This window comes from Scleropages formosus, chromosome 23 (genome assembly GCF_900964775.1).
Source record: "Scleropages formosus chromosome 23, fSclFor1.1, whole genome shotgun sequence".
In the NCBI taxonomy this organism is placed as follows: domain Eukaryota; kingdom Metazoa; phylum Chordata; class Actinopteri; order Osteoglossiformes; family Osteoglossidae; genus Scleropages; species Scleropages formosus.
The window spans coordinates 4,533,872-4,604,646 of record NC_041828.1 but is presented as its reverse complement, the minus strand read 5'-3'; the positions used below and the strand labels follow the sequence as shown (position 1 = coordinate 4,604,646).

Sequence of the window (70,775 nt, the reverse complement as noted above, 5' to 3'; positions counted from 1 at the left end):
TGAACAGATGATGTGGGTGGAAGGAGCTGTACGTGGTACAGATGTTGAGCAACTCTATGTGTGAGAATAGAGCGTTTTAGGTTGGAACCCCTTGGAGGAGACATCTTCTGTGCGCTTGTCCTTGGGTAAGGTAGTGTGTGTTCAGTTAATTCAAGCTCTTTGAATGGGTGGAGAGGACAGGCACAGATATATCACTGGAACAAGGACATTATGTAAAGGTCAGCTGGAGGAACATGTTCTGGAGTGGGTGTCAGCCTGCTTGATAGAGGCCTTCTGCAGCTGTAGGAAGCCAAGGGACGATAGCTGGCAGGAAGGAAGCCTTGCTCTCCATAATCAGGTACTGATAGGCACGGCAATCTAGAGGGTATGGAAATTCACAAACAGGAGTCATTATTTGGTTGCCACAGATACTGCATTAAGAGGAAGCTGATGGCCAAGAGTGACGTCAAGTGTTGGAGAGTTTACATGGGAAAAATAAATAGAACCCTTCTATGAGAAAAAGAGAAAGCTGCAATTCGCTGGTCTGTATGAGGGGACTCTGGTGGCCTCTGTTGAAACACCCCCTATGACCACATTTTACTGCGTGCAAGTTGGCCCAGCAGCATTTTCCGTGTTTCTTACTTCCATGCAAAACTCATACCCAATAATGAGACTTTTTTTGTGCAGATGAACACAAGTTTGCAGTACATTCTGGCTGAGGCAAAGCTCAAGGCATCAGGTACAGCCTGGTGTGGAAGCGATCTTACATTTGGCATCCCAACATTTCTGGGATAGGACCCCACACAGTGAACCAGAATGAGACTCATGCACATTCAAGAATTACTTTTACTGCTTTCCATACTAACAGGAAATGGTTTGCAATTACTTTCATACCCAGATGGAGGGTTTGAAATATTATCCTCTGAGGGAACAGGGAAATACTCTTCGACACACGTTCAATTTTAAACTCGCTGAACATCTCATTGAGAAGCTGCTCTAGCGAGTGAGGAGATTAGAGGAGGCCAGGGCAGGGAAGGAAACTGGATAGAGTTTATCAGGTGCTGATTCAGAACCCTTCAAGAGATCCACACACAGCTCTTGGTTTGATCAGGCAGGAGAGAATCAGAACCAGCTGGGAGTGAAGCTCCAACCCTGTTTGCTTAGTTCAGTGTTCTAGCGTTCAGGCAAACATGATGCCGCGGTAATGGTGTCACTGGCTACCAGCGGACCAGCTTCAAACATGTAGGTCATCAGTTTAATCTTTCCCAAGAAATTAATCAATCAAGATGTTATATTTTACCAGCAAAAGCAGTGGTTTCAGTAAGGCCAGTAATGAATGATGTACGACGTTAGTTTCAGAGGGAACCTACGTTAAAGTAATGGTTGAGTAGACATGAAAGACAGCTTTTATACTAAATACTTCACTGCGAACGGAATAATTACTGTAACTATTACCATATTCCAACATCTTAAGCTTATATGTAGTTTACTGTTGTCATGGTAATCCCCAGTAAAGAGGGGACTGACCGTCAACCACCTCCATGACCTTCCTCTTGACTCCATTAGCACACCTTATGGTTTGGAAACCTGCCAGCTCTGTGGAGTAATATCCGCTGTTGCTAACATACACACAGACGCGCACACACAAGCTGTTAATAGCAAATACGCATAACTGCAGCCACATCAGCAGGACCTGTGTATGGTTAGCGCTGGAAGCTCGCCCGGATATGGCTATAAAATGAGTAAATATGCTCAAGGTGGAAAAAACATCCTTTGCCACGATCCTGTTTGTGTCGCTCTCGCAGGTGTAGTCGCACGACTGGTACGGAGAGGAGCGCATCAGTGAGGTGGAGGGCTGCAGTCTCAGCCCAGCTCCGGGCATCGTGTCTCCGGTTACCGCTGAAACGCGGAGACCCCGGTGGGAGTGCGCTGTGCCGTCTCCATGGAAACGCCCGAGCTACGACCCACGCAAACACACCCGCTCGCAGGGCTTTCTGTCCCAGCAGCCCCTCTCCAAGGAGCACGCTCATTGCTGCAGGGCCCTGCGTGACTGTTGGAAGAGAATCAGCAGCAACACCATGGAGTAACCGTGGAATAAGCTGGGTTAGCACACAGCGAGAGGGCAGTCATGCCTGTGGCTCACTTTATACAGAATTAAGTAAGACATCCGTGAGGGGGAGGGACCACCTACATTCTTTCTGGCTCAGAAATAGCTTTGTCTTGCAGGAATGGGGAGATTACTCCATTGCGCTAAAGGATCATTAACCGTAAGACAACAAAGGCGACGGGAACATCTTGTTCCTCAGCTTGGCCGTCTCTCCTCAGGGTGAATCCGTGCGCCGACTCATGTGCTGAGCAGCAAGCTGCCATGTGCCCTGCCATGTGTCCTGGGACAGATGGTGTAATGTTTATTCTTACCTTGTGTCACCCTATTGCTCTTCCGACTCTCCTGCCAAGCCATTGCTGTCACTGAATGGCAGCCTGCTATTTATACACCCCCAGATGGCCTAATGCGGTGGGGGGCGGTGGTCATAATTGCTAGTAAAGACAGTAAACATCTTATAATAAAATTAATCTGAGACTGCATCTGGCCGACCTTTTGCCGGACGGCCGGTGCCCCATTAGAGAGCCCGTCCCCTGGGTAATTCAACTCAAAGGCTGATTCGATGCCGTGGATGAGTCAGGGATGACAAATCAGTCCTGAGTACGGTTCAGACGCTCAGCTAATGCAATCATGGAATTATTTCGTTATAATAGCCGTAGGACCTGCAGTGATCTGTTGCACATCTTGGAAGTGGCTTTGGGTGACACAACCTCCGCATGGCTCCTGTCCCAGATCCGCACATGATATGTACATTTCACCTGAAAACACAAAACAACATCTGGTGGTTCTGGGTGCGCAACAGCTGAAGGATTGGCTCTTGCTGCATGCCTTGAATTTGGTTATTGGGATCCCACAGGGTTTTTATGAGCAGCATTCTATATTAACATGTGCCTTTATTCATTTAAGGCTTAAATGCTTAAAAGCAGCTTTTTAACTATATACTTGCCATTTGTTTTATCTCAAGTTCTGCATCTTAGGACTGCAGCGTAATACTCTAATATTATGAATTAGTCTGCTTGCTCTCGCTAATGTATATACAGCACCATCCAAGGGTTCGAAGAGCCAGGTCGGACTGCATCACCTCATGGGCATGGAGCCAGATTCTCAACCTGTCTTATTAATGTCTCACATTCAATTAATTTAATAAAATGTGCATGCAGTTGCTAGTATTTTATACTGATTTCTGGACACCATGCCTTTTGATCAAACAAAAAAAGGGTTTAGGGGTGAGTTTCAAGTATGAATTTCACTTCATGACAGGAGCAAGATACTGAGCATGCTGCAGACATGCTGTTGCAATGGCTTCAGTCTGTTTACTTGTCCTGCTTTCTGAGCGTAGAATTTTTCATTTCGTTTTGGTTCCTCATGCCGATTATTCTTGCAGCAAATCACACCGCCATGTCCAGCAAGTGGACTATTTTGCAGTGGTCAGCGGTTGCATACTTCTTAAGTCATGAATAGCGTGCTCAAGTCCGACTACACTGTTTACCGTTTATTAAGAGTGCAACAGGCAGCAGTGCAAAATGGCAAAATAAAAATATAGACATGCCTCAGGAAGGCTCTATTCATGCAATAACAGGAACTATTAATTGAATAAACAGAAGCGGAGCCCTCTGACGGAAGCAAACGATGAGCATCAACGCAGCAAACGCACGCACCTCGACTGTGCTGTCACATGCAGGGTTTTTATTTAAGCGTGTGTTACGTGCTAGATGACAGCGTTCAGGCCTCAGCCAGTACTTGCTCGGTCATCAATGTGTAAAAACAGCAGGCGGGAGACGAAGCTCGGAGGCCCCGCCGGTCGGCCTGTCGACTGCGCTGACTGCAGCTCTCTCACTCCCTTTCCTGTTTTCTTTTTCTCTGCATCATAATTACATATCACGCTGTCACTGGGGTTTAAAGTCTATACCCATGCGCACAAGATAAAATTGTTGCCAGTATAAATAATGGACACACACTGCTGTCCAAACCCACGTGCCCCCTCCACACATTAACTTTTCATCTTATGCACTATGCTCCAGACTTTCTGCATTTGCATCAGCTTACTCTGCCCGCAAGTACAGGATTACGGTTTTTTTATTTTCCCTTCACCTTTTGTTTAAAAAAAACAGCGTGCTAAACTTTCCTGCGAAACTAAGCTCAGTATAACGCGCTCATCTGCAGAACTATTCACTTCTGGGGAGTTCTAAATATTGCGGAGCGAACCGAATGGTATTAAGGGAGGTCTGCTCTGATTGGCTGAGCTCTTCTGCCTCGCCCTAGCAACAGCCCGCCCCCCGGTGCTTTAAAAAGCAACAAAAACAAAGTTTCCCAGAAGTCAGCTGACCTCAAGTTGTGAAGGAGGGGTTGAATTGTGTATTATGTTCAGTTTGCTCAGTCAATACATGTCACATATACATTCATGTGCTTTAATGTGTGATAAAACTAAATATTGACTTCTTGGCTTTACAAGGGACGGCTGTGCATTTACGGGCTGTCCGATGGTATTTATAAAGTCTCTTTTTCCCTGCGTTTTGAAAGTTTTCCACTTGTTCTACCTTTGCTGGAAAGATGGAAAAAAAAAAAACAAATAATCCGAGTCAACTAAAAGTGATAGTGATGAACATTTTTTTTTTTTTTTGTCTTACTGTAGAATGCAACCCACATCCTTTTCTGAGCTCTGCTGTGTGCAACGCTTTAACTGTTTAAGTGTTTACAGTGCTGCACGCGGTTGGGTTTGCTAAGATGTGCTTGCAATAGCATGTGTCTGTGGTGCTGTTTTCAACGTTGCTCTCGCATTGCTCTCCTTACCCTGGTCTATGTCCCATCCATGAGCCACACATTGTTTTCATTCCCAACTCTTACAGCTCCATACCTCTGTTCATGTGAACCCATTTTCAGCAACCACGCAGACCCCTAGGACCGACGTGGTATGAACGTTCAGCTTTGATTTACCTGATAAGTCTATATTTCAACATGCAGTGTCGTTTAATATTGTTGTGTAAGTGATAATAATGGAATCTTGCAAAACCACGCAGCTCCGAACAACATGCAGTAGAAGAAAGGGTCTTAAAAAAGCCCACCCAACTGTTTCTCTGAGCACGCTGATCCCCGACAATGACCGACAGCATTCTCCACAGTTTTAAGCACGTTAAGATACTGGACAACAACCAGTCCAAGTGTTCGTTGGGGAATTTTGCTCATTACAAAAGTCAACGCAGTGATCCCTTTTCTTGGACAGGCCAACAGTGGATTAAAGGTTTGCTAATCCTGAACATTCCCGTGTTGGATGGGCTTCCTTGTTGATTCGTCTGCCACACTGGGGGCCACCGTGTTGGTCATGGTTCCACTGAGTCTCCAGTGAGACTCCTTTCCCTTTGGTGCACTTGCGATGTCCTTGCACTGGAAGCAATTACCACGTTTAAAAAACATAAACATAATGCTGGTGAAATGTGCTGGAAACACATTGACCGAGAGGGTGAATCAGTGTGTTGAGGGTCATTGACACTTGCAGCAGCCAGACATTGCACTGTCTGAGGGAACCATTGCGTGTTTCCGGCGACTCCAAGTTAGTTCGGTTTACTTTGCTTCTCGCTGACGAGTTTGACCTCCGGTACCCTGCTGTGCCATAGGATCGCTGAATGTCCGTTTCTGGGAAATGCAACGGAAACATTGCGTAGGAAACTAGACACCTGAAGGCCTCGGGAACACTATGAACGGACTCTCTGGCACCTGCGCGACCTTGAAACCCATTCTAGATGTGCCTCGTCCATTATTCATGGCGAGAAAACTGACCTGTTTGAACGATGCGAGCTGGCTCCTCGTGGCTGTCTGAACCACTCGACCATTTAAAAAATTCCGTCAAACTCAGGGAAAGAGGCAGCCCATCATTTCAGTTCATACCCACGAATGCAATTTGCTGCTGTCGGAGCTCTGCCCCTCGTGCAAACACACACAGGTGTGTTGAGTGGCAAAGGAACATGAGCGTACACATGAGTGTAAAAAGGGTGGTCATTAAAGTGAAAACCACAGAAGGGCTGTAGATATTTTAAGTGGACATTGTGTTTCAAACTCACGTGGGATCTCCTCAGTGTCACCGAATCCATTAGCCTCACCGCCCATGGAAATATGTGCTTGTAGCAGGTGTGAGTGTCGGAGCATAAATTATTTAAAATGAGAACACTCCACCGAGTCACGTTGTGTGAAAGAACCTCTGAAACAAACCAGCTGTATAATTTTAGGAGAGACGTACAAAGGAACAGGCCTGCTTAGCACATGGTGTGTGTGGCAAAGGGCCTGACATTTTCAAGGCTGCAGGATTCAGAAGGGATGTTTACAGGAGAATTTGACTCAAAAAACACCTCGTTGGTGCAGCAAATGAGGGATTTTCAGGCCAAGGAATGTTTTGCTGTTTTTGCCAGTTTTAGCTGATTGATTTGCTTAATGAGCCCATCTCAATGGCTGTCCCGTGTCATGATTTCAGGGTTAAGCCAGTCGCAGGGCTATTTTAGTTCACTCGACGGAGCTCAGGAGAGTGCACTATAAGTCAACCGTGGTAAATTCCCCTTATTGCTGTGTCTCCCAGGACTCTCGGAGCAGCGGTTCACTGTGTTCCCAGGATAAACCGCGAGGGACTTGGGCTAAGAATACAGCCCTGGCGATGGCTGCACTCCCCTCAAGGCCTTGTCCTTGGTTTCCTGTTGGCCCACAGCAGGGTACTTGCTGGGAAACGGGAAAAAAAACACAAATTCTCGGAATTCTTCTTACATTAACTTCACATTCAAAGAACAGAGCTGAAATTTTACAAGCGTGCTGGTGTGAGATGCCGAGTGTAGAAAAGTGACCTTTTTTTCAAGTGTTTTGAACAGATAGCAGATAACATTCTTCTAAGGCTAACAACAACATCGAGCAGTATTTGCCTGTCTCACGAGGTTGTTCTCGCCGAGTGTGGTGCCACGTCTTGATTACCATTTGATAGCACTGTTTGCAATTAAAAAGACTGCCCCTTTTCACGGTAAACACAGTAACTCCGGGAGCCAACCTCGACGACTCACATTACAGAAGGCCTATAGGTATCAGTCTACCAAACAGGATCTGGCTATCAGAGAAAAATGTGACACATTTACAATGAAATCCATACCTTTTCCTTGTCTATTTTTGTCTCTCTGTTTTTAATTATTACTTGTTTGCCAGTCATTGAATATCATGCTTTGGAGCCTGTAGAAAGCAGCACATGGGCAGACAACGTGCCCTGCTCACCACAAGGATGTAGGTCCGTGAAGGACCCTGATGTCGCATCCTGCTGTCGTTCTTAGCAAAAATAGCTTTTTTGAAAAATATGTAAGCTATAGATAATTATGCAAAATGTATAAGAAAAGCAGTAAGAGCAGAATGTTGTATTTCCCAGCATGCCCTGATAAAGTCTCTGTTTCCCCACAGAGTTCATTCTCTTCATCGAGTTTGATGGATTTTTCTTCCAGAACAGGACAATGAAGCCAAGATGTCCAGGGGGTCTTACACGCTCCAAGACCCAATGCATGACCACCGTGAACAGCCAGGACAAGCCCAGACTTGCTGGAAGGAGGAATGTTTACCGGAATGTGTTTGTTTGGCCTGTAAAAGCCACTGCTCTGTGAGGTCAGGACCCCCCAGGTTGCCGTCTTCTGGCTGGGTCTGCGACTACAGGGCTGGAAATTCACAGTGAACCAGTTCGGAGATTTAGATGACACACTGCAGAATCAGAGGAATGAAGCCCCCAGCCACGCTAAGGTTGACCCCAAGTGAAGTACAGTGTCAGTGCGAAGCCCCTCCAGTATTTAAATGAAAAGTGAGACGATGTGAATTTCTCACTGAAAATAACCACTTGTCTAACTACAGGGTTGCGATGGCCCGGAGCCTATCCCAGAAGCGAGCGTAGGACAAAATAGAAGTGTAGGGCGTTAGGCTAAGCAGGATACACCCTGAATGGGGTGCCATTCCATTGCAGGGTAGCCCCCCTGACACACACACAAACAGTACAGGCAGTTTAGATTCACTAGTTTACCTCTGTTTAGACTGTGAGAGGAAAGCGGAGGAACCCCAGAGGGAACTTGTAGACTCCACACAGTTGGCACGGGCATGGCACCCATGCGCAGTTGCACGGCCCAGAAGCTCCGAGGCACCAGCGCTACCCACTGCACTGCCGTACTGTCCAGTACAGAGTTAATTTCAAAAAAAAATTCAGCACCACCTGAACTGCTAATTAATTTTATAACATTTGATACTCAGAAACTCAAGTCGTCTTTAGGAAAAGTTCAACAAAACTCTTTCCCCCCGTTTGTTGTCATATGTGATAACTTATTAACTGAACGTGACAGGGCTATGGAATCAGTTTGGAGGTCAACGTCAATCTCTTTATTAAAACAACCTCAGGTTGCAACACGGGGCTGCAGTCAGTCCGATTGCTCAGTGACCACAGCCTGGGACTATAATACCCCCATCACACACGCCCCTGCATGCGCCCCCTCACAGGCCTCTGCTGTCGAATTCAGTGTTAAACTGGGGCTTGTTTGTATTTGTGGGCCAAGGGCAGGTTTTGGCTGACCGCACTTGTTTACAAGGTGTGTGTTGGCGGTTTCTTCAAGGGCTCAGTTTTACCACGCTTTGCTATGCCCGCTCATGGGTCACAAAGCGATAAAGCCATCTCTTCCACCTCCCTTTGTTATGCTTGGTCACAGGTCACAAAGCAACAACACTGTGGGTGTGTTTTTCACATGTCTTCTCATTTATAGGGTGGGTCGCCAACACTAATCAACACATTTTATGACTTTGGTCCAATTTTTTATATGAAGGGATTTGTATGGTAAAAATTCCAGAGCTCATTTTCCAGTTGAAACTACTCAGATATTGAATCTAAAAGGTTTTTCCCGGAGGGGTGCACAAAAAAATTTAAATGCTTTGCATGCCTCTCAAAGTCCTTTAGGCAATGAATGTTGCAAGAAGTACACAGTCATGTTTTACAGAAACATGCATAAATCAGAAATGCAAAACTGTGGTGATATTTATTTTCTCTTTTACATTGATTTTTTTTAAAAAAATGAGTGCATCGATGTAACCGAATCCACTAATATATATTTAATGCATGATTGCACAGTGGTTAGAGCTGCTGCCTTTGGACCCAAAGGTCACAGGTTTGAATCCCACCTCAAGTTTTAATACCCTTGAGCAAAGGACCAACCCTAAATTGCTCCAGTAAAGTTACTGATCCATATAAATGGGTGAACAGAGATTAATGTAATAGCTATTGTTTTTGAGATAGAACTAAAAAGTCGTTGATATTTTATACATGGCGATGTGTCTCTTTCAGCCAGAATTGGCTACAATGAATGAAGACCAATGAAGTAGAACGTCCACTAGTGTTTCCATACGCTAAACCTTTGCTCCGCGGTACCACCGCCAACATCACCACAGGGGCTGTACGAAAAAACAAGGACAGTTGCCGAAATTATGGCTGGTAGTTTCTGAAGGGATCCTTGTTAGGACTGCTCTGCTTGGGGTCCAGACAAAACCCCCCTAGGACAAAACCCAGGGGCATTTTGTCCTAGGGGGGTTTTGTCCTACACTCGCTCTGGTTCGTCCCATGGTGTCTTGGGCCATGCGACATAAATAGAGAGAAAGCGGTATAATGATATAGTAATGCAATATTCCGTATTATATAAAGGAGAAAAAAAAATGTACAGTGAATTTCTATATGCTTTTCACTTCATTTTTACAGAGTCATTAAAAAGGGCAGCATGAGTTAGTATAATTTAAGTCCTGTGAGAAACTTTTCCTGACTTTTTAATTTTAAGTCTTTTTATAACAAAGTATTAAAATTTGAAATTAGAAATACGGCTGAGGGAAGTTCCAAGGGTGAATTGCGATCTCAGAGTCACATTGCTGACAGGGAACCGAAGCGTAACTCTGGGAATTTGCAACTAGGAAGTACCGTGGGAACACATTTTAAATCAAGAAACATCACCAAGTCAAAACAGACCGGCTGAGAGGTTGACTGGGTTTACTGCATATTGCTGAGAAAAAGGGAAAAAAGTGCTTACAGTATGAAATAGAGCAGGTTCTGGATCCAGTTTATCATCAGCTTGGACTTTCTTCTATTATGACGAGCCATAAAAAGCCGCGTGGGAATATTTTTGCCCACCCAAAAAACATCAATAAACCTGAATATGACTTTCTTATCTCTACGTCCATTCATCTACATGGAAAGGCATTTAAGAGTTTAATATTAACCAGACTGGTCCAATAATAAAGGACCGTATACAGTAGAGAACTAGAACCACAGCAGCATGGGAGGGTAAATTTGCCATACAAACATCTGGATTTTTATTGTCCTCTTTTCCAGCAATAATGTTCAAGTGACGGTTCCGAGAGCTTCAGATTTCGTGTTTTTTGTGTTATTTTCCTGGATTTATGAAAACATCAGCTGAGAGCCTGAGGGCAAAAACCATAAAGGCTTAGGGAATGCTCAGAATGACTTCCGGAGGATTCCGGCCTTCATGCGGTGCTTTTCAAGCGGCCTAGCTCTGACAGAGGCTATTTATTACTTCGACCTTGGTAAAGCAACGTGGATAAAGCAGATAACAAAGGCAATAAAGCCGATAAAAGCAACTACATGCGTTTTGTGCCCACATTTGCGCTGCTGGGTGACTGCACTTTAGGGAGTAAGCATACAAATGCTGTAGTTAAACGCGGTGAAAACGCTCTGACGTGATGCAGCCGGTGTCCCAGTGTGAGACAGCTGATGCTTTATTTCTGTGCCTCAATGCACACGAATCAACAATTCAAACATAAAAGCGGACCAGTGAGGAAATCCTAGTGTAAGTCAACAGTGGCTTTGTAGAGCAGTGGCTGCTGAATGGGGCCTCCTGTGTTTGTGATCCTTTTGTATGTTTGGATTTAATGATGTAGTTTCGAGTTCCATGATGGAAAAAAGCCTTTACCAAGACAATTACATTTATGGACTCGCTTTGCCGCGCGTTCAGCTCTGTAATACGGTAAAGGGAGATGTGAACAGCAGGTGGAGGAGTACCGAGAGCTGCTGCTTTTGGACTCAAAGGTTCAAATCCCACCCCTGCTGGGATAACCTTTAGCAAAGTACTTATCCTGAATTGCTCCGGTAAAAATCACCCTGTTCGTCCCCCTTCATTTATCTCCGTTGGTTCCCTGTGGGTTCCTGTGCCAAGTTCACAGCTCTGGTTACAGCCCAAAAGACCATCAATGGATCTGCTCTTAAAATATCTGCAGGACTTGATCCCAACCAGACTGCTAAGCTCCTCTACCTCTGGCCTCTTGTGGTCCAAAATCTGAGTGTCCCTGATTCTGGCTCTAACGTGGTGGAATAGTCTCCCTCTCTCACTCATAACTGCTGAATCCTTCTCAACAGTCAGAATCTCAAAGCACATCTCTTTCAGACTCACTAGCCCCTGATGTTCTAGCTGTTCTGTAAGCCTTTACCACATTATTTGATTAAAATGTTTGTTTTTTCCCTATTTATGCTATATGCAGCTATTTATTTAATGTATGCTGACAGAAACAGTGGTACTGGACTAAGTGACTGCACTTCGAGAGTCTTCTCTACTTCGCTATCTTAGTGCACTTTTGATTGCTCTGAGCTGGACGTCGCTTTGCAGAAAAACATCTGCTAGGTGAGCAGTAAATTTAATAGACTCATCCTTAAATAATATTTCTGTCTGCTGTGTAATAAATTCCCTTCATTGCAGCACAATTGCAACAGGTTTATCCACATTGCTAATTGGTTTTTCGAGCTGAATATGTGAAAGAAAGCAAGGAAGCAGTTTAAAATAAAAACGTGAATAGAGGAAGAACTAAAAAGGAGGAAGAAACGAAACCTGGCTTTGGACAGGTAGGAACAGATATCCTTAACCGAAAAGAATGTCTGAAGTTCCCAGTTGCTCCGCCCTGTCAGATTCTTTCTGTCAGTGCCTTTGTTGAGCAGGTGCAAAGTCATCCCTAATGAAGCAGAAGTGATCCACCCATGTAGGGGATGAGTCTGGATTTGTTCATCAAGTGCCCTGAGGACCAAACGGCCAATGGAAAGGAATGGACCCCGGCAGAGAACGACCAGAAACATTTTGTGCGAAATCCCCAGGACGAACCAGCGCCGGCGGTCCACACCCAGCCGGTGCTAGAAACTGAAAGAAGGCCTCTCTTTATCACTGATCTGGTATCGCTGCCTCACACACTCAGCAGCTATTGACTTCCAGCTGTCAACACAGAGTCACCTTGGTCAGGAGCCTAACATAGAAACATAGAGCGCAAAGCGGAGGATGGGATGCCAGTCCATTATTGTGCAGCAATCACATGCACTCATTCGCTCACTCTCTCTCTTGCCCTCTCACACACACAAAGGGCAACTTAGAGCTGCCAGTTCATCTGAAAGACACGTCTTTGGAAGGTGCGAGGAAACTGGAGCACCCGGAAAAAAAGCCATGCGGACATGGAAATCTCCAAAAGGAAGGAACGTTTTCTATGGCCAACTTAAGGAAACTATCTTAAAAGTTCACCGTTAACATCATTCAGTGAAACACTGAAAGTCCATCATCAACAACCACTTGTCCTGAGTGGGGTTGCGGCGAGCCAGAGCCTGACCTGGAAACACAGGGCACAAGGCTGAAGAAGGAGGGGACACACCCAGGGCAGGATGCCAGTCCACTGCAAGGCACCCCAAGCAGGACTTGAACCCCAGACCTACCAGAGAGCAGGACCCGGTCCTACCCACTGCACCGCTGCACCCCCCTAGTATAATATCGTTGACATTTTTAATATTATGTTGTTATGTTGAATTGGTGAGATGTGTGTGTGTGTGTGTGTGTGTGTGCGTGTGTGTGTGTGTGTGTGTGATGTGCATACAGTATGTTTCATGTGAAAGGAAAAGCATTTCCAGCGAAAGATCTAATCGTCATCATGATGTTTCTTCTAAATGTACCAAATTGAGGGTGACACTGCACTGCCTTTTGAATGACTAGTTGTAAGTCTCCTTGGGAAAAGGACTTCACTAAACACAGAAAGAACTGCAACAGCAGAATTAATAGCGAGACGTCAGTCCTATTGCTTGTTGCGGAAAATCTGAGCCATGATAAATATCAATCAGTGTTTTTACAGTCTCAGGAGTCTTTTTAATTCCATCTCTTCCTTTTGGACTTGGAGATAAGATGAGGCTCAAATGTTTGTTTTACCAGAAAAGCAGATCTACTTTTCTTGGAAATGTTCAAATGGATCTTTCTCTGCTTTATCGCACTCCAAAACATCCGAAGAGGGCAGGGAACGATTAATGATTCGGGTCACGATCAAAGGGAACCGATCGGCCTGTCTTTTCAGGACGAGCCGCAAAACCGCACAAGGTGGTCCTTCTTCTCTTAGGGGGCTAGGGTGACACCCTTTCACCAACTCCTAGTGGAGCGCACGCAATGTCCTGTCTCATTTCAGTCTCACATTTCATGGTAAGAAAGGAGGATTAGAGTTTCTCCCTCACAAATGGACTGGGAAGATAATGAATGAGAGGGGTGCTGCCATCCATCCTTCAAGGACACGTCTTCTCCTGTTAAAAATGGGAGCACGATCCGTTCCGACTTCAAAGGGGGTGGCCGACGAGGGCTCCGCGGGCCATGGGACAGATTGCGGTCGGGGCTTTGGAGGATTCTCGCTGCCAGATAGCCGAGGAACCAAAGTGGAGCGGAGGAGGATGTTGAGGAGGGGTGCCGCAATACGCTTTAATTGGCTGAGCATGCTGAAGAGATCTTCAGAGGGGTGATGGCATACCACGGGAAGATGTAAACAAGACATGAGCAAGAGCTATGCTGCACCAGACTTAAAATTGCTTGTTTGTTGTTTCCTTGCAGCAGATGCTATTATCTGGACGTTCCAGCAGAGCCCTCAGATCTCACACGTGTCCAACGATCCTGGACCTGGAATCTTCACGCTGGAGGCAAGTCCAGATCCTAAACTCTCACGATATTTTACCGCCAGTAGGACCCCATGGTGAACCCCTTTGCTGACACACCCGAACAAAGTGATCTCACATTGCATGTAGACACTGCACGCCACCTGCGATGAGGGTGTGTGCTTTGCAAATAAATACTCGAAATATGAAGGAGACGCCATAATAGCTTTATGAAAGGTCACGTAAATATAGCGTGGCATTGTGCAGCGCAGCCAGTCAGTGGGCAGGATGAGCTAGCCGCCCATAGCTGCTTCATTCTTTTGCAGATAAGATCTCTTGGACTCATACAATGCACAAGGCTCCATTACTGAGCTCACGTTGAGGTCCATGCTCCCGCTGCGCTCCAATCTTCACATCTCTCCCGGAAGCTCAGACTAACTCGGTGCACGTTCATGTGTTCAATTTTCAATTATTTCCGACATCTGCGCGCCCACCTGTCATACAAAAGTCGTAATCTGTGATTTCTACAGAGCGCAGTGTCTTTGTGTCCAATAAATTCAGGTAACGCAGCCAAATGATCTGCTGAATAGTCGTTCTGAGGCCACCTCTCTTGTTGATCAATATACTGATCATCAGAAGTATTTATCGAGTAAGGTGACATAATCACATTAACTGTGTCCGAGAAACACACCTCGAAAAGTTGACAGAAAGATCTTTAATACATAATATGTATGTCGTTTGATTCTGAAGGGCAGCAGTCCTGACACTCCGGCATCTGGTATGTTCTCTCAGCGGTGGAAAGTCAATATTTTGTCATCTCCTCTGCCTGCCTCTTTTCTCTCATGCCGAAGCACGTGCTGTTATCCTCTGCTGCCGCTGTGACGGTCACACCAGACCTGAGTGCTGTTGCCGTGACGATGCGACAATGTACCAAGCTCCCTTCATTAGCTTCTCTGTGCCATCAGCCGTGTTGGGTGTCCTGGGCAGGCCAGTCTGTGGGGGATCCTTAGACGCTACACATGAGATGAACCCGATACCTATGAAGATAATATATGCAGTAAATGGATCAGACAAGATGGTCATGCAGTGGTTAAGGAGCTCAGTCCTGGTTGAATGGGGTACTTCAACTCTCTGCCTTATTGGCTTTGGCCCACCGCGCAGCTGCAGTGCTGAAATTGTTCCCTGTAAACTGTCCCTGATGACAGCACGCTGGCGATACTCCTCAGTAGACTTGGTTTTCACCTTGACACAGCATTCTTATCAGCCCCCTCTTTCTGGCACCAGGGCCACTCTCACGGACTGTTCACACAAGTCTGTTTATTCCCCTATTAAGCTGCACAGGACGGCCTTTCCCTTTGAAACAGAACATTCAATGGCTCCCTCCGCAGGGGGGACCATGTCTTTAGTGCAGTGCGACACATTGCTTGCTGGGGGGGGTGGAGCCTAGGCAACTGTTAAAGAGGTAAAAGATTTGTAACCGGTTAGGTGACATCTGTTGCACATATACCTCCCAGGAGATCTTATCTTGACCTTTGAACGTCTGTCAGTGGGCATTCCACAGAGCACCATACTTGAACCGCTTCTCTTCCTTTGACTGCTTTTATATATATTGTAACGACCCGTGTTACCGTAAGTTTGAGTCTATTGTAAATAGTTGCATTATGGGAAAAGTGAGTGAAGTGTGCAACCACTGGGGGGACTTACGGGCAAAATAAAGGGGTGTCTGTGTTTGCCAGTGGGGAAAAATCCAAGGGGACACCAAACAGGTTGGAAAGGCCAGCTTGACGTGAGGGTCCTTCAGGAAAGGGGCTTCTCAGACCGAGAGCATTATTTTTCTGTGTACCATTGTTCTAATTAAATGCTTGAAATGAACACTACCTGTGCGTCCTTCTTTGCCCCATCCAAACCCAGAGTGCCGTGTGCCACAATATATCCATATATGTCTTGATGCATTTCTGAGACAGGAACCCCATCCAGAGCGTACCCTCACTACCCTTGTGCCGGCAGGATAGGCTGAGCACAGCTGCGACCCTGATTTGGATAAGCGATCAAGGAAAGGAAGTGAGTGAAGTAATTATGAGCAATGGACTTGCGTGTGATGAACCAGCAGGTCTCCACTTGAAACTTGAACCTTATAGCTGAAATACTACATCCCTGAACACTTCTATTTCTGTTTTGACAGACAGCAACCATTGCACCCTGGCACTGTTGTCCCTCCTTGTGACCTTTTTAGCTCTTAACACTGCTTTTAACGTGCTGGCAGATCATAATAACCCAATGGAAGCCTGCTGTGAGCCAATCACAAAGCACGCAGTACCGACCCCATACTACCGCTGGTAGCTCTCTGCCTTCCTAATATTCCCCACGTAGCACCCCAGTGTGCGAGCGGTGAAAACAACCATTGTGTGTCCGGTCAACAAAAGCGCAGTCACACGCAAGCTCGTAGTTTCTGAGGCTGCCGGAGGAGATCGAGACGAGGAGGTGGACGGAAAGCCGTGCTCCGAGCTTTGGAAGCGCAGACCGATGAATCACGGCAAACTTATTTTGTGTGAAGCTGCTGGGAATCTCCATGTAGGTCTGCTTATTTCTCATTTCCCATTTTTATTCACTTTGTTCCTTCATTGAATGTAAACTTTTTATTAGCTTTAACAGCTGCAATTGTAGGCAGCCTCTCGTTTCTGATCAGCTGGTTAGCTCTGGATGCGCGGCACCGATATGTGGCACGGTTGGCCGAAACTTCGGCTTCCCTCCCTCAGACCCTCGCTGCCTGATGTCCTTCTGTTTTCCTGTTTTGTCCCATTGCCCCGGAGGAGGCGTGGCTGTGGGGGGGTGGTGGAATGTGAGGTAATGTGGCCCTCGCACTGGATGCTTTCCCACGCTTTTGGCAATAAATAGAGCTTGTGACACTGTGGGTTGCGTTATGGGAAAAGAAGCTCTGTGGACACAGAGCAGCAGCTGTTGACAGTAAATATGAAGGGAAGGCTGGATTTGCTCTTTCTCACAACTCTCAGCATCTCCCGGGCCCTGAGATCAACCTGTGGTCATATTTCTGCCTCTGTCCGTGTCGGCCTGGAGCAAACGTAGTTGGCTGCCTTTTTGTTTGCGTGCCAATGCCCATCTAATAAGCCAATCTGATTAATGCATAATTAAAATTTTCTCTCAAAGAGTTAGGAAAACAATGCAAGTAAACAGAGTCACACCAAAAGTCTGTCGCAAACGCACACAGGCATATCTGGGATTCCTATCACCACAATCTGGCTGACTTCCTTTCTCTGAACAATGACCATGTGTTGGATCTGGCTTCCTGAGGAATTTTGTCTGTGGTGCAAAGTTCCCCTGACATTCAAATAGTAGTATCACCCTGGGGCCCGGAGCTTCAAGAATCGAATTTGGGACGACGTGACGGATCACAGTATTTTACAAAATCACCTCAAGAGCTGAACTCCGCTCTGGCTGGAGCGAAAGGAATGAAATTTGTTCCATGACAAGCGACGTGAGAAGTAGATGTGGCCCACGGTTGATGACTGACTGTGGTTAGGGCGGGGTTTGTTCAAAATGCGGAAGTGAAGGTGGAGTCTAGGCATCCATCAGCTGCTTCTTTGACTCATGCATTTAAATAATAAAATTCGCTGCGACACAATCGGCCCAGCATGTTAGCAATGAATCAGCCTGATGAGTCAGTGTTGACCACCTCTCGGAGGGGGGCACTAGTTTTTGGATGGGTGCAGGTGCCTCTCATTAAAATGACATGTTGGGTACCCTGTTGAGGAGATTTTTTTGGTTGACCTTGGCTTGGATGTAGTTGACCAAGGAATATCAACTGAGCCTGAAGCAAAGCCCAGACACATTCTAGTTCCTACCTTGACTCATAAGGAAGAATAGTGGAAATGAAGGTGTTCCAAAAATGATCCCACGGTTAATTTAAGCTTAATGTGGGGCACCTTATGGCGTGCAGTCATGCTTGTAAAGTCCTGGACCTTTAGAGTCTCCAAGAGGAACAAAGAGCGAATGGAGGTGGTGGAACACCACCTGAGGCCGAAGCCGCAGATGCTAAAGCGATCATTAACACCCTTATGACGAATGCGAGCGGGACAAAACGCGGATTCCATTCCGAGCTGCAGCTATCATGTGAAAGTACAAGGTGTTCAAGAGGTGCCACATCTACAGGCTCGTAGCTATTGTCCAGACAACAAAAGGAAACCTAGCCATTAACCTGCTGGGGGGGACATTCCTGTAAACAGTGAAACAATGGCTCCAGCTGGCAGGTGCGACCCCTTTTGGATTCGCTTTTGCAGGCTGCATGCTGCTGCGCTGCAGTGAGTGTATGTTGGTTGCAATCCAACAAATTCCTCTCAGATCTGATATCTGCAGTCGTCACATGGATGACAGTTGAAAGCACCCAAAGTATTGAGGCGACTATGTGGGCGATGTGTTGCGCAATAACGAGGAATCTCCGCAGCGCAAACCTGCATACATCTGGCGCTCCCCTGACATCCCTGATGAAAAAAGTCTCTTTTCTCAGTGCGTGTAGTGCTGCGGCGCAGTGCACAGCTTCTCTCCACTCCGCGCCTCCTGGTTTAGCCAATCCGCATCTTTGTGGAACTTGGCCGATGGCCAGGACCCCACACGTGTGTTTCAGCAAGTAGAGAGCGGCTGATCTGATCTGATCTGCATTCCTTCACCTCGGTTTTCTTTTTCTACCGTTGCCGCTAACCAGCAACCTGCAGGTGTCCCGCGTGGCTGAAGGCGGCGTGCGCGTTTCCTCTTTCCGGCCTCCTGAAGACTCCGGCCAAATTGAAACAGAAGAAATGCGGCAAACCGTGCTCCTCTAGTCAGCCAACGACTGGCTTGCATCTGTACTTTCCTCCCACATATAACATGTTTGTACCAAGAAAAAAAAAAAAACTGCATCAAGAGCTTGTGAAAATACACCGTTTTTCATGCAATAAGCTTTTCATTCTGTAAAAAGCCGTTATTTTTTTCCGTTAAATGGTCATTTTAATTCTAAAATGGGTATTTTCCTGCACGACAGCATCATCGTTCATATCAGAGAAACACTTACTTTTTGTCCCTCAGTGGTGTCAATGTGCCTATTTCCTGGTTAAATGTAGAGTACACACACATACAGTTTCAGAACCGCTTGTCCCATACGGGGTCACGGAGCCTACCCAGAAACACAGGGCGTAAGGCTGGAGGGGGAGGGGACACACCCAGGACAGGACACCAGTCCGTCACAAGGCACCCCAAGCAGGACTCGAACCCCAGACCCACTGGAGAGCAGGACCGTGGTCCAACCCACTGTGCCACTGCACCCCCGTAGAGCTAGAGTACTAACCTCTAAATTACCCTGAAAACAATGACCGCTGGTATAAATAAAGCCTTAATGTACGATGAAACGAAAATCACCTATTGAAACATTTGTCACGAACACCATGCAGTGCCTGTAATGGCACTGAGCCCGAGTGCTTTGCAGAGCGAAAGACATATGATCTAGTGAACTTCATTTTTTTTTTTTTACGTTGCAGAAATCGGTGAGCCAAATTATCCAAATGTGTTCCGAAAAGGTTGGAAAGAAAGTTCGAAAAGCAGTGAGAAATGCTGCAAAGTGAGAGATAGAGTGGACTATATGTATACGGTACATAAGATGAAAATATGGTAGAAATCATATTTTCAATCGAGGAAGTGAGTCCGTGAGGAACAGTGGTCGTCTTTCGCCCCACGTAACGGGAATCTGCTCAACGGGACGATTGCATGGAATGGATTAACGCCGTTATGTGAGGTGTACGTCACAGAGACGAGAGACGTACTCTGCGTTATAATGTAAAATCACACGCTTGCTAGCGCAAAATAGGCGACGTGTCTCTGAGCTGCACCTGCTGCTCATCTCAACCTCCTGGGTTTCCTGCCGCGGCGGCGGTCTCGTCGTCTGCGAGAGCCGCTCGACCGCGGTTCTGGGACGAGGGGGACCCCGGTTGGGCGTTTTGGTGCCTGCCGTCCCGCAGCTGCCGCGTCCTGCAGCTCCTGGCTCCCAGCTGGGCCATCTGTCCCTCAGCGGCGGGTGTCTGCTCCGGCTCCGAGACGCGTGGCGCCGTGACGCACCTGCCCCCCTCAATCTCCCTTTACGGGAAGGATTATCCCGGAAGCTTTGCGCTGGCCGGGTTCAGCTTGCCTTCCTTTGTGCGCCCTAGAAGAGATTTAACAACAGCATATTGTGCAAAACCACACTTTGAACATATGCCTCCTTAGGCCAGTTCAGGTCACGAGCCTCAATAAATCTTGACACTTAAAAACTGGATATTACAGCGCCATCAGCGTCAATTCATTGGTCCACACTTTGCTCCATTTACACTCACCCGTTCTCGAAAGGAATCCCAAGCAACAAAAAGTGCCATGACAGCTTATGAAATTACATATCCCTTTTTGATACGCTCCCGATTTTCATAAAATTGACTCATTATTCGGTGTAACGGCATCTTTACTCACATAAGCGGTCATTACTTTATTGGTGGGTATTTTATTCGCTGCCTGCTGTCTTTCACCCTGCAAATCACATGGAGACTGTGTTTATACTGCCGAAGACACTCCCTATCGCTTAGTGTCAGCCGTGCCGGTAAAGGGGCCGTGCCGGTACACCTGCTCGCGGAACCTCGTCCAGAGCAACCGCATCTCCAGTGCGTCTATGGACAAGCGACCTCCTTCCTACCTCTCCCTCGTCCCTGTTTCCGTGATCCCGACCCTCGCTATTCTTCCTCGACCACGTCTCTCGTCTCGCCCTTCGAACCACGTCTTTCCCCTTTGGTTTGCTCCAAATAAACTCACCCGCATTTGGGTTCCCTTCAACACCACCTCACCTTCGCCTCTTTCGGGATGACAAAGACATGGGCAGTGACGGACTGGCGTCCCGTCCTGGGTGTATCTCCTCCCCTTCCAGCCTTTTGCCCTGTGTTGCCGGGTTAGGCTCTGGTTTGCCACGACTCGGCTTGGGAAGAGCCGTTTCAGACAGTGTGTGTGTGTGTGTGTGTGTGTGTGTGTGTCACAGTCATCAATGCCTCAATGCATCTTCAGGTGGAACAGTGACTAAGGAGCTAATTGCCCAACATCACCCTGTGTTGCACAAATACGCTGCTTCCCTTGTAGGAATGCAATGCTGACACTGCCGAGAAAATAAAACACGTTTCCTACTGGAACCTGATGGCCCCGGGGCTCAGAGATATTAGGATAAGACTTGACGTGTGATAACACCGCTGACCACAGTCCAGGCGGAAGCGCAACGGAAATGAATGAATCTTGCTATTGCTAGCGTCTTAATTATATATACTGCTTGGAATAAAGGCTTCTGCTAATAAAAGTTGTATTAAAAATGGTTTTCCAAGTTCCCTATAAGCCATGCCTTCAGTGCTGGTCATCCCTGGACACACGCAGCCCCTCACTGGTGTTCTTCGTGTCGCTGTCATGTCGTGCTGGTTTACAGGAAGGTGGAAGAGGTGCGCGTTGGAAGATGAGAGCAGAGGAACGAGACGCCGGCTGGAGTGAAATATAAAAGAGGCCCCACAGCAGAGCTCTTTCCTCCAGCTTCTCCTGGCTTATGTAACTCCCTGTAAAGACCAAGGCTACACAAGCAAGTTGTCAGGCAGAACAGGTCGCGTCCAAGCTCTCGGCGATCGCACGACCCCATAAGCCACGTGGCAAACACGCAGGAACCGAGCACTTAACGCTCCGCATCGCGAACACGTTCGTTCGCCTTGCTAATGGTGACCGCACCTTGCCTGGTGCGTTTCACTGGTCGTCCCTTTTCACATTTCAGGTTTCGTGCTCCGCCGGGAGGGGTCGGCGTCCAATTCGACGGGTCTCTATCAATATCCTCCGAATGAGGACCGAGTCACACCACTTGGCTTCGAACCCAGCTATCGCATCGCTGACACCATCGCCTCCTTCCCTGTTCACATTTTTCCTCTTCAAACTGCCCCCAGTCAACCCAGTCAACGCACACAAGCACCGCCTTTTACGGTTAACAGCGATTTACATCCTCGTAACGTAATTTTTGAGCCACATTTACATATCTGCTACAGTACTTGTGCCACGTCATAGGTTTTCTGTATCTGCTTACTGGCCGCTTCAATTTAGAGGAATCCAGGGTGCTTTACCCTGGGAAACTGTAGCGTCCCTGGCGCGTAATAGAAAGAGAAAGAAGAAACGTATTGGGTTTGCAGACTTCACCTTGTCATCAGTCACAATCGATGGGATGTTTGTCGTCGTCAGTGCCGTTGTGCAACTGCTGCCCCGTGGCTGCGATGTTGCCGCACTGCTGTTGCTTTGTTGCGACGTGTATGTACTTGTGAAGCACTCTGCAGGTATGCTCACCGTCTCTTCTCAAAGGCGGGTGGAGCCCTCCCCGCTCCGCAGGGAACATTCCGGGCCCCGGGCGAGGGCCCGGCTTACGAACAGCTGTTTGCATGATAACCTGCTCTGCTTCGGATCTGCTGGTTTCGAATGCTTTCCAAGGCCTCACCCAGAGCAGCCTGAATTGTCACCATGGCCTAGTAACAAATACCACAACAAATGAACATAACACGGTATTGTAGATCATCTACACCTTCTCTGCACCTCTTCAGTCAGACAGCACTGAAGACAGTTCGGTGACATGGATGTAAAGTAGCAGTCGAAGGTTGAGCACGCACGGGCAACCTGGGAAATGTCTGCAAATGGACAAACGGGACGGGAGAGCCAATGGAAAGCAACCAGGAGGTAACGCACGTCTCTGGGAGCCGGAAAGACACGTCGGCCCATTTCTCGATGCATTTTGTCAACCGAAAGCCTCGCGAAGTAAAACCGGTTTCCAGCAAGTGGCCTTGCGTTGTTCGCTGCCGCTGCATGAGGATGATGAATATAGGGGTTTATGAGGCAGGGGATCTGCGGAGGTGATTATTTTTGGCAATTTATGATTCATTTAAATGACTGGTCCACTGCGTTTTGCAAATATCAAAATAGAATGAGTCATTATGGGCGTTCCGCCATGCACACAGCATGTGAAACTGGCAATGGAAAGGCAGGGCTGTGTTTTGGGGGATTCCCGCTGCACGGACACCCTTGCTGTGAGGCTGTCTGTTCGAACGGCTGTGATCACGGTCCCCAGGGCCCCTGAGGGCCAGCTCTCGCTCACCACGATAAACAGCCACCTGCGCTGCCGCGCGGCTCAGGGCATGCCGGGAAAGCGCGGCGCTTTCTGCGCAGCGGCTCATCGCCGCGCGTCGCTCGCTCGTACCCTCCCGCCGGCCCGCCTCTCGGCCGGGCGCCGACCGGATCGCGGCCCGTCCGAGAGTCTCGGTTTTGGCGGACCCGCGGCCCCCCCCGTGCATCGGTGCGGGTCGTGTTTCGGCCCACTGCGTGCGAGCGTCACGTGCGCGGCCTTCTGATCTTTGAGCGCAGCCGCTCTGCTGCGCCCGAGTGTGCGTCGCTGCACTTTTCCAGATGGGTTACAGATGTTGGCCGGGCGCTGGACTCCCGTCCGCTTACTCACCAGCTGTCGCATCTGCGTGTGTCTCCGGGCGCGTGAGACAGCGTGTTTAAGAGTGTCTGTAGCGTAGTGGGAAGAGCTGACAACTTTGGACTGGAAGGACTGAGGTTTGAATCCCACCTCCCCTTGATCAAGGTTCCTACTTTGAATTGCTAGCTGGAGAAATGCGTAAATCGGTGTCAATAGATTAAGATCCTAAGTCGCTTCGGGGAAAAGCGTTGGCTAAATAATGGAAAGCGAAATGATAGCGTGTGTTTAACCAGGACAATACATGGAAGCGGGTCCTGGATCGTGCGGCGGCACTGCGTCACGTCACAGGGTGCCGGGGTGTGTCCGCCAGAACTGGGATGCGATGTTCCCGAGTGTGGTCCGGGCCGGCTTCACGTGCCCCGACGCGCACAGCACCGGAAGCAGAGCGATGCTCGGTGACGCCATTGGTACCCTGGGGTCATACAGTAGAGGAGTGAAGCAGGAGTCCCCCTCCCCTCATACCACATATCCAACTTACGGAAATAACTGATCTGCCCGAGCAGCTTCCTGGCCCCCCTGCCACCGCTGATGTCCTCAAGCGCAGAGCTAGACTGTGTTCGTACCTCGGGGGACATTGCTGGGCTGAGACCGTCCTTCCCTTCGTTACCGAGAATAGCTCAAGGAGTCAACAGGTCCACCGAGACAGACGTAGGCGGAATTTCGTTTGCCTTTCCTCGCATTATGTTTGTAGGGCACCCCGCCAACGTATTATTCATATCAACAATTAATCCCATCGGCTTGGTCAACAAACACACTCGTGACCAAAATAATTGCAAGGAAGCATGATTTATGGCAGCAACCCTCATGTTCCAGGGAAAATGACTAATAGTTCACCAATGGACACACATGTACCTACTGCTTTTAAAGTTTGCATTCATGGGCAGCAGGTGATGTAGTGGTTAGTGCTGCTACCTTTGGACTTGGAGATTGGCGGTTCAAATCCTGCCTCCCCCTCGATGAAGGCATGTGCCTGGATTGCTCTAGTATAGCTATCCAGCTGTATAAATGGGTAAATAACTCTGTTACTTAATGATGTAAACTGCTTCTAGATGGAATGATGTCATGTGTAGGAGTATTAGGGTTGGCTGAGTTCACAGGAGGTGGTGACATTAAATTCTGGCTCTAAACCCATGTACCTTTCCCTTTGGTGTGACCCTTCGCTTTGCGACCCGGTGAGGGGCTCACGCACGCCGGTTGCCTCGATGTCGTTTCCTTTCTTCGCAGCCCGAAATTCGAGAGACTCGCAGTTTTACGGCCTGTGCGGTAAAGGTCAACGGCCCGAGCGGATGTTTGCCGACATCATCTGGCCTAATGGCTCTTAAGGGCTGCGAGCCTCCCGTCGTGGAGCAGTCCCGTGTGGCGGCGCCTGTCCAGCTGTGCGGTTTCTGTCATGCAGCTGTGCATGGATCACTTACAGGAAGCCGGCAAGAGAGGAATGAGAGGCGGGCGAAGGGCTGGGGGGGGGGGGTGGTCTTACGGGAATAGGGTCCTCGAGCGATGCTTTTTTTGTCTGAGCGCCGTCTTCTTCTCACTTTCCCTTTCACGCCCACGCTCTGCTCTGTCCCGTGTGCCAAGTGTGTAATACCCCACAGTGTGTGCTGGGCAGGCGCGTGCGAGCGCGTGCGTTATCACACAGCGAGGCGTCCGTCTTTTCTTCCCCGCCCTCTCCCCACTCCCGTCTTTCTCCTCCATGTGTTCGTCATGCTCTTCTTCCATGTCTTCCAACGATTCCCTAATCCCACTGCCTCCCTTCCCTTCCCTCCGCCACTCATTTGCCCTCCGCCTCTGGACATTCTCACCGCAGGCCGGTGCCTGCGCTCACGTTAGCGCGTCGCTCGCCGTTTTCGACCCTCTTCTCTCCCCATCTCCGCCTCGGGGGTCCCGCTCCACTCTCTACTCTATTCGCTACGGATCTAAGGCATCGCCACGGCGAACGCGGCGGAATCGCGCGTACCGTACACGTCGGCGGTGACGAGCCGTGTACGTGTGCGTTTCAACGTCCGCCGCGATGCGTCGTGCATCTCGTTCGTCTCATCCAGAGTTTCCCTCCTCCTTCTGTGCCCTGTCTCTCCCTGCGGTGTGTGGTCTGGATCCGGTCCGAGGCCTGCTCCGCGGTCGACGGGGGGCGCCGGGGGGCCCCAGTGTTTTTGCATTCCTGGCCCATGAAGTCAGGGAAAGGCGGGGTGGCTGTGGGAGGAGAACACTCTGTTCTGTTCTTTTCCTCAATGGCGCCTCTGTGAGGCTCCGATCACGTGTGTCCAGCGACCAGCGGAGGCCGGTGGGGGTCGGGACGAACCAAGAGGAAGGGAGGTCCGGGCGGTGCGCGCAGCGGTGGCGGCAGATGAGCGCCCCCTGTCGGTTCGGCCGGAAGGAAGGTTCCCTCGCCCCGCTTCCTTTTGGTCGAGGTTAGCGGCGGTCGGCGATGCCGCTCTGACTCGTCGTGATTCAAACTCAGATGACTCCATACATGAGCACGTGAGGCTCAGCTGCTGCCTGTGTCACAGTAGCTCAAACATGGAATATTTATTTTACCCTCTCAGCTGGGTTTGTGGAATCATGGCGATAAAAACCCTACAACGGCATGTTTTATTGCAAAAAATGTGTCTGAGGCTCTTGGAAACCGCCCCGCGGGCTCTCGATTCCTTCGAGAGCAGAGTGCTGTCGGCTCCTTCCGTTTACCCTGACCCGCATGTCGCCGCCTTCAGTGCTGCAGCCTGCAAAGCTGGGCTTTAGTTTCTTCGGTCTCTAGGTGTTGCCATGTTACCTCCCATCCATGACAATGGGCTCAAAGGTTAATTCAAGCCCAGAATGCCTTGGGCTGGGCGGTATTGTCACCCTACATACCGCGCCATGAGATTTTTGCCACCATTGCTAATGTTCCCCGTTGTTTTGGGAGGCGTTTCTAGGTCAAGTGTGGAAAAACTGACTGTGGAGAGCAATATTTGTGTTGGTTGTCAAGGGAGATGAACTGGCTGGCTGACTGCAGGCTGAGCAACAGGAGGAAGCCCATCATCAGCCCAGAGCGCGTCGCTGCAGATTCCAGTGCGCCGCAGAACCCTGGTGGAGACGGCCATCTACCTTCGGACCTGTGTCGTACGAAGGCGGAGAGGGGGAGTGTGACGCGAGGGCAGGAGGCCTGCTGAACCCGACTTCCCTCTTCTCAAAGTCACTCGGAGCCGTAGAGATGCGCCAGTGTGACCTGCAGGTCCTGCCATGGGTTCTCCTCCCCCTGGATTCCTGGGCTGTGGGTTAGATATGGGTTCAGATTTCAGTTTGTGTTGGGTTTGCATGTTCTCCCCATGTGGGTTTCCTCTCACACTCCAAAGACACGTGTTTTAGGTGCCCCGGTGACTTTCAATTGCCCGTAGAGTGTGTGTGTGTGTGTGTGTGTGTGTGTGTGAGATTGCACTGTGCTTGACTGGTGTCCCATCCAGCGTGTTCCCTTCCTCAAGCCCTATAGTTCCAGGATCGGCTCCAGACCACCGTAACCCTGGCACTGGACACGCAGTTATTGACAATGGATGGATGGAGGAGTGGTCGTGTAACGTGACTGTCGATCCACATTTGCTCAGTTCCAGGATCACTGATGACCCACGCGTCCCCGTCGGGTTTCAAGGCGCTCCGGCTTCACGTCCCGTATCACACAGCATCGCTCTGCCGGGGGATGAATGTCAAGAGGCAGAGCGCGGATGTGCTGCTTCAGGTTCACCTCTTCACGCCGTGGTGTCGGGTACCTCGCCGGCGATGGAGTTACGTTCGCGCCCCGGCGGAGGCCGTATGTGAAATCGCATCCTTCCTTGGAGAAATTAGGGTCCCTGCTCCGCCGGGCACACGGGTAGCGTGACGGCCCACGCCGTTCAGCTGGAACTGCTCCCCACCCGCATGACTCACGTGGAGTCACACATGTGCACGTGCCGAGCGTGAGCGTCCGTTGCTGAGCCGCACTGCGCGCTCTACCTTACTCCGGGACCCCTTATTCCCCCAACCTGGGCTGAGAACCCATGTGCTCCTGTTCAGGATCAGCGCTGGCCTGCATTGCACGAAAGCCTCCATCCTTGAGAATAGATCTGTTCACTGTTTTTCAAAAAAATATTTTCAGCCATGGGGGGTGCGGTGGCGCAGTGGGTTGGACCGCAGTCCTACTCTCCGGTGGGTCTGGGGTTCGAGTCCCGCTTGGGGTGCCTTGCGACGGACTGGCGTCCCGTCCTGGGTGTGTCCCCTCCCCCTCCGGCCTTACGCCCTGTGTTGCCGGGTAGGCTCCGGTTCCCCGTGACCCCGTATGGGACAAGCGGTTCTGAAAATGTGTGTGTGTGTGTATTTTCAGCCATATCACAGCGCCCCCCCCCGAAAAAACCCATACCGGAAGACAGTCATTTGGCCTTGATGCATAAATTTTACAACTAATTGCGCATCTTTGCTTTTACAGTCATCAGTCATTATATGGTTCTGATTGTCAAAGTTCCAGGGGCCGAGGAGCACCGTGACAACGAAAAGTTCTGCTGATATAAAAGCTGAGTGGATTTTACATTTATTTATTTAAGAGATGCTTTTCTTCAAAGCAGCTTCTAATGAACTCTGTGTAGTGTTATCAGCCCACAAACCTTATTTACCGCAGTGACTTACACTGCTAGATACACTACGTATAATGGGTCACTCATCCATACATCAGTGGAACACACTCTCTCTGTCACTCCACTCACACACTATGGGGGAACCTAAACAGCATGTCTTTGGACTGTGGGAGGAAACCAGAGCAGCCGGGGGAAACCGACACAGACACGGGGAGAACATGCAAACTCCACACAGACTGAGCAGATGTCGAACCCACGTTCTCTTGGACCACCCAGGCGCTGTGAAACAGCAGCGCTACTCGCTGTGCCACCGTGCAGCCCAGTTTATACACCTATGGACACAGAAAAGCTCAAAATCTCCTTTCAGCATGATAAATCACTGCAAAGGATGTTTATGAAACCTCAGTGTCCTGCTCACGGGCCCGTTTCCCATCTGCGGTTCAGTCTTTACCGCCTGTTTGTCACAAGGAGCCCGGTTTGGCATTGGGGTGGGACATGTCTAAAAACACGTGTATATGTGTGTGAGGGAACCTGACGTTAAGTCCAGTGTGTCCGACACGGCCCGGTCCGTTCTCCATGTCAACCCCTTCACCGAGTCATCTGTGGACATGCAGATGTGGGGTCTGCTGGGAAGTAGAGTCACAAACTATCTGACTGCAGTAAAGAATGGAATACGTCATGAACCTGGCGGGCCCGGGTACGAACGTTGCCAACTCAGTACGAAGCCATCCTCTATTTCTATCAACGCAAAATCCTCCGTTGTTCCGCCTGAGCCACGCGTGGCTTCGCACCGCTGTCACATCCTCGCTTGCATCGTGACCGTTTTGCCGCAGCTTCTAAAATGCGGCCGCACCGCGGTACGCTGCCCATCTTCCGCGTTCATAACCTTCTCGCATTAAAGACGCCTCGTCCCTCGGAAAGTGAAGACTTCTGCTGCCGCCATCAAGTTGCGTCTACAGGGCAGGTTGTTTTTAATTTCTTTAATATGTGGGCTGCAAAGCGCTGACGCACGCAATGAAAATATGAGTCAGAATCTTCCCCATAAATGTCATAAACAAAGTGATACCTGGGGACACCCCCACCTCATATATGTATTTCAGAGGAAACACGTCTGGTCGAGAGGATTTTCCCTGCCTGCAAACAGCAAAGTTAAATGTCAGCGGAATGTTCTTGATCTCAGCTTGTAAATATCGGTCACATGTGTTATGATTTTCATTTTTTGCAATTACATTCGCAGATCTTGTGCTCCTTATTCTGGGAGGAAGGATGTGGCTGAGTCCAGAGGGACATGTCAAAACAGCTGCAATGTTACAATGTTTCTTGTTGACTTTATAAGGCAAGATCTGAACAAGGCCTGGAGGAAACGTGATTTTTATTGCGCCGTACGAAATGTACATCGATCGATTCTCACAGGTCAGTTCTGGATGATGGCGAACCGACGAAGGGGAGTCACCGGTTCACCTGACTTCACATCTTGTGGGAGAGACACCGAGGAAACCCCCACAGATCTGCACAAGGGGAACCCAAAATACTCAACGCACAGAGTGTCTCCAGCAGGTGGCGCTGTTGTTAGAGCTGTCGTCTCCGCCCTTTGTACCCTTGTGTCCTTACCCGAATGGGTACAGCAAGAATATCCTGCTGTATAAGTGAGTAAATGATTGTTAGTGGACAAACCAACAGTTTCCTGGACAAACAGACAAAAAAGCTGAGTATTGCGTCAAAAGCACATCCTCCAGATGAAGCACAGCAACACGCCCTGGCCATATCACAGGAATGTAAACATAAGTTACTGCCGAAGGAATGAAGGGACCGTGACCAGAGGACTGTAAACACACAATGGGACACACTGGTCCTTCCTGGATGAGATGAGCGTCTGCATTTTTTGCGTGTCTCACGTGGGAGTCGTCTTTGACACCGCAGCTGAGTGACAAAGTTATGAACAGGTGCTGAGCACCTCTGGGGCAGAACTTCATCCACATGTCTTCATCCTCCTGTCAGTAAATTGACACCTTCCAGCTGCGAAGTGGGAGAAAACACAATACGCTGAAGGACACCTGGCTGGGATTCGTTCTTTTTGAAGAAGGGAGAAAAGGAGGGAAACATGAGATTCTTGAGAAGCTTTTGTGTGATACTGTCAGTGCTGCTTATGGGTTCCTTGCGCCAATCCTCCTACGCGCACCTATGTGTGAAAGAGCATTGTTGTAACGCTTTGCTTCTGATCACGCTATCTGTGTTTTTATTTTTGACACTGTGAAAGGGTGAGAATGTCACCATAATGCCTTTCATACACTACTCCTGCACTCATGAGGGCGTTAGAGACATCTTTAACCGGGTACTTGTACGACAGCAGCTCCGCGTTCATATCGTTATGCTGATGAGTGGTGTATTGCCTCTAAGTGACAAATATGACATCTGTGTTGGGAAACAAAACCTGAAAACTGCTCACATGCCCAGCTTCAAAAAGCCATTCCCCCCAAAAGTTGGTAATGTACTATTAAAGTCCAATATAAATCAAAATGTAGTTTTTGGATATCTTAAATGAGACTTTGTAGGTGTGGGGAGACTTAACCACAATTTTGATTGGAGCTAGCCAGGTGGAATGTCCATTAAAACATTTTAATTTTCCTTGGCCAATGATTGATAGTTTAACTGAAATTCATGTCTCCTCTCCTAAAACACAAAGAAAAACGAACATATGTATCACTGTGAGACCAGTAGATAACAGTACGAAGGTGCTTTTCAAGTTAAGACTTGCATTTTCACTTTAGTGTTTTGTATATATTAACAATTTACAAAGGACTGCAGGCCTGTTCACTCCTCAAGGTGAGAGCTGTTCTCCGAATCCCGCAAAACGGGCTCTTGAGCGATCAAGTGCCCATCGCGTCTGCGTGTGCAATTGCTGCCATCTGGTGGCCGACCGGAGAATTACAGGCTCGTTCAATAGGCGACAGAATAGAAATGTTACAAACTTCATATCTCAAGTCTTTTTTCATTATTGACACAGCACAATACAACAAAAAATTGCAACAAATATGAAAACTGTATAAAGATGCCATATAATAAAAAACAAGGAAAAAAAACTGAAGCGCCAGGGGAATACACATATAGTTTACATGAAAAAGTTGGAACGATTAGATAGTGGAATAGTTTATTTATTCTTGGATAGTAGTAATGTACTGTCATTTCATTGGAGGGTGCTATAAAGTCAAGTCTCCGAGTTAATAAAATTAGACTGATTACATAAAAATTGTTTGTTGTGTAAGGGGTGCAGCAGATTTGGCTGGATCCTGCTCTCTGGTGGGTCTGGGGTTCGAGTCCTGCTTGGGGTGCCTTGTGACAGACTGGCATCCCGTCCTGGGTGTGTCCCCCCCCCTCCAGCCTCACACCCAGTGTTGCTGGGTTAGACTCCGACTTGCTGCGACCCCTCTTGGGACAAGTGGCTTCAGCTAGTGTGTATTTGTTGTGTTCTTTGACTTTTTTTTTTTTTTTTTCTTGCTGCAAAGAGGACGTATTCCAACATCAGTGACAATAGCTTCGCAGCAATGATGGATATTTACACACACACACTTTCAGAACCGCTTGTCCCATACAGGGTCACGGGGAACCGGAGCCTACCCGGTAACACAGGGCGTAAGTGGATATTTACACTGGGGAAAAAAAAGTGTAAAATTTCAAAGTGTTACAGTATATGAGCATTGCCAGATTGTTCTTAACAGAATACACAGTTTTTGCTAATGCCTTCTTTTAAGCTCATCAGCTTAAATGATACGTATTTAACCTTATTTATGAGCAGATATTCGTGCGGTACTCTGGACCGACTATTTCTCACATAGGAATTCCAGAATGATGCGGCGTAGGGTACGGAAATTACACCTTGTTGAAATAAGCCCCGAAAGGTTTTGTTATTTGTTTATTTATTTTTTTTTCAGTTAGAGAAAAGCCTTACCAATTCACAGTATTTTTGGACCGAGAGCTTGAGTAGATAAGCGCTCCTTATGTTTGCCCGCGCAACTGCTGCCACCTGGTGGCCAAGGGGAGAATTACAGCGTCTTTCAATTAGTCGGACCTCAAACGTGAGTCAGAAACGACCCCATAGATGTCGAAAACAAGAAAGTGACACCTGCGGACACTGCCGCGTGAAAATATGCCTGCGGTGGAGGACTTTCCCTGCTTGAGAATAACAAACTAAAATGCCAGTAGAGCGTTCTTGCTGTGCACTGAGTGTCAGCCACAAGAATCGTGACTCATTTCTTGACATTTGCAAAACTTTTCCCCAGTTCTTATTTTTTTTTTTTCCACTGGTGGCAGGAAGAAAAGCCGTTAAGACAATAACACAAAAATAAAAATTATTAAAATTATTTGGAGAAAATGTTTGACTCCATAAGGCAAGAGACAACAGTTCAGTAAGCAAAGGCCATAGGGAACAGATTATACTCAACTGCTCACCAACACAGCTCAACAGTTTTTAAACAAATGTTGGAAATGTACTTATTTAGGAATCCAGTATAATTAGTGGAGTTTCGCTCGTAATCAAAACTTTTAAGTATATATTAGTTTATAAACCTGCCTATAGATTCAGCACATCATTTGGTGTCAATGTACTTCCGTGCTGACGCCTGGTGGCACGTTGGCGAATCACCGACTCGATCCATTAGTCGGGTCTGAAGGCGCCGCTGCTCGCGCGCCGCGGATCGACTACCACGGTCTGAGGCGCTTTTCCGAAGAGGAACATCATGGCGACTGAGTGACAGAAGAGCGAACACAAAAACAGATTCTCCCCCACATAAAATCCACATTAAAGCCAAGTAAGAGCAGATAATCGGTTGGGAAGTCTGCTAAGTGTGTGTAGCTCGTGTAATGAGTGAGGTGGGCCGTTTTATCGGCGTTTCTCCCCGTTAGCTGTCGCCTCGTTTCTGAGGCGGTTTTTTTTTTTTGGTCTCGCGCTTCGCTCCCTCTCTGCTGGCCACTCTCGAACTGCACTAAGTAAGTTCTAGTTCTGCTGGTTACCGACTGTCGTTTTTGTGCTCCTTTGGAGGCCACGATGAGCCTGGCTGTCAGTCGGGAGCCCCGCAAGACGGCGGGGAACCTCATGTCGAAGCTGCTGGACGCCGAGGAGGACGAGTTCTACCAGACCACGTACGGCGGCTTTAACGAGGTGCGCGTGTGAGTGAGAGAGAGAGAGGGTCTCCGCGGTCCAGCGGCGACCAGCTACTTTTACATAGTGGTGCGGGACGTGGGCTGTACCCCGTTGGCTCTCTTGGTTCGAATCCCTCCCGGCTTATTATTATCTACGTTTATTGACTCCTGACCTGTACAAACAGTGAGAGCGCTGCTACTACTAGGCGATCCGCTACGTTTTACCCTTTTGTACTGGCCTCTCCACTTACGAACACTACCGAGGCAGGACTGTTTGTAACTTGGTGTTTGTTCGTAAATCAGGGAACAGCTGGTACTGTAGCAGTTAGAGCTGCTGCCTTCAGATCCAAAGGTTGCAGGTTCAAATCCTGCCTCCGGCTGTAGTACCCTTAGAGAAATGCTTACCCTGAATTGCTCTGGTAAAATTACCCAGCTGCATACATGGTTAAATAACTGTAAGTAGCTTTATCCTTTTTTGAGAAAAGCATCAGCTAAATGAGTAAATGCCAGTGTAAATCTGGAGCAGCTTCAGCTGTTATGCCGCATGTGTGCAGTTTCCTATTCAGTGTCCTTTGTTAACCATTTCACCCTGTGAACGTGTGATGTTTTTCATCATCTGGCCGCTTTCGGTTTCCTTCTCATCCACACAGTCAATAAAAACTTAGTAATTGAGATGTCTTTTGATTTTAGAGCATGGGTTCTGTAAGTTATTTCAGATAAAGCTATGATAAAAGTACACTGGGAATTTAAAAATTTTTAGTAATGTTCGTTGCGTTAATTTAAAGTTACTTGAATTAAAACTGTCTTTAAAATACATTGTTTCTGCAAACTGGGTGCATTTTACAACCAATTAATGACTGAGTTCAAACTGTAACACATTTTCAAAAATGGGCAAGTGAAGAAAATGCAGTTAAAAAAAACTTTTAGTAAACTGTAAAAATTAAACCATTTTCACGATTGTATAACTTAAATGTTTGTAACATGAGGACCTGGAGTATTTATCCATTTATTTTGCTGAAGCTGTTCTCCAAGACTGCTTGCAATGTTAAAGTTTGAATACTGAACCTGTAAAGTATATAAGTTGCAGGATTTGAACCAACAAAATGGATATAGTGCAATAAGATACAGCTACTCCTATAGAACTGTTACACCCCAAGCTAAGCAATATATTAATAGTGCAAATTATAATAATGACATCACCATAATGCAGACACTGTTGTCTTTGTAGTCGTTTACAAATCTCTTAAAACCTAACTGCTGCTTAACTTAGGAGATGCATCCTTGTGTTCAGTTGTGAAAATACAGTTTTGTGTGCAGTGAAACAGTGTAAGGCTGGTTGTATGCCTTGAGATACTGGAAGTGTCTGTGCCTGTGGCTCCGGTGGCAATGAAGCAGCAGGTGCTATAGTGCTTACAGCTTGAACAACATGGGTTCAAATCCTGCTGTAGTGTCTTTTATCCAGCTGTATTAAAGGGTAAGTCAACAGGAGTCGCTTTGGAGAAACAAGTCAGAGAAATCAGTAGATAATGTGTTTTGTTTTGGTTAGGAATCTGGGGACGATGACTACAAGGGTGACCAGTCGGACACGGAGGACGAGGTGGACAGTGACTTTGACATCGATGAGGGTGATGAGCCCGACAGCGATCAGGACGACGACGAGCCAAGGAGAAAGAGGCGCGTCGTTACCAAGGCCTACAGGGTGAGAACTTGAGTCGTTGTCCAGAGTGATGTCACCTCACCTGCCTTTGAGAGGTTCACCATGATTCAGTTTTCCTTTCAGACCATGTTATTTTTGGCGATTTATTCACTTGTTAAATCTGTAGCTCATCTTAGCATAGGCCTTTGTCTCAAACCTTTGTCTCTGTCTTCCTGCTCTCTCTGTGTGTGTGTGTGTGTGTGTGTGTGTATACACACAGGAGCCTATAAACATAGTGAAGCCCAAACCAAAGCCCAAGAAGCCTTCGGAGGTTCCCAGGAGGGCAGAAAAGGCAAAGGTGGCAAAACGTTTCTCCCTGGAGACACTTGATGACATAGGCGAGAGTATGTCCATCCTTCCTCCTTATCCCTCCTTGCCCTGTGTTACCTGAAGCGTGAGACTTACGTGCACGTCCTATCTTTGGTTGCCCTCGGTGTTCCAGACCGCAAGTCTGTGCGCCAGTCCACCACAGAGCACACAAGGATGACCTACCTGCGCCTGCAGGAGAGGCAGGTGGCCCCCCGGCGGCGGAAGGGAGCCCACCATGAGCGGCCTCTCACTCAGGAGGAGCTGCTGGCAGAGGCCAAGATCACAGCAGAGCTCAACCTCAGATCGCTGGGTGAGTGCTGAAAGTCCTTGGAGCTGAAACTGCTTCACTTTGGACACTGACATCTGACAAGGAAGGAATTACCCTGGGGGGGGGTAAATGGGAGTGTGTGAAGGACTCCTTTCTTCACTAACAGAGAACTATGAGCGTCTGGTGGCAGACAAGAAGAAGCAGGTCCACAAGCGGCAGCACTTTGAGGGGCCCACCATCCGCTACCACTCGGTCCTGATGCCACTGGTGTCCGACTCCCACCTCAAGGAGGAGAACGTGGATGTGGAAGGGTACGACAGGCATAAATTTTACTTAATCTTTGGTTTTTCTTGTAAAATATGTGGACTATTTTTTTTTAATACACATTTATACCTGCTGGAGTAATTCAGACGTTACAGCAGGAGTGGGGGTCAAATGTCGGTCCTTGGAAGGCAGTGGGGGTCAAATGTCGGTCCTTGGAAAGCAGTGTCTTTAACCACTATGCCACCTGCAGTCTAACTGCTCTACTTATGGGTGTTGCTGCCCATTGCTGAGACAGTGGAGTCCTTTGTGGGATGAGATTGGACCAGCTGTCATTTTTCTATATTTTTCATTTAGGTTAGACCAGGACACCCCGCAAGTTGTGCCTTCGGTCCCTTCCGGTTGCTCTGACAGCGGTGCTGCAGCCTCCCAGCAGGCCCCAGGAGGCCTGTGCTCCCGCACCTTCGTCACCTTCAGCGACAACGAGACCTTTGAGTCGGTATTTCCAAGGTCTCGAGGACCTCGGCTCCCCATGCGCGAGGTTTGCCCCGTTACTCACAAGCCGGCCCTGTACCGGGACCCGGTCACCGACATCCCGTACGCCAACACGCGTGCCTTTCGCATCATCCGTGAGGCCTACAAGAAGTATGTGGCGGCTCACGGGCTGCCCAGCAGCACGGGAGGGTTAGCGGGGGATCCTGCATCCAGAGGCCCCCGGCAGAAGATCGTCATCAAGCAGAACGTGTCGGCCTCATAGGACATCAGCTGTCGACCTCTGACCTCCAGACTCAGGAAGCACATTTTCCCGTTGATATCCCACTTCCAGGGTGGTGAAGCAGCGCATGTCGGTATGATCTGGACAGACCTCCGATTGGCCTGGAGTAATCGCTGCGACAACCTGAATGCGGCACTAATTACAGACTCAAATTACAAACTCTGCAATGTGAAGACTGAACTCATCCGGTTTCACACACAAAGGAGGAACGCTTCACACTCCTGAGTGTGTCCATCCTGACTGTCCACCAGACCTTCTCCCGATGGCACTGTCTGTTAAAAGGTCTTTTTGTTATTTAAACATGTCAGTGGCTCAGCTGTGTCATTTATTTCCTTTTTTATAATACTGGTTTTGTTTACTCTATAGAGTTTTTTTTATAGTCAACTCATGGTGTCCAAAAAGGCATTTAATGGTAATAAAAGCGGCCTGGGAAAATGAAGTTTAGTATTTCTTTCTCACACAGCGAGTGCTAATGGAAGGTGCGCCAAGAAGTCGTAAGGGTTCTAGCTGGATCTTTCACAGCCGGGTTCTTTGTTGGGCAGCAGATATTTCTCCGCACAGCGACTTGCATGAGACACCTACAGGGACGATTAGAGGATAGAGGCAAGGTCAGTGACTGCGGTAAGTACTTTTTCGTCTGGTGAAAGGCAGAAATGTGGCGGTGTTGTGATCGTGTCCTTAAGTGACCTGCGAGGGAGTGATTCCATTAATTTGCGTGGTGTGTCTTCTCATCCGACGAAGGAGGCCTGTTGGTGAGCGTCTGTTGGAGTCCCGGCCTGTGGGGTCAACCTGTGTCAGCTCGGTCACGCTGGCTCGACGTGAGCACTAGGTGGCACCGTTGGCCTCTTCTTGGTGGTTGTCTGCACCAGCCGTAGAGTTACTGATAAGCACATTTATGTCGCTTACTCCAAACCCCCCCCGCCCCCCACTTGCTCGCTCTCTCTCTCCTAATAAAATGCTGACCTCACAAAGTGCTTCCAGTATTCCTGTCTCAGCATAGCCCTCAAAAGCGAGTTGAGTGGAGCGAGGGGAGGGGAAGGGGGCATAGAAAAGGAAAACCAGGGAAGGGGGGGGGGTTGGTGGAGAGGGGGGAAAAACACCCTCGGACAGTCCCTGCTCCAGCAGCCGCCGTTGCCTTCCGAAGGGGCCGCCGCTCAGACGTGGTGTGAAGGTAGCGTGTGAAGGTAGGTGGAGAGCAGCCTCCTGCAGTCCTGGGCGTGGCGCTGCATTCCTGCTGGGTGTTGCTCTGCGGCCGGGGCACGGTTTGGGACGGGGCAGAGGATGTGCGTGCTCTCCTGTTGCAATGAGTGAAATTTCGGACATTGCAACTTCAAGGCCACGTGAAAATGCTGGGGAGGAGGGAGGAGGTGTGTCGATTCGTTGGATCCCACCTGCTCAGGTGCGCCGCTGCAGACGCGCGTTTCGACTTTCGTGGAACTCGATGGAGCGGTTCTGCTTTGCCAGGACGACTCGGTGACACCCGTTGTAGGGGTTCCAACCCTCTCGCTGGCTCTTGACTCCCCAGCGCTGTGTTCTTATCCCGGCCGACGTGCGACTCCGATCGTCAGCCCTGAACCACGAGGCTCGCGGCTGCAGGGCGTCCTGAACATCTGTGCGATGATTTACGGATGACGGCTCTTTGACACGACTGACATCGGATACTGCCATATCGGCGGAGCATGTGTTGGGTGGCCCTCGCTCCTGGGGTGTCCGGTGTCGGTTGCGTTTAGCGAGCAGGCCGTTCCTTGTTCTACGTGCGCGTGGGTTCGATTGCTCAGGTGCGCCTCTCCGTGCACTTACCTGCTGTGCTTTTCACACACTCTGAGGCACCAAAGAATGTGTTCCGGGTCGATTCCCTGTGTTTCTGTTCAACGCGCATTCGCGCTTCGTACAGCGTGAGCTTCTGTAGGGCTTCGGTCCTTCGCATGAGCTGGACTCACATTCAAAATCATGGTGTTGGAACCAGCACCCTTCTGATGACTCAAAATTACAGCACAGTTCATCTGGAATTTGGCACTGGGGTTGTAAGATTTGGAATAAGCAGACTGCAAGCGCTGTGAAATATTATAGCTTGCCGAAGCCCAATGTTACTTTGGGAGTGTCCAGTGCAAGTGTGTGTGTGTGCGCGTGTGCATGTTTGCTAAACATTTGTGCCTGTTTTGCATCACTTAAAACACACTTTTAAGAAAGTTAATTTGCAGTTTTATGTAGTTTTATAGCTGAAGTTCTTACAGTACTTCAGCTCAGGTGCCTTGTGGAGGGTGCAGCAGCTCCTTGGAGATGTGAGCCGCCAACCTTCGGGTGTCAAGTCTTTGTCCTTAGTCAACATGATATCATTGGCCATACCACTGTGAAAGGTGTAAATACGCTGTACTTAACTGCAGGAACAAAGTGCCCACCCTCTGGGTGGGTCTCTCCTGCGGCGCAATGAGCCGATTCTCCTCCACGGCTCGGAACACGGCACGTTCTGGACTCGCAGCCCGGACAATTCGGACACGTTTTGGGCTGCTTTTTGTTTTCGCCGCCCTTTGCTGTGCATCGAAAGCTACTGCTGTGGCCGGCGATGCTTTCACTTCTGCCAGCGTGGCTCTCGGAACTTCCACAGGGAGAGAAGAGCCTTGGCCCTGGACCCTGCGACGGCAGGACGCGAGGAAGTCGGTGCACCTGACCTACAAACCCACTTCAAAAGCAGGATGGTGAACATACGCTGCACTGAGCGGCGGTCCCAGATTTCACAGTACCCCTGAAAATTACTCCCGCCTCAGTGTGTGTGTGAATTCTGCATGTTCACCCCATGTTGGCGTGGGTTTCTTCCAGGTGCTCTGGTTTCCTCCCACTGTCCAAAGACATGTATGAAATGTAGTGAAATGTATGAAGTTGAGGCGGTTTTCCTGGATGTGCAGCCCCAGCTTGCTCTGTGGTGCAGTTTGGCACGGGGTGATGCCCCCGGGGGGGTTCAGGGGTCCTGATGTGGCCCTTCTCGGGAGCCGCTGCTGACGGCAGCGAGGGCAGGTTTCCGATACCCGAAACGGGTGAAGCTATGCGCGGTCGCGAATGCTGGCTCTGTCTGCCTCTGGTTTCACCCTCTGTGGATGGTGGAGGTGGAGCCGGGGGTCTCGTGTGCCAGATCCCCCCCCCGGGAGATATTTATACGCCGTGCGGCCGGTGCGGGGAGCGGAGCGGGTCTCTCTCGACGCTCATTGAAAAGGACGCCGTCGCCGGAATGCCTGGAAATAGCTTCCTGTAGCCGAGTGGCTTTGACAGGTGACTGACTCTGTCTGATTTCTTTGCGACGCCCCCCCCGTGGCATCCCGTGTGGGCATTCCGTGTCTGCCCTGGGGGATTCTGGGAACAGGTGTGCATGAAGCAGCCAGCGATTTGCTCGTTATTGGGAAATGTCACAACAAATCACAGCTAATGACAACAAGTTGATGACAGCAAACATGTTTATTTGTGGCCATCGTGCAGACTTTGGGAGTCGAGCAAAGTCCAGAGTGCCTTTATACTTCTGTTTGCCTGAATCTCTTTATTTGGCACATAAGGCCACTAGTATTGGCCAGTGGGCACCAGGTGTTGTAGGACTCAAAGGCATCGCCTTGCAGTTGGGTTGTCTCACCTTCTACTCTTTACCCTGAATTAATAGTTCGAATACCTTGCTCTCCAGCGTAAACCATTGCAGCTGCATTTACAAACCTTAACAGTGTGAAGATACTTTGGAGAAAGATGACAACAGAAATAAGAACAGCAGTTCTACAGATGCTTAATGACCTCATTACGGCTCTCCTTCCCAGTGTGACCGGTGTTGGACGGCTCCCGTGGCAGATTAGACCCAATGTGGAGTCAAACTGTGAAACACCTCCTGTTGTGATACAGCTCCCAGTTGATTTCTCGCTTCTTATTTATTGGCCATGGAAGCAGCAGCGCAAAGCCCTTAATCTGATCGCTGTCACCGAGTTGATCTGATCCCTCCACAGAACTAGGAGCTCCATCGTTTTGATTGCAGGAGGGTTTGGTCTTTCTTGCCAGTTGACCGCTCTCCACCCTCCCCATCCCAGTGGACCGGCAGGATTTACACATTGGGCATTTGCGATGCTGCTCTGATCCGAACTGTTCAGGTCTGCAGCCGCCGCGAATGTCCGGGCCGGAACCCCACCCACCATGTGACGGGGGGTGTTGAACCCTGTAGAACGTACCAAGCTTTCATATGGGACACCTCAGAAATGCGACGAAAAATTTGATTCCCCCGCCCCAGGTCACTTTTTTTTTTTTTTTTTTTTTTTTTTTTTTTTTTTTACATTTTCCTTCAGTTGATTTGTGAAGTCCACAACCAAGGAGTAAAGCTTTCCACTTCGTTCTGCTTACATAATAACTTGAATGGGTTGTGTGCATGTCTGAAAAGATAAGAATTTGGCCGGGGGGAGGTTAGAATGACCGAACTCGCCTTTTCAGCAGAGCTCAGACTCCTCACTGATTATTTTGCGGGATTCTAATCACATTTAGTTTATAGACTAAGTGGAAGTAACTGGGTGGGACGGAGGGGTTACCAACCGCAGAGACGACATGCGTCAGTCCAGTCGCTGTGAAACTCGGTCCCGGGGCTCAGTGACGCTCTCAGTGCCTGTATCAACGAACGCGGTTCCCACCCCCAGCTTGGGTGCGCCCGTCGTCTGTGTGAGGGCCGATAAATTAGGGAGTGCCACTGCTGGCTTGTCCCCTCTCTTCTTTCATGTAACTGTAAACTCCCCCCCTCCCCCATTTACTGCACTGGTGCTAAGAATAGCGGGAACCTCTCTTAACTCTCTCCGTCTCTCCACTTTTTCTAAAAACACACATATGAGGATTTTTTTTTTTGTACTTTGCTGGGAAATGCAAGTGCTCGGCCAAAATGGGAAAAGAGTAGATGTCGTGCTTGGGGGGGGGGGGGGGGACACGTTCTGTGGCTAACAAAAGAAATGAGCTCCGCTGTCATGTGTAACAACAGAGAAATACACATAATCATGATTTGGTAATAACTTGTGAATATGATTGCATGCATTACCTACATTATTTTTAATCATAACAGCAGCAGGCAGTTCTTGCTTATTGATATTTATTTACACATAAATGAATTTATATCAGTATCGTGTGTGTGTGTGCGCATGCATATTATATATATATATATATATATATATAGTAGATATATGCATGCATGCGTACACGCACACACAGCACGTATATCTTTTATTTCTGGTTTACCATCACTGTCAAATCCAAGAGGCTTATCCTGGACATTTGTCACCCTGTGCATGAAGAAGTAACTTCTCCAATGTGGGTGAAGCTGAATGTTATGTCATTTCTACACATGACCTCCTGTCCTAGTTACCAGAGCTTGAAGTTTCCATAATGGTGGATCTTAATTATGGCCTTTAGGATTTTGAGTTTAAAAACCTTCTCTCACTCTCCACTTACAGTACTTAAGTGAAAGAAACTGTAGTTTGTCTTATAAAACATTGGCTCTAAACCTCACGCGTATTTTAACGTGTTGAGACCAAAACTGAACATGTTGAAAACTCTCTGGATTTAGTCCGTATTTTATATTTCAGTGTCACTCCTTGTGTGAATGTACCAAAGCTCTACTTTAGGATTTGTCCTTGTAACCTTGTGATGAAAAGTATGCCATCTACTGCCTTGTGAGATTAGGGGACTGGCTGGACAGGTGTTTGTTCTGTGGCTTTGTGGTATAGTGACTTGCTATGGCCACCCCCACACCCACCTTCTCCAGGTGTGTTTGTATGCTGTAAGAGCACAGCCAGCCTGCCGGGATGTCCAAGAAGCAGGACCCGAGGGACATCGATGAGGATGCCATCCTCAGAGGACTTTCTGCTGAAGAGCTCGACCAACTGGAGGATGAGCTGCAGGAGATGGACCCTGAGGTAAGGAATAAAGGTCCTCAGAGTTTTTAAACAACAGACTACTACTTCGGGAGATACCTCACGGAGACCTCATATTGCCTACATTTCATGTGTCCACTGCTGGCGCTTGTCTAAGTTGCAAGACATTGCGCCTGAGTTTTGTTGTTTTCTTTGCTGGAAAGTGATCTCCATTGCCTGCTCCCATTAAGAAAATGTACTGATAGGGTAAATGTTGGATGGGACTTTAGCTTTGGATGGGACTTTCCAGGTGCATATCTTACCACTCTCCCATTTGCTGCCGGAAGACAATTTTCAAAGTTGCTGGTGCACGTTTTAGACCGAAGTGAAACAATCTAAACTGAAATAGACCAGTTCTCTAGTTTGCATGTAAATTTTCTAAAAGAAAATATTTTCTCACGATGCTTAGATGTGATCATTTGTCAGATCACTGTGAAGTAAGTGGTGCTGTGCCTTACTGCTGTTCTGCCTCCATCTCGCCCCTACTACATCCCAGAATGCCATCCTGCCGGCCGGGATGCGTCAGCGTGATCAGACGAAGAAGAGCCCCACAGGGCCGTTTGACCGAGATGCACTCATGGAGCACCTGGAAAAGCAGGCCTTGGAGCATGTCGACCGGGAGGACCTGGTGCCCTTTACTGGGGAGAAGAAGGGTGGGTTCTAGGGGGGTATGAGTTCCGTCTGGGGTCTTAGAGTAAAAGCCTTCAAACTGTTAAACATTTGGTCTATAGATGTCAGGCTTCAAAGCCACTAATGGTCCACTTGGAACGTTTTCAATGTATAGAAGTAATTTCTTTTGCTATTTACTAAGAAATAGAAGGGGTGGACTGTACTTGGATTTCTTTCTCTCTTGTCTTCCAGTGTGTTGGGTGAGGTTGCTGTGGTGATGTGTGTTGGTATTGCATTACTATGGTAACATGGTGGGGCAGTGCTGCTGACCCGCCGCTTTTTCCTTTTGGTACTTTCACAAGGGCTTCTGAAATCTTGCATGGTTGAGTGATTGCAGCGTTTCCCAGGGTAGGTCCTCGCTCTCCATGACCCACCCCAGGGTGATTGGATGGCTGGAGTTTGGTGTGGAAGACGGTACCAGAGATGCCAGAAGAGTGGTGCAGCAGAGAGAAGCTCAAGAGATAATGAACAATGAGATCTAATGACTGATTGTTGTTTTCAGGATTTAAGCTCAATAGATTTCAACATGTTATCATGCTTAGGACACCATATAACAGATTTTTTCAGCAGATGAATCCATCTCCTGTAATCATACCAGACACACGGACTTCATATGATTGCACTGGTATCAAACTGTGTTCATGTGCTTAAGATTAAGTGCACTTTATGGGTCTGAATTTTGGTCGCTAGCATCTACTTCTTCTGTGTCACTTTTCCAGGAAAGGTCTTTGTCCCCAAACCCGGCACGGGGCAAATCCCCATCGAGGAGCAGATCACACTCGAGCCTGAGCTGGAGGAAGCGCTGAAGAATGCCTCGGATGCAGAGATGTGCGACATTGCAGGTACGGTGTAGAGCGCATTACGTGTTGCAAGCCTCCCTTCCCTGTCGAGTAGAGTACAAGAAACCATGCTCAGGCATCTGAAGAACTCCTGGGAACCTGTGTGCCATGGATGTACCGGGGTTTTGACTTGGCCCTCCTGTGGGTGTGGCTGTGTTGGACATGTGCTACTCTCTACTCGCCACTCCCCATCAACCTGTTGGCCACACCCTCCATTCTTCCCCCATATGATCTTGTGTGCACGTGTCATCGTAATTGAGGTGCTACGTGTGACCCTGTACACCTCACGGCTGAGAATGTCCAGCCAGTATCAGATACTTGCCCCAGTCGATCCACAGTCCTACTCTGAGGCGTGAGAGACGCTGGATTTTTACAGCACGCGTCTATAATACCACCGCTTCCCCAGCGGAGGATCAAGCAGATGGTCTTCTCATTCCATAGATTGTTGCCATATGCTGTGGTTCTTTACAATAAGACCCAATGACCTGTGTGCCACTGTGATATTTTTATTAGTACAACTGTATATGTTGTCTTATCTCACATTTTCCGAAATACTCTGAATTTTGTGCTAGTATTATTATGGTTTAGTAAAATATCACCATTATCACCTTTCCTCCTGCTTTGGAGCTAGATGCAACTCATGTCCTTTAGATCTGAGCATACAAAGGAATACCTTACCTTCTCACCTCCCACAAAATGACCTCAAGTGCATGTTCGCTGCTCTACAACAAGGAAAGGAGAGGCACCCCTAGATAAAACCCCACTCCAAAGCCAGGACTGCTGCCAGCGAAGGGATGTCATGCTCTTCTGTCGTCATCCAAAGTAGCTTTGTGGGTCTGCCAGTCCTCAGTGAGCTGAAGGGCAATGATCATGTCTAGTTATACAACTATCGCACAGCGATGGGGGCGAACCCCTCTGCACCGAGGGGTTTTCGGTCTTCCCACGTGCAACGGTTAGGGCAGCTCGGCTTCACTCTGCTCCTCACTGAAACACACAGTAGCGATTCTGGAAGGGGTCCAGTGGAGGATTTGGGCTCCACTGACCTGTGTGATTCTTTTGTTTGGACCACTTGGCTGGGGCTGGGTGAACAGAGCTGCCAGGTTGAGAGACAGGCTGGATTAATGCTTTTTGCTGTAAAATCAGTTGTTCTTTTGGGCCAGTATCTGTAGAACCGGGATCGCTCCTTCTTTCTTTTGCCCTCTGTTTTTTTTTCTGTCTCTCTCTTTGAAAGTTCACTGGAGGTAGTGGGGGTTATACTGTGTAGCAACGTAATGAACTGTCAGTTTATTTGAACAAAATGGGAATTGCTGCCCTCTGCTGGTACAGGTCTGCAACTGCTGTGTGAAAAATCTGTTTCCTTATTTTTTTTTTTTTTATTTAGTATAGCTCAGGATGCTTGAAACAAGTCATCTAAATTTCTATGAGTTTCTTCTGACACTGTTTTAAAAAGATCTTCCTGTTACAATCTTTTTTCAAAATAACATTTTAAACTAAATTTTTTTTTTTTACTTTGGTCACCGGGTTAGGAAATTGGAAGTTGGTCAAAATAGTTTTGCTCAATATTTAGCTATTTTTTTAAATTCACCTGAGTATTGTGATAAGTTGGTAAGTAGCCCTTAAGAAGTAACTTAAGTTTTTTTTTTTTTTTTTTTTTTTTGGTGTTTGTTCTAGGATGTGAGTTAAAATAAATGTCTTGCTGTTCTTGTGCCTGCAGCCATCTTGGGAATGTACACACTGATGAGCAACAAGCAATACTATGATGCTCTTGACGTCTTTGGCAAAATCGCTAACACAGAAGGCATCAACAGTAAGTATAATGTGTTGGCAGTCACTCAGTCCCTCACTCAGTCTTTGAGGTGGTGTGAGAAGATGCAGACCACAAACCGGTTACGCTGGTCTGCCGCAGGTGTGGTGCAACCTGATAAATACAAAACCTATCCGGACGAGCCTCCCAACCCTACTAATGTCGAGGAGACCCTTCGCAAGATCCAGAAAAACGAAAGCGGCTTGACTGATGTCAACCTCAACAACATCAAGGTAGAGAGAGAGACGTGAGACATAAATTTAGTAGTCAGCTGAGGCTAGAAACAAACGTTCCTCTCTTCTTGTAATGACTTTGTATTGATGTGATGTGAGATTCTCACTTCACAGCTTGTCTTCTGCTGTCAATAAGATTTACTGGTTCTGTACTCACCGGAGAACAATGGCTTAGTCTGAAAGACGGTCTACATCCAACCTCTCTCCATTTACACGTAATCTCAACTTTGCTCTGTCTTCTGGCTGGTCTGGCCTGCTGGTGAAGATCGCAGTGTCAAATATCTAATAAAATCACAAAATTAATTATTTTTTCTGGGCCCTTAAGACACCCTCTCTTTGCTGGCTGGCATCCTACTCAATGCATGCTGTCTATCCAATTGTCCCTGCAGGACATTCCCATCCCAACGCTGAAGGAGATCTTTCACGCCATGAAGTCCAACACGAAGGTGAAGTCACTGAGCATCGCTGCCACCCGTAGCAATGACCCTGTCGCCATGGTGAGTGGGATTCCTGTCCTTTCAATGACTGATAAGATGGTGCTACTGCCAGCTGTAACCGCCGGCTCCTCTTGCACACCTCTGGTCTCCGCAGGCCATTGCTGAGATGCTGGAGTCCAACAAGACTCTGGAGAGTCTTAACATTGAGTCCAACTTCATCACCGGCGAGGGCATGATGGCCATTGTCAAGGCTTTGGCACAGAACACCACGTTGAAGGAGCTGAAGATCGACAACCAGGTCAGTGAGAAGGGGTGGACTGGGTGTGCCACAGTGAGATCCACTCCATCCTGAGGTTCACAAATCCACCCGAGAGAACACGTCCATCAGCTGTGGTCAAAACGTGTCACCTCACGTAGCTGACCTTTTCACATTAATCTCTGTGCTCACTCGGACAATCATTGAGCTGCTTTGGGTCGGGTGTTCCACCGTTTTATGCGTAACGTGGTTGTGAGTTTGGACAGGCCGTCAGGCTCATGTGAACCTCATACAAACAGACACGGTCATCCTTGTTGTTCCCTCAGTCCCAGGCAGCACACAGGGAAGGGGCTGCTGACTAACCCGTAAATCTGAGTAGACGTTGTAAAAACAGAAGACCTCGCCGGAAATGTCAGTGCTGTGTCTTGCTACCTCTCCTGATGAACATCCAGTGAAGTTCCGAGCTTCTCCAGAACCGTAGCCTCTTGGCCCGCCTCACGTCTCCATGGTGACAGGTGAGCGCTAAACGAAGCTCTCTCTTCTGTCGGCAGAGGCAGAAGTTTGGAGATTCGCTGGAGATGGAAATCGCAGCTATGCTGGAGAACAATTCATCCATTGTGAAGATTGGGTACCACTTCACCCAGCAGGGCCCTCGAGCGCGGGCCGCCATGGCAATCACACGGAACAATGATATCCGTGAGTGCCTGTCTGCCTGGGGGAAATGCTCCGCGCTGCTCTCTTTCCATATAGTTTAAGGAAATAATTGCCTGTCCGCAGTGTTTACGTAATAGCAGCATACAGGTGGTCCTTGACGTACGATGGGGGTCCTGTTCCTACGCCCCACCACAGGTCAACTTCATTCTGAGTCTCAAACCCCCTTATATTGTCTTAAAGAAACCATAAGGATTTGTAAACCGTTAACATGCATAAATGCTATGTTGTTTAATAGGGCTTAGCTATATTTTCTTCACTCCTGTCACACATTTTTCATGTATTACTGTATTTATTTTATGATTTTATATTTTATTTTCATGCTGCACTATTGTAAATGTTTTTCATGTTTTCTGCACCAACAGAATACCCTTGTTTTCGTTTACATTTATTTATCAGACGCTTTTCTCCAAAGCAATTTCCAGTGAACTCTATGTAGTGTTATCAGCCCACACACCTTATTTACCATGGTGACTTACACTGCTAGATAACACTACATACAATGGGTCACTCATGCATATATCAGTGGAACACTCTCTCTGTCACTCACACACTATTGGGGAACCTGAACAGCATGTCTTTGGAGCGTGGGAGGAAACCAGAGCACCCAGAGGAAACCCATGCAGATATGGGGAGAACATGCAAACTCCACACAGACTGAGCGGGGATCGAACCCACATCCTTTTGCACCACCCAGGCGTTGTGAGACAGCAGCGCTACTCGCTGTGCCGCCGTGCCTCCCATCGCCACCCATCACTTACAGGGCACTATAAAACAGAATAACAGTTGAAATGTTTTCTAAATGAAACAATATTTTTATAAGTGAAACTCGGTTGCTGATAGACATATTGACTGGTCAATAAGGGATTTGATGCCTTGCGACCGAAGTACTGCAGGCACTCAGCATTACTGCCAAACGTCAGGACTCGAAAATAATAAAGTTGATTGAGCCGCCGTCGTAAGTTCAGGTTTCCTAAGCCGAGGATCACCTGTAACAGAATTACGTTATACAACAGTTTGAGTCAATTAAAGTATAAATTCACTGAGGTAATGATCTATTTTCAGTGATTTATAAGGGCAGTTATTTAATCTACGAATGGACTGACTTGCAACTGAGGTGCAATATCACATCATCAAAAGTACCATTCTTTTGGCAGATTCATGGCTCTATATGTATGTGTATATATATATATATATAAAACCTCTCTATATATTTTTTTTAACCCTTTTCAGTCCGCCAGAAGAGAAGAAGATGAAGGGATCAGAGACGTCTTCCCGGTCCGCCAGCCCACCTGCGGTGCCCCTTTCGTCCCAGTGCTGCTGTAGATGCCCAGTGACTCTTGTGCGCTTGCGTCAACTTGGCCAGCTGTCCATGACATGCCTTAGCGCCCTTTGCACTCACCTCCTCGCCTCTTTCCTCACTGTCTTTGTGATTTGTCTAAGAAAAGAATTCCATCCTACAATGCTGCTGCGTTACTCGTAGGCAGCCAGTCACAAGGTAGTTATTCTTGTGCGTCAGCAGAACTCGGAGACCCAGAGTTCCACTTAGGTCCATCACGCTAAGGCAGGAAAGCTTAAACAGCAGCTCAGCATAATCAAAGGACAGGTGGGGGTGGGGGTGGGGATCTGCGAGTTTCACCAGCAACGCTTGACTTCAGATCGGTGCTGCGGGGCAAAACAGACAGCAAACATGTTCTGTAAATAATTTGAATAAAGAATTTACGTTGCTCTCGCCGTCGTCGTGTGGAATTTTCACCCTGGTATGGAGTACACTTGACCTCGCGTTGCTGCAGTCTGTAATTCTCATCCATTGTATTTCTCTTAGATGGCAGTTTTTGTTTCTCTTTCTGCTGATAACATTTCTATGTGGTATTTATGCTGTAAAATGAAAAAAAGAGAGAACTTGCAGCGCCCTAGAGGCACTCCTGAACAGAACGAGTTTGTTGCTCCTTGTATATTTTGGCACTCTGCGTGAGCCAGCAGTGATGGCAGATGGAAGTGGACACCCAGCGAGACACGGCAGCATCGGTCTGGACACGGCCAGCTGCTCCCGTTGCCTATCACACTGATCACCTGCAGCACAAATGGAGAAGCTCCCAGTCAGCGCGCCTTGCGGTCAAAGACCTTTGGTCACATCCAGCCCAGATCAGACTCTATCTCATCTGCCATCCGCTTATTGGACTCCCAGACATTTTGCTCGCCCACCCAGCAGTTTGTAATCACATCTGGTTTGTGAACTTCCGTAAACATTTCTGCACGAATCGCACGCATCTGTGGAACAACCACAGGAAAGACTGTTGGTTTCATATCGAAAAGGTTCTACGTTTACTTCCCAAAGCATGCCTTACGGTGACCTTCTAGCACTCTTCTGAAGTAAATAACCAGCTGGTAACACTTAGGTAAAGTTATCATTTTCTTTAAAGCAAATATGAAAGAGGTAAACCGTGGAAACACGAACTAGCGGATGATAACGCTGCAGCGCAATGTACTACAGTACACTACAGTATATTTAAGATGGCATGGCTGACTTAGTAAAGGCAAAGGCAGCTGAGATTGTTGTTCTTGTGTTCAGTGTCTGTGGCGGTGGGTTGATCCGTACCGCAGGGTGTCTCTGTGTTCGCTGCATTGTGCTGGGAGCCGCCCGTTAGCACTAAAAAACCTGTGTCGAGTTACGGAGTGCTTCAAATGCATTTCTTTTTACGGTGTATGGGGGGCACCCACGATGGAGAAGTCAGATGTATTTCTTGCACATGCGAACAGCTGCTAACCTCTTGGGAATTTCTCAGCCCGAAGAGGAGCGTCACGTCACTGCCGCTTGCGGACGCGTCCTGCTCTAGGGGTGTCGTTCATTTCGGAGTTGTTGCTCTCCTGCTAAAAGTCACGTTCGAGTCGCTGAAGTGGGAACCGGTGGTTGTTACTGGTGCTGTGCGAGATTTGGCGCTTGACTCCGCTCTAATTTCACTGTAGGAGCGCATGCATCGCACCTGCTGGCTGGGTGGGGGTCGGTTTGAAAAGGGTCCGGGACACAGCAGTTGAGCTATAATGTGATATACGGTTGTAGACAGTTGGAGGGTGGGGAAGCAGGCCGCTAGACCTCAGCATTAATCTAACTTCGGGCAGAACAAGAAACAGTCTTATCTCTACTAGGAACCTGAAATCACCAGCCTTCCCTTAACCATTCTGTTGCCTAAGACCTTGCAGAAATGCTGCATTTAACCACCTGCTGTTTTTTCGGAGCTGCAAAGAAATCAGTCCCTCGATTTATTGAAGTGAAACCGCTTCTCTCCGCCCACTTGGGCCGAGCAGGAAGCGGATTTCATCACGTGCGCCCCGGAGGATCCAGCAGGGGCACGAGTGAGATGACACTCGAAGACCTTGTTAAGAAAGTGCCGGAGCGAGCAGATGCTGCAGACTGGCTAACAGGAAGAGCTCTGAAGTGGAAGACTTCAAACCAGACCCTTAGGCAGCGGGAAGAACGACAACAATGGTGGATCTGAAGCCGGTTCTCATTACACTTTTTCCTCCAGCTGCCACTAATGAGCAAAGCTTACAGCTGAGGAGAGGCGAGGAGAGGAGAGGAAAGGAGCTCATTGACTCACTTCCTACTTTCTTTGCGTCTATGGGAGTGACAATCAATGTGGGTTATAGTGACACCTACTGGGCGAATCTATAAAAATCACAACATTTTATTATACATCCACTAAAGTAATTGAACAAAATTCAATAAAAGTCATTGTCACGAGTATTAGTTCAGCTTGGCCACGTGTATAATAAGCATTAAAGGACACAAATTATTCACCCGTGAAAATGTGGCATCTGACTTTTTATCTGTGTGGAAAAAGTGTTACAGCACAGATGAGCTTATTTGAAATGTGTAGCAATTTTATGTAAGCAGTTTAAGAGACGCTGTCATTCTCCGACACATCCCAGTTAATTTACCAGTGGTCTGGGACTGGTAAAATCACAAAGAAGAAATCATCTGGATGGTTTTGTTGTAATCGATGCATACTTTATTATTTTGTTGCAAAATCATATAAAAAGGGAGGGGGAATTGAACGCGATGAGAAGCGAATTCCGATTTGGTCGTCACCTGATTTTTCCCACTTTGAAAAAATAAATGGTCAGAAGACCCAGTGACACCTGTAACTATCCTGTGTTGTGTTTCAAACTACAAACACACACTAGGTTGTTCGAATTGCCCGATAATCTGGCAATTTTGCATTACTTGATACGGCCACTAGATGGAGCGCTTCAGTTTCGCGTCGTTCCTTTCCCTAATAATTCATATTCCAATCTGCTGCGCTGTCTGCCTCCACGATTTAGAGGCAGTATCTTCAAATACACATTTTTGAGCAAAGAAAATAATATTGCAAAATCACGTCCTTTTCGGGTATTTGTTATGCCTCCGTCGTCAAGAAAACTCAATTCTCCTTTGAAGGAAAATGAGGTTATTTTGCACTCGGGGACGCGCACTGAAAAAATACACATTCAGTAAGATTTCATTTAGATTGTAACTTTTCAGCTCTCTGCTTGAAAAAAAAGTCGAATGTTGACACATCACAAACATTAAAAAATAAATTAAAAATTTTGTAATTGTCAACAGCTGATACTGTAATAAAAAAAGGTGGAAGGGGCTTGGATTTGTCATTTAAATGGCTGAACGTCACAATTTGTCTGCTTACAGTACTTACAGTCTTGATACTTCTTTGAATGAAGTCATGTACATGACGGCATTCACTTATAAATGTAACAAGGCACGGTTTGCACGTGGCACACTGGACTGGTGTAACTTGCCCCACTCGCAAAGCTGCATCGTACTATTTGCTTTCAAGGCCAACACAACACACATGGTTTTCATTTACACTTTCCATCCCTCGACAGGTTAGGATATTTTTGAACAGAAATTCTCGCAAGGTACCTTTGTCAAAGGCAGAACAGCACTTTCATTCCTAGAATACGAGCGCGCCATCTTTTGGTGACAAACCCAGCTCCTTAACCACTGTACCCCCTGCTGTCCGTTTCAAGAAGGACGAGACCTCAGCGCCTCCTTTGTGTTATCTGAGCTGGTCATCCACACTGTTCCAGTTGGGTCTCAACCCAGCGGTCCCTTCCCAGCCGAAGTCCAGGCATCATAGCTTCCCGTCCTCCACCAGCTTGTTGAGGCCGGCACAGATCTTTGTGAGGTTGGGCCATAGGCTGCCCTCGGGGTTGTACAAGTGCTCGAGCAGGTCCTGGTCAGCGTAATGGTTGAAGACGTTCTGGATGCGCCCGTGGGACTTGGGTGTGAGGTGTTTCTCCACCAGCTTCAGCAGCATGTCCCGCGCCTCCGTCAGGATGTTCGACATCACAGCCTTGTCGAAGGAGAACTCCACCTAGCAGAGGTGTGGCGAGAGAAGAGCAGAGCGGTGAACCAAGGGCTGTTCCAGAGGCCAGTATGGTGGGTTTCATCACCACACGATGAATATGAATTCTGCCATAAGTACTCAATTCTCTAAAGTAATTTTTCAAACCTATACAATCTTATAATGGTTTGCGATTAAATTTAAGCAAGAAGTGAAATGAATAACAGAAAGTCCACAAATCCTAATTATACTTCAACAATTACAGTTTAGCTAGTTGATAGTAGCAACCCAACATTAATATTTAAGAAAAGTTTATTTCTTCTGTGTAAAAAGTTAAATCATAGTACAGAGAAAAAGACTTGACTTGTGTGGTTCTTCACAGCAAACGAGGGGCTCTTGGTACCGTACAGTCCTGTAACGTTACCTCATGAAAGCTTATAGCAGTCATGGCACCCATGTGAAGCTTCTTCTTGAAGTGCTGCGCCAAGCCCATCTCCTCGGCACTGAACTGGTTATGGCGGAAGAGCACGCCGATCTTGACGGCGATCTTAATGAGGTCCTTCACCACCTTCTGGGCCTTGGAGCGATTGCCGGTGTGCTCCTTGGAAACTCTGTAGAGCTCATCCAGGATCTCGCTGCTGGTGTCATCAATGAACATCTGCACCATGGACTTGCTGGCCATGTGGCTCAGAATCTTCTTCTGGGCCTTCATGGCCATGTCTTTAGAGCTGAAATTCTCCATCACAGCTTCAGGATAGAAAGAAATTACGCAAATCGGTAAGTCAGCCAAAACCTGGCATCACAGAGAGGTCCAGCTCAGCTGCTCAGAACCCTCAACATGGTGACATCAATATGTGGTACTGGGGAAGCTGAAAAGACAGTTACATTCTGAAATAATAAGTGCCGTTCTAAACTTATTTACATTATATTACACCAAAATATATATTTTACTTTGTGCATAATCACAACAACTGAAGCAGATGCAGAAGTCTGAGGTCTCGGATAATATCTACATAATAATTTTTTCAGTGACCCGATTCAGATGCTTATCGAAGAGACTCTCAAAAAAGGATCTGGGGCCTCCAGAGATGGTGTTTATGTGGAGGGTCTAATGTGTGGATGGACGGGGTGTGTCGGCCCGGATGTCGGCCCATCTGGGACTTCCTATGGATGTGTGAAGGAAAGGGGGCCACAATGATGGGAAAGAGTGTGAGGCGCTGGGCTACTGTTTGTTAAGCTCCGTAAAGACTCCTGTCCCAGACTGCGCTACCGTTCATCTCCTGTGACAAACTCCACCATCCTTTATTACACAGTATTATTCAGCTTCTCGCCAGATGTCCTTGGTTGTTCAGCAGACATCTTATTTATACAGTGACTATTAATTTAAGCATTTTGGGTCAAATGCTTGTGGAAGTGTCCCTCCTGGGACTTGAAGCTATTATGTACTGTATGTGTGCAGTAAATTAACAGCATCTACACCATATCAATGCGAGGTGAGCTGATGATCCATCTACATGGCTTTCTTGGATGATTTTGACATTTATTTGTGGGAAGGAGTACATGCACACATCGAGCTGAATGGAGGGGCAGACCTGAGTGCCAAGAATATGAATCAAAAACACGTTCAATATCTCTGTCAATGGAAAGGATTGATAGACTTTCAGTAACAGCTCTAGGGAGAAAAGAGAGGACTCAAGATAAAATGCACATGATGATTCACATCTTTCTATCGCGAGGCCAACAAAGGCCAATTTCGGGAATTGAGATTTAACTGAGCAGTTGACATCCAGCCATGTCATGATATCATGACAATATTATTAAAAGGTTTACAACATGACATTGTGAAGACCTTATACTAACATTGCATACATTTTGATGGTTTATGAATATTTAAGAATTTTTTTTTTTTTTTTTTTAAGGAACTGGACCAGTAAGTGTTGTAGTGTTCACGGTTGCTGCCTTATAATTTGAAGGTTCCTTGTTTGAATCCTCTTCCTTCTCCAACACCCTTCATCAAGGTACTTACCCTGAATACACTGCAACCTAAGGTGTAAATCATGGTAAAGTTTATTTAACAATGTTATCTGCCTTGGACAAAGCTGTTAGTACAATAAGACCACAATATGAAATCTCGGTTGTAATTATTGAACCTGCAATGACATGACATCCACAGCAAAGGTGTTTTATGGGTGCAGATACACACTGAATGCTGATGTAAAAATTGTGTCAAATTCGCTCTGGTTGGCAACACTCTCAATTTCATTGATATCGGTATTTAATTATAATTTTTACCTGCTTGTTTTAGATGTACGTAATTCTTTCAACAAAATATAACTGAGCAAGCAGATCACAAGTATTGGGAAAGCTGTACTGTGGTTATACCTGACTTTTCTCGACTCCCGTACGGAGCTGCATCCAAAAATCGCTATTTTCGTATTTCCACCCGCTTCGGAACATTAACATTTACCCTCGCTTCTGTTTCATATTCACATTGAAAAATGTCTTTTACCCAAAGATGTGTGTGTTCACGAGAACAAATAAAAGAAACTGTGAGGATAACCATTGTTATCTAAAAGTGTACAGGTTTAACACCTTTGAAGTTTATCATAAATCCCTCATTTAATCCAACGATCCTTTTCACCGAACTATGTTCCTCCGCGGTGCGCGGACCCGAGTCGCGAGTTGGGAAAATAGCTGTTTTTCACACGAGTCTGAAGTGTTTGAAGGACTAATATAGTTTGTGTCACCTACGATAATTAAGGGAAACTGCTACAATTATGAATGATATTTCGGTATTTGGTGGTTTTGATTTAAAACGAACTTTTCCACGAATCACAGAGTTGTCCAAGGACCAGGCATTTTCGGGCCGCCAGAAAGTTTCAGACTGTAGTTCCGTGGCGGGAGGACGGGTAATGGTCACGAGATTGGAGAAAAATAGCCGTTCCCTCTGGCGATAGTCTTTGAGGAACTAATTCATCGTGAGCTGACGAGAATAAATATGCCATTTTAAGTTCACAACAAATGGAATCGAAGTATTTCGAGTTTTAAGACAAGCGACTTCTGACTGGAAAATGACGGTTGGACGGTGTCCTCGCGACGATCTGTCACCGTCGAGCTGCTTTTTCTGACGGTAAGTCAGCACAGTTTCTCTCTCAAACTAACTGTGCTGTATTTTGTTTTGTTGCTAACTAGCAACGCTGATCACTTTACTCAAATTTTTTTTGGGGGTATAAATTATAAACACAGTAAAAGCCAGGCGCCACCTTTGTGACGTAACTCACGTCACAAGTTACCTCGGGTTCACTTACTGACTGGATTAACTTTCATTTTTTACTTGTTTACTCTCACTTCTTGTATCAAATCTTCGCGATAATCATAACGTCCCATTTCAGTCAGCTTCCCTTCCAAGTACCAAGTTCCAAGTTCCCTGACGAGTATAATCAGTGACATGCACAAAATAAAGCCAAAAGATCAAGGTCTGTCATTCCTCAAAGTCAACCACCTGTGTGTCCTTCAAGGTAAGATGGTTTGAGGGTCAGAACTTTATTCTGTTTGTATATTCTGACATGTTTAAAATAAGAAATAATTTGAGGGAAATGAATTTTATTAGGAAATCACTCCGTATTTTGGTTTGAAATGCTCGGCCCTTCGCTTCGGGTATACATGAAATGTCACGCTGAATGCGTGATAAACAGTACGTGATACAGAAGTGCAGAAATAAAATTTTCCTGTGAAAAATGAAGATTGAGCTAGTTTCCCTGCAATGCCAGAGGGCATGGAAACATATGTTTAAACATCTTTCAGAGTGATGAGAGACAATCTATTCATTTTATGATATCTTTGCACTGCTAACCTTGCTGACCCTATGGCCCAGCAGCAGGTCCAGACAGGCATCTATCCCATCACTACAGCACTTGGCTACATTATTAATATTGTCCAGGTATTTGTGTATTGATGACTCATGTTTTTGAACCTGTGAAAGAATTGCAACGTGTGTCTTTGTCTGCGGCCCGTATGAAACGATATTGCCGCAACAGCATGTACACGTACGACTCCCTAGGTTGGATTGTGGGACTGAAGTTTCATGTGAAACATTAGGGAGTGGAAGAGGACCGAATCCATGAGTCATCGAGATACACCTCATCTGCGCAGGCCGTGCATTTCAATTTTTTTTACACCTTAAGCATTTCAAAGTACTTAATTTCATGCATATGATTTATCTTGAACACCACAATTCAATGCAGTACTTATTAATTTGATACAGATAAATACTGGATTGTTCTTTGAATTAAATCTTATGTGAACAACCCTTTTATTTGCTCTGCACAGCCATTTCTCAGCTCATACTGGAAGATCTGCGCTCTAAATTTTTCTTTTACAAATAAGAGCCATTTAGTCTGGACAGAGCTAGTCTTAAGTGTTGCAGTAGGAGTTGTTCAGACAGAATTGCTAAACATACCCGTTTGCATCCAGGGTCATTTCACATAGCTGCTGCTGTATATTATCAAGAGATTATAAGGACCAAAAGGCTTGCAAGAACCCACAAAAGCGATAACCCCACTAAGCCTCAAGAGCTGTGTATTTTGAAGTTTGCTGGGGAGTTGATTTTACACAGTCACACTCTAAACAAGGTGAGCTTTACAGCATTGTGTGAAGCATCTCTGCAGAGGTTGGAAAAGAAATAAACAGCACTGGTTGAAAAAGACCACACCTGGGATCCAAATGTCAGCCTTTTAACGGTGCGCTCTTGTGCAGAGTATGAAAAAAGAGTTTCTGTGTGGTAAGCACAAACAAAAGTGGCACTTCTGGGCTGTAGAATGTAATTCCCACCTAGCCAATGAGCTAAGGACTCATTCCTCAACCTCCTGATATATCTGGGAAAGTATTAATGGGGCTGCTTCCTCAACATATCTTTCAAGACAGAAGGATGATGTTGTAACGGAATTAAAATGCGACCCTATTTCCTTATGACAGAGTTTTCTTATGTTCAGCATATTCAGTCATACATAACTGGTATGGTGGTTAAAAAAGTTGTTTTGATTCAAAAAGATGTCTTTTTTGCTTTGCCGGTGCCCTGTTGAGGAAGTCTCTGACTTCCTGTGTGCAACAGCAGATAGAAAGAGACTGAGAGACTGCTTTATTCCTCTCAGTTCCCTTCCAAAAGGGATGCAATTTAAACATTAGTGTTGAATTCCATAGCTACGTTTTCTGCAGCCATACATGTCCACACTCATTGTCATTGTCTGCTGGCCAGTTGCTCCTGTCTGTCTGCACACAGGTCAGTTCATCGTGCTCCTGTCTGGCAGCCCGCCAGAATTTGGCTTGCAAGGATGTGGTTTTTTTTTTTTTCCTCTTACTGCCAGCTACAACTGCCTCCAGCAGTCCTCATGTTCACCATTGAACTCTTGATTTCAGCATAAAAAAGCTGCATGCTGAAAATGCTGTCTAGTGTCTCTCTGCAGTTTGTTACGAAAAAGTGTATTTAATCTGACGTTTTGTTTGCCCAGAGTCGGCGAATACAGATTTACCATTCGGACGACAAACATCCTACCATTAATTATATGCTACTAGTAAAAGGAAGGAACTTTCCGCTAAAAGGCTGTGGGGGGCACCTGGTTATTACACGTTTGAAGTCGTGTTAATGAGTTTGCATAAAAAGTGGTTGGTGACAGATATGCATGAATCAGAGTGCAAGCAGTAATATTTTGTGATGGTTGATGGCTACCGAAGTGAATATTTTGTAGCTTTTGTGTAATGACACAGAGCTTTGCTCTGACCACGGCCTCAGCTGTACTGTACGACGGATGGTGTTTCGAAACTCCAACAGAGCCATGCTCTACAGTACTTTCGATTCAAAGTGCCTACAGATGAACTGGTGTTTTTTTAAATCTAAATGCAGTGCTATTTACTTCCTTTGAGGAGAAGCTGTACACTTTCATATTTAGTTTTTGTCAATGCCAAAATTAAACAAGTATGACATTTCATAATCAGTTAATCTCTTTCTTACGGGTGATGTTTTGATTGCCTGTAATGGCGTGACAGTGGCCGTTCCTTTTTTCTGTTTGGTTTCGCTGCTCGCTCTTGTAAAAAGACATAAAGGCAATGGTGACGTTTGCTGTATCTTTATGCGAGTGAGTGCATTTGTCCAATTAGAAAATCAGGGGCAGAAATGTACTCAAAATTGATTGAAAATTACAAACCTGGAGGTACAGACAAGCTGCTATACAGATCTGTTAGAGCTTGTATGTAATTCAGTCTCATTTCTTTTGGGCTCATCTCATTATTTTGAGCTGAAATTGAAAGCAGCTGCTTTCTAAACATGAACTCAGTTTTATGTTTAATGAATGATTGCAGTGTGAATTTCAGTAATGTCATCATACCTCCCACCAGTTATATCAGTTTAAGTCACTGGGAAAATTTAGGGTATTTTTTAGAATGCTTCAGTTCATCATCATAGTTCAGATTTTAAGTATAGTATATTTCTAAGCAGGAGGGGGTGCGGTGGCGCAGTGGGTTGGACCGCAGTCCTGCTGTCCGGTGGGTCTGGGGTTCAAGTCCCGCTTGGGGTGCCTTGCGACGGACTGGCGTCCCGTCCTGGGTGTGTTCCCTCCCCCTCTGGCCTTACGCCCCTGTGTTCCCGGGTAGGCTCCGGTTCCCCGTGACCCCGTATGGGACAAGCGGTTCTGAAACTGTGTGTGTGTGTGTATTTCTAAGCAATCTAATAAAAAGTCTGCCTGCCTTTGTTGGTCTTGTAAGTAAAAGCAAATGTTTTCATAAACTGATTTAAGACTAAATCCTCTGGATCGCAGGGCAAGTACAGGCAAAGGCAGAGAAACAGGCAAAGACACATACATAGCCACACCTCTTCATACATGAGCAGAAGTAGGTGAAAGCATCGCTATTACTGCCAAGTTCTTGAACAGCCTGAAAAATATAAATGAATGCTCCTTTATAAAATTTTACTGATGGAAATATGCACTTAATTGCCTAATACAAGAAGTACATTTTAACAAAAAATGCATATGGATTCTTGTTTATTCCGTTTCCTTCCCACAGTTCACTACATCACAAGACTTTAGAGGATATGCGCAGAGTGCATGAGTTAGAACTTGTCATGACAGCACAGGTGACTACAGTCAGACTCTTGAATGCATGGTGCCTTAGACTTCCCAGGCTTTTTTGTGCTGAAAGCATGCTGCTGATGGTGACTTTAAGGATAAAAAGTCACCCCCTCCACTGTTAAGGGGTACAGAACCTGGCAGGATGAGGTGACGGGTACTCTGTATTCCTGTTTAGCAATCAAGAGTAAGTATCTGAGTCACGCCACATGGAAGGACGACGTGGCAACAATGCTCACATGTAAGCTATGAATAGTGTGTTGTGACTGATCACTGTCTGGGAGGAACTGGTCAGTGAGGGCCGACTGACCGTTTGAAGGTCAGCAGAATTTGATCCAACATGACACTTGTGTCAGATGCAGTTGGAGGTAGCTGTTGATTCAACAGCATTAGATTTGTTAGGAAGATTTTTGTTTGGCTGTGACAACACTTTTTCAGTGCTCCTGTACATAGCCTATTCACATCAGACAGAAAACATGACTTCTTGCTGTAGTGCTGTAACACTCAGTTTTGAATCTGCGGACTGAACTGATTTGCAGATCCATTCAGAGAATGAGTGAGGAATGAGTCTGTGCATTATTATGTATGAGTATTTTAGTGTTTTGCTATAATTGACATTAAATGACCCTTTCACTTTGATTAAGGGTGGTAACCTGCATGTCACATAATCCTACACAAGCTATTACTACATTTCTTAGGAGTTTTCGTAAGGCTGGGGAAAACACATTTCTGTTTACGCAGAAAGGAAAAAGTTAAGTGGATCCACAGATGCTCAGTGCTACTGCGAAAAACATCATGAAAAAGTACAATCTGTAGCCAAAAGCTCCTACTTAAATAAAGTCCAAGTGAAAAATCCAGTGAAACAGCCAAAGGTATGCAAATGGACTATTCTACTCATCTCTCATCAACAAACAACTAAGGTCCCACACTGCATGTTACACTACCCTAAACAATGACATATGTCCACATACAGGAACCGCTATGTGCTGGCACACAGTCCGTAACGGTTTGAATATTTATGCTCCTCTGAGCACATTTATCTTAGGCTGCAGCCAAGGCAATGACCTTAAGAACATCCCTTGCTGCATGCGTTTATGTCTGCTTAGAATATCCTTTTATCCAAAACTTCTGACATCCTTCACTATATAACCTGTTTATACAGCTGGATATGTACTGAAGATATTTACAATAGCAAGTTCCTTCCTGGGAAGGCGAGGAGAAGTGGTCATAAAGTGAGGCTCCCATCACCACCTGTTGCTCCGAAAAACAAATTCTAATGAAGGCAACAAAAAAGACCACATGAAATGTTGAAGTCTTGTTGCAAACTTTGCTGACAAAAGTTAGTTGAAGGTTAATTTATTTGGAGGTATTATGAAGGAACCCATGGCACATGCTGCGAGTGTGAGAGGAAGGAAGGCAGAGGACTTTATGATGAAACACCCTCCCCACCGTCACCTCCCATGAAATCGCTCGACGTAGGACCCAGCTGGAGGGAGCTTACCTGCGTCTCGGTCGGTGCCCCCCTTCCTCCTCCTGTTTGTCCTTTTTTGTCCCTTGCTGCTCTTCAGTCAGGTACGCGGCACACAAGTATCAGTTTACAGGCCCCCTTCTGAAAAGGTAGAAAAAAACAAGAAAACTTGCGGCTTTCTAGTTGTTCCCGCTCTGTCTGCTTGCTGCCACTCTCGCTCAAGATCATTTGAGTTAGACTTCCTTGAGGAACTAATTGTTGAAGACACACCCCTAGAGCGAGTATCAGTCCCCCCTCCTCACTTCCACCCGTCGATGTGCATCTTCGTTTCTCTCTCTCTCACTTGCTGTTCCGCTGCCCTAGCTTCTGACATCAACCTGCCACCATCGTTCCAAGAGGAAACTGCAAAAGTGCCCCGGTGCTTTTTACTATCGCAGGAATGCAGGCACTCACCGGTGGCCAAAACTCCTTCTGTTTGTGTGTCTGCTGTGTCAGCCCTTGAGCCGCTGTGCAAACACACTCTTAATCGGTGCCTAACTAGGGGAGGCAGGTAAAGCTTAGCAGTTAAGGAAATAAGCTGCAAGTTCAAGTCCCGATGGGTATTCTGCTCTTTTGCCCTTCAGCAAATTGCCTAACCAAAATCTCTTCAGCAGAAAGTATTTAAATAACTAAAGCTTAAAACTGTAAAGCTGTATAAATAAGCTATGCATGAGACATGTTAGCTGTGTAGGTTTTTGCCAGTGAAAAGGTGAGCTTAGTGGTCTCGTAATAATGTCCCACTGGCAAGGTTTTTGCTTCACCTTGGAAGTTATCTAAGCACTGAGAAGGTATTCCAGCATCTTTTTATTGAGCATTTTTGAATATAGGCTGAGCGTCAAATTTGATATGACTGGCCATCAAGGCTGCAGAAGAGACTTCACTGAATGGCTGTTGAGTAAAAGTGTGAGTATTTGACATTCTTCAAAGATAAAGGCTGTGAAAATTGTTAATGTATTATGAGGGAACTTCTCCCAGGTATTCTCAGCCTGTGGTAAAAGACAGAAAGAAATGCCTATGAAAGGGCCTCTGAAAGGGTGACAGTGCAAAGAAGGATACAAACCAAAGCTGTGATGACAGTGTTTCGGCCCTTGAAGAGCATCTGCGAGAATACGTTACAAAGCTGTGGAAACATGGTAGAAAAAGGGAGACTCATCTCCCTGAGTCTGTGCACCTCTGCTGGGCGAGGTCTCTGAAATCTAACCACACCTAGCCACCCTTAATGCCTGATAACACCATGCTGTTTGCAGATGCAGTAGCAGGAGGGTCTGGGCTGGAGAAGGAAGCTGATTTGGGCTGTTGCTGAATGGACATGTGCATCAGTTGAGCTGGACATGCTCTCAGCAGGAAGTGGCATTTAGTTTCTCCCCTGTGAAGACGTTAACTCCTGCAAGCTCTTGGTCCCCAGCTGTGCTCAAACAGGAAACCAGAGGAGAAGGAAAGAGAGGAAACCGACACTTTAGCACAAATGTCTGTGTTCTGGGCAGCCCGGTCCCTCCAGGAGAGCTAGGATTGCTCATACATCCCCATCTCGGTCCATTAGGGAATTTAACCACTTAGGAACTGAGCTTGAAGCCAGAGGCAGACCACAGGTTCATATGCTCTAGAAGAGAAGCATGAATGAGGTTAGTCTCAGTCACATATTCATCACCAAACACTCACAAAACATTGACTGGTGTAAAACTGAAAACCACTTTTTTACATTTATGTAATTGGAAGATGCTTTTCTTGAAAGCTACTTGTAGTGCTAAGCTACTTAGTCATTCATCTCTTTGTATGGCTGGCAACTGTTTTATAATTATTCTGGCATTTTAGTGTAAGAACTTTTACACTGAGTGCCTTGGGGGTACCTTGGCAGTACCCTTACAAGGATACTGAAGCAGGAAGTGGGTTTTAAACCTTGCTTGTCTGAGCCCAAAGGCCCAGAGTGAAGCCACTGCCCTATCTGCTTTATCTTCATGGTTAGAAGTAGCAGTTAGTGAATGACTAATTGATGGTGCTGTTAGGATGTTGAGCGAATGTGTGTAATAAGGTGTGTTTTAGGACTGTTTTTGAATGCTGAGAAGAATTCAGCAGTTTTGAAGATACCGAGAGTTCATTAAACTGCAAAAAAGTCACAAGTGAGAGTCTTTCTATTTTGGACCCCTCACATTTCACAGCTCCTGGGCTGTGGATTTAAAAGTACACACGCACACACACACACACGCACACACGCACACACGCACACACGCACACACTTTCAGAACCGCTTGGCCCATACGGGGTCGCGGGGAACCGGAGCCTACCCGGCAACACAGGGCGTAAGGCCGGAGGGGGAGGGGACACACCCAGGACGGGACGCCAGTCCGTTGCAAAGCACCCCAAGCGGGACTCGAACCCCAGACTCACCGAAGAGCAGGTCCTGGCCCAACCCACTGCGCCACCGCACCCCCTTGGATTTAAAAGTAATGAAGTATAAATCTGAAACACGTTGGCGTACGTGAACATCTTAGTTCTTTTTGGACTTCACTAACATACCTGTTACCTTCGTAAATGAAATAAATGGCAGTGGTGATTTCTTGATTTCTCCTTTCATAGGATGTATTTCTACTATGTTTGCCAGAAAGCCATGACACTGACATCACCTAAATAGCAGTGCTGCAAAATTTTAATTGATTTGCAAGCATTATTGTAATTGTGTTGTCAAGCAGGTGGATGATATGACATTATGTGTTTAGCTTTACTGAAGTTATACCGTGCTGCGCCAATGAATGTTTTCAATATGAAGAATTAATTTGAGAATTGCGTTCTTTTTTCTCGGACTCCCTGAAAGCATATAACTTTGGGCTCGACGTTAAGCGGCACAATGTAGCAAAGGCTGGCTGCCATGGTAACAGACAGGAAGTGCACTGTGAGCGGTTTCCTGATTGTTTCCTCTTATCACCTAATGGCATCTCACATGGAAACCATCTAAAGGAGCAGATTTTTGGGGTGCAAGACAGCCCACTTCAGAAGCTCTGCAGAACAACCTTGGACTGGTTCTTAGACTGGTGCGGTTTTTCACTCCAGCACTGAAAATGAGCCTCAAAGAGTGAGGTTGTCGTGTGGAGCGCTTGCGTCTGCGAGCTTCAGAGACCTTGGTGACTCAGCGTCCACATGATGTCAGCCATCAAGTTCCCACAAGCTCAGTTACACACACCCACTGACACCAATGCATCCACCAATGCACAGCAGGATGGCCAGAATGATTCATTTACAGGTGAATAACCAGATCAGTGGCAATATTGGTTTAACGCGGACTTTTTCGTGTCAAGTTGCTGATTTTACGCAACCAACAATGATGCCTTCATCCCATCTTTCATCATGCGCTGCTCTGGGTGCTCTTTGTTACGTTTACTCGTCCGGCAAGTTTGAATTTAATCTGAGAATAAAGTGAAACTAAGCTAATGTTATGTTATTGTGTCAAACATTGTGCGTTCTGGCATGTGCACGAGCCGCCATTTGTATAAAAAAGAGAAGTAAATGAAATACTGTTTCTCAGAATTGGGGAAGTGGCCAGAAAGTACTTTTTTTTCTTGCTAAAGCTTGCTTATCTGTGCTCCAGGTTCCTTCTGCCAATGAATTACTAGCTTGATAAGCTGGCAGTGTTGTCTTATGTATTTGTGTAGCTAACAATTTTACACATTTTTGCAGATGTTTGTTTAATGCCGAAAGTTAGGCGACGTACTCAAAGGGGTACAGTGACGTCGGTCCATGAAGTTGAACCTGAGCCCTGAAAGCCTTGCTGCAGAAAAGCACCTTTTGAAGCAGCGGTTGACACTCCATTCAAGAGGCTGGCACCTTGGGAGGGCAACCAAGTGTGTTTCAGCTTTGAATTTTAGTTTAAAAAAAAAAAAAAAAGAGACTCTTACCAAGAATTACAGTGTAAAGAAACACATGCATGTTAAGAGGTGGTGTAGTCAATGAGAAGTGGGAGTACAGCCCTTGAATTCCACAGATCATGGTGAAAGCATCAGCTGAAGTCAAGCCGTGACCTTGAAAACGTGGGTCTGAAAATGGAGAAGCGACGTGTAATAAAACCCATGGCCATGACTCCTAGACAGTCATTGCACCACCCCTTCATCCACCCCCTATGTGTGCAAAGAGGACGTGGCAGAAACACTTGTTCCATTTGCTGTTTGCCGTTGTGTCCTGCAGCTTCGCACGTCATTGCTTTCTTGTGCAAGATCAATACTGACCTGTGTTTGATTGCCATTGATAAATGAGTCTGCCGTTTCCACGGAAGTCAGTGTAGAGTCTCATATAGTTTTCTTAATGAACCTCGGAAATCGCTGTCTAAGCAAAAAAGAGTTGTAGTTCTCCTTTCACGCTTCTCCTGGCACTAGATGTAGTCTCTATACAGCAGTGCCTATGCTCACAACAAATACGTATGTTTAGTTAGTGCTATAGGTAGTGCTCACAGCTCCTGGGTTGTGGGTTTGAACATGGGTTCAGATCCTGTGTTGTCTTTGTGGGGTTGGCATGTTCTCCTTGTGTTTGCGTGGGTTTCCTCTCTCAGCCCAAAGGCTTGTGTTTGTTTACAGTGGATGGTGGAGACTTACTTGGTCATAATGAGGATGAGTAAGTTTCTTGCAAGTATTTATAGTTCTTGGAAATGCAGAGCTTCCAGTCGGAGCACATATGTAGAGCTGGTTGGCAGCTGGGAATTGGCATTGTTGAGGTTTGTTTTGCTTTGTCTTGTTGGCAATCGTGGGTCGTGTTCCTGCCTAACTGGGATGTAGATGGCTTTAGCAATGGACAGGAGAAGCAGAGGTACTCCTCCGGGTTGTCTACCGGCATGTCTTGCATGTGCCATCTACACACAGTGGTAAACAGGATTGCATAGAAATACATAAATGCCTACACGCGCACACAGAGGCTGAAAATGCTTGTCCCAAGCGGGGTCACGGCGAACCGGAGCCTAACCCGGCAACACAGGGTGCAAGGCCGGAGGGGGAGGGAACACACTCAGGATGGGATGCCAGTCCGTCGCAAGGCACCCCAAGCGGGACTCGAACGCCAGCCCATCAGAGAACGGGACCCGGCAAAGCCCGCAGAGCCACCCCCCCCTCCCCCCCCCGCTTGATCGGAAACATATAAAACCCACCTACACATTCATGCTCTTTGGCTGTAAGCTATTAGCAGTCTGACGAATGAATGGAGACCAGGTCCGATTATGAAGAGGATCAGGAACATAAACCGTTCGCTGTCAGAAGCCCAACTTAGCAATGAGAACAGGCTCTTGTACTTGTATTTAATTTCCCAGCTAATTGAAAATAAAAGTGGATTTTAGTCTGTGTTACACCTGTCTTCCACATCTATACACACATTCGTAGATACCGTAGTTATACCTGACAGCGGATAGCACAGGGTCGATGGGGGAATTCAAAAGCCACTCATGCTGTAACACCCCTGATCAAGGTACTTACCGTGCATCGGTGCAGTAAATTTACCCTGCTGAATAAAGTGATAACTGTATATCGATGTGTAAAACTAACATTTTATACCTCCTTGGATGCAGATGCCAGCTTAAGAATAATAAGACAATGCTCTGTTTTTAGAAACAGAAATATCCAAAGGATGAGCCATTGTCTGTGCCAGTGTGTTACTCTTTTGTCAGACATAACACAGCATCAGTCCTGCATTTGTGCCGACTGGCCAGGGACGTCCCACGTGATGCCGCTGCAGCTCCGAGGTCCATTGCTAAGGCAACTGCCTTTGATCACACAGGTGGTGTTAGCAGACAGAAAAGCGTGTCTGGGTGGCTGACGCGGCACAACTGCGTTTATGTGAGGAAAACGGCACGAGCAATCTCGTCTGTCAGCTGTCGGCAGCACACCACATAACATTGTGATTTAGGGCCTGCACCTGTAATCGGAAGGTTGCCAGTTCAAATCTGAGTATGAGCCCGGCTGTTGTGTTTGCGACCAAGGCGCTTGACAGAGCTGCCTCTACAAAAACGTCCATGAATAAGCAAAATGTGATAAAATCAACTATAAATGTTTCTGTTGGCACGGTATATTCCTGCTTGTAAGGGTCTGAGCTTTGTGTACGGTGCACCCTGCTCTTCTGGCCTTCGAGGCATTTAAGAAACTTTAATTGGTCCTCAATCCTTTTTGAAAATTTAATTTTTTTTTAACTACAGGTGTGTGTGTACTAAGAAGTTAAATTGTGGAGGAAAACTTCACAAAGACACTGAGCTGTGAGAAGGCGAAAACACTTCTGTGAAGCTGCCCAAATCTTTCCCTGTTAGTGAAGACCAGCTCTATCAGACAGAAGCTCAGTCAAGAACATTATAAGAGGCAGCTGGTCTGAAAACAATAGCACACGGGGAGAACTTAGCAAATGCACACAGACTGAGCTGGATTCGAACCCATCCCTGAGGCACAGCCCAGACACTCAAGCACCAGCACTGCCAAGCAGTTGTCCGACACCTTTATCCCACCCATGAGGTCACCTCATTTCTACACATGACCGCAGCATGTTATTGTACTGTGTTTTACTCTTTTAATCATAATTGCTCGTGTTCTTAAACGTCTTAGCTTTCAGTGTGACCTCAGCTTTAACTACTTTGGACGTTTTACTCGCTTCTTTAACAATTCATCTTTAAATGTTCTTCCTGATGGACTTTTCCCGTCATGCTGCCAGCGTCCTCTTCACACGCATAACCCATTAAAACTTATAAAAGCTTAGTACTCATGGTAGAGCACTTAGGAAGTCAGAAATATCATGGTAACATTCAAGTACTCGTGAAGTGCACGCTTCGAAGACCCGTTCTCATTAGTCGTGCGGCATTAAGAGCTGTCACTTTTGTGTTTTCTTTATAACCTTGTTACCTGTCTAATGGTAACACGTGCATTTGCCGCCGTCTCCTCTTTGTCGCCCTTCTTCGCGTGAAAAGATCTGTTCGTTTCTCAGTGAAGTTGGTTTCTTCAACAAGTTGCTTTCCCCCCCGAAGGCCTTACCTTCGAAACATTTTCTATACAAGTAGAGAAACTATTTACGTGTCTAATTTACATGTCCATGCGTTATTCACCAAGTCTGAATGAGTTTCAGCGTCACTTTAATTCACCTTTTGCTTCTCGGTTCTGGAGCCCTGACACCCAGCTGACTTTACCTATTCCACAGTGCTGCTCTTCATACCCATTAGGTTTTCTTCGTGACATCCTGCTCTCCTCAAGATCAGCACAACGGACACAATGCCTCTAATTGGACCGTACCGTCGTCTTTTTGGCTGTGGCTGTAGCAGGAGGACAGCGAAATTCTGTATCTTACAACAATCTGTGCACAAGCTTCAGTGCCTTCCTCTCCACCCTTGATTGAATAAATGTAATTTTCCGGACCGGGAGCTTCAACAAAACAGTCCGAGTATGCCGGCCAATACACCTGAGTTAATAGAACATGATGTTTCACATGTTTGTTTTATTTTATTACTTCTTTACTTAGTGGGGATTTTTAATAAAAGCAGCTTATGTAGCATTGAGCGCGAAGGTGCTACAGTATTTCTGCTTCATGGCAGCATTTTTATCCTAACCACCCAACCGTATTCCTTTGTTGGGTTATAATAAGATGCGTTATTTACAGGAACCTAATGAGTCTGCGGAGTCAGACGTTTATAGCTCACAAGTCACCGTAACGGCTGCCTGTCACCATGCGAAAGGTCCGAACGGGAGTTCCGGTTTCGTTGCTTTGCACAGCTGGATGTTTGCTGGAGCAGGTGAGGTCAAGTGCTCAGCTCAACGGTCCAACCGCAGTTTCCCTTTCCCTTCTGGTGACACATCCAGCCCCTTTTCCTTTCTCTTCAGCTGAAGGTGATGAGCTCCTGTGTGCCACACTAATTGATTCTGCTTCCTTACTTTTACCCAACATGACCGCGGTATAATCAGATTTATACATATAACCTGGTAGAAATGACAGGAAAGCTTTCTAACCAAACTCTGGCAGGAAACTGAATTTATACCAAATAATTTAGTGGCTGAAAAATGCCAGCGATTTCGCAAGGGCGCACTTTCTCAGTTCCTCGTTACGTCCCTATCAGCTTGCCGAAATGGCACCTTGACATTAATATTCATCTGATTTACATTTGCATTGTATTATTTAATTTTTTTCGCACTAAATGTATCATTACTTTACAAATGCATTCATTTGACATTATCATTTCACAGGATTATTAATAACTCATTTTCCCAACTGCTTTGGCAAAAGCATTTTGAAAACCAAGACTTGTCCACTAGATGGCGCTACTCACCCTGTAAACCCCCCTCCTCTCCCACGTGTCCCCAGTGTCCTTTTTTCCCCCCTTTCACTGTATGAAGCCTTCTATATCCACAGAAAATCAAATACTTGCTATGAATTTGTGCTTTGCCCGGAGGAAGATATTGATGGACTGGATTTCACTTTGATTTATTTATTTGTGTGAGATGATGCTGTTTTGGGATCAAGACCTGACTCATTGAATTAATTAGTCACTAGGGGGCGCTGTAGCTCTTGATCTCTGTTCTTTGTCCTGGTCTGTAAGAGCTGTTCAGAAAGCTTAGTGTCCTATAAGTTTCTGCAAGCCAATGATACCTTCTCTTATCCTTTGTAATTTGATAATGACCTGTTTTCTTCCGGTACCATTTGCTAATATTACATAGGATAACGGGCACATTTGGGCTGAAGAAAGGGTCACATGTTTATGAAATAATTACGGTTCTGTACAGGGAGGAAGGAAGAAGGAAGGCGCGTGTGTGCGTGTGTGTGTGTGTGTGTGTGTGTGTGTGTTTAGGAGGGAGTCTGTCAGGAATCGCAGGTGACAATGTGTATAACATGTGGTGTACGCAGCAGACATCATGCTGCACAGCATGTCTTTCTGTATAGGTAGTAATGGCAGACACACACGCAGACACGCAGACACACACACACACACACTCAGTATGAGTCGGGGACGAGGCCACCCTAAGCTCGGAGGAGCAGCCTCGGTGACGGTGGACGTGCCACGTACAGCAGTTTTGGTTCAAAAATAAGAAAAAGCTGACGTGTACAGCCGCCAGGGGAGTGGAGTCGGGGTGGGGGGTTTGAGAGCAGGGTTGCGGGGGGGGGGGGGGGGGGGCAGTGTGGGGACTGCAGCTGAGGTGCAGATGTGTGCACGTCTGACAGCTGGCATGAGGGCTTTATGGAAAGTGTGTTAAAGGGGAACACACCAAGATGAGCTCTGCGTGTGTGTGTGTGTGTGTGTGTGTGTGTGTGTGTGTGTGTGTGTGGAGTGCAGTGTGTCATCGCATGTTTGTGTGTGCGTGCATTTGTTAGCGTCTCTGTGCGAACATGTTTACGTCTCCATTTAATATATGAGTGAGTTTGTCTCTGTTGGTTTAATCTCTGCTTGTTTAGCAGATGCTT

The 70,775-nt window shown here is 46.9% G+C and overlaps 3 protein-coding genes across 5 annotated transcripts; 2 read left to right on the top strand and 1 right to left on the bottom strand.

Moving 5' to 3' along the window:
* Window positions 1-22,212: 22,212 nt before the first annotated feature.
* On the top strand, window positions 22,213-37,187 carry vps72b (vacuolar protein sorting 72 homolog b). Of its 3 annotated transcripts, XR_001965846.2 has the most exons (8): window positions 22,213-22,742; window positions 33,148-33,267; window positions 34,795-34,947; window positions 35,165-35,288; window positions 35,387-35,563; window positions 35,688-35,832; window positions 36,140-36,839; window positions 37,021-37,187. XR_001965846.2 is itself a non-coding variant. In XM_018745622.2 (7 exons), exons 1-7 carry the CDS (start codon window positions 22,725-22,727, stop codon window positions 36,537-36,539), a joined length of 1,137 nt encoding a protein of 378 aa, XP_018601138.1. In that variant the 5' UTR covers window positions 22,213-22,724; the 3' UTR covers window positions 36,540-36,991. The 3 variants fall into 3 exon arrangements, 2 of the variants coding, with proteins under 2 accessions (XP_018601138.1, XP_018601140.1); XM_018745622.2 differs by lacking the exon at window positions 37,021-37,187 and having other exon boundaries at window positions 36,140-36,991; XM_018745624.2 differs by lacking the exons at window positions 22,213-22,742; window positions 37,021-37,187 and adding an exon at window positions 32,796-32,917 and having other exon boundaries at window positions 36,140-36,991.
* A 361-nt stretch (window positions 37,188-37,548) lies between these two features.
* tmod4 (tropomodulin 4 (muscle)) lies at window positions 37,549-49,144 on the top strand. The gene is made up of 10 exons (XM_018745625.1): window positions 37,549-37,741; window positions 42,319-42,469; window positions 42,963-43,119; window positions 43,855-43,977; window positions 45,689-45,781; window positions 45,881-46,011; window positions 46,401-46,508; window positions 46,603-46,746; window positions 47,256-47,400; window positions 48,649-49,144. Exons 2-10 carry the CDS (start codon window positions 42,359-42,361, stop codon window positions 48,669-48,671), a joined length of 1,035 nt encoding a protein of 344 aa, XP_018601141.1. The 5' UTR covers window positions 37,549-37,741; window positions 42,319-42,358; the 3' UTR covers window positions 48,672-49,144.
* Window positions 49,145-49,237: 93 nt separating this feature from the next.
* LOC108930409 (tumor necrosis factor alpha-induced protein 8-like protein 2) lies at window positions 49,238-61,581 on the bottom strand. Its single transcript, XM_018745626.2, has 3 exons — window positions 61,377-61,581; window positions 53,182-53,504; window positions 49,238-52,787 (listed from the first exon to the last, which is right to left on the bottom strand). Exons 2-3 carry the CDS (start codon window positions 53,497-53,499, stop codon window positions 52,545-52,547), a joined length of 561 nt encoding a protein of 186 aa, XP_018601142.1. The 5' UTR covers window positions 53,500-53,504; window positions 61,377-61,581; the 3' UTR covers window positions 49,238-52,544.
* Between the last annotated feature and the right edge of the window lie 9,194 nt (window positions 61,582-70,775).

Coding starts and splice junctions, on each gene's coding strand:
- vps72b (XM_018745622.2), top strand. Junction 35,564..35,687: donor GCTCAACCTCAGATCGCTGG/GTGAGTGCTGAA, acceptor CTTCACTAACAG/AGAACTATGAGCGTCTGGTG. Junction 35,833..36,139: donor GAGAACGTGGATGTGGAAGG/GTACGACAGGCA, acceptor TTTTTCATTTAG/GTTAGACCAGGACACCCCGC.
- tmod4 (XM_018745625.1), top strand. CDS start 42,359: ATGTCCAAGAAGCAGGACCCGAGGGACATCGATGAGGATGCCATCCTC. Junction 46,509..46,602: donor GCAATGACCCTGTCGCCATG/GTGAGTGGGATT, acceptor TGGTCTCCGCAG/GCCATTGCTGAGATGCTGGA. Junction 47,401..48,648: donor CACACGGAACAATGATATCC/GTGAGTGCCTGT, acceptor AACCCTTTTCAG/TCCGCCAGAAGAGAAGAAGA.
- LOC108930409 (XM_018745626.2), bottom strand. CDS start 53,499: ATGGAGAATTTCAGCTCTAAAGACATGGCCATGAAGGCCCAGAAGAAG. Junction 52,788..53,181: donor CTGCTATAAGCTTTCATGAG/GTAACGTTACAG, acceptor CACCTCTGCTAG/GTGGAGTTCTCCTTCGACAA.